Raw genomic sequence first — 72,089 nt, forward strand, 5'->3', positions numbered from 1 at the left:
GCTCTTGCTCAGGGAGGTAACATGAGGTCACAGGAATATTCCTGAGTGAATGATCCCTTTTTCCACCCACTGAGCACAAACAAGGAGTGTCTTCTGGGCACCCAGGACGGGCAGATGGGCCTCCCCCTCTCCCGGGGCTGCAAAGAGAGAGCCTGCACCGCCCTGTATCCTGACCTCCACTGCTCTTTCATTTGATGGTAGCTCTCCAAGCATTTGCTTTGAAAGGTGGGCTGAGCCCGAGAGGTAAAAACATTTTCATCGTCCGGAAACGAGTGAACCGTGAGAGGAGCGGATTGTTTCTGCGGAAGAGAGGATGGAGAGGACGCGCTCCTCTGGCATGGTGACATCCGAGGGACGCGGGGGCTTGCTCGGCTCCGGCTCGCTCCCAGCTACAGATGATCCTGCGCGGCCCCGCCGCTACCGCTGGGGAATGCGGGCATCCTTGGGGCAACGCGGCCACCCCAAAGTGCGGGGCAGCAAAGCGAACCCAGGGAAAGGCAGAACCCGGTGCCGGGCGAGCGGTGCCAGCAGCACAGCGGCACCGATACGCTCCCGCCCGGACCGCCCCGGGCGCGCCCCCTCCCGGCCTCCTCCAGCGCCGGGAGCGCGCGGGGATGCGGCGGGAGGGCTGCGGGCGCGGCCGTTCCCCGCCCATCACCTGACGCCGTGGGCAGGCGCAGCGCGGGGCCGCAGGGACTACAAAGCCCGCCGGGCAGCGCGAGGCTGGGAAGCTGGCGTCTCGGCGTGCGCAGGGACCGCGGTGTAACGCGGTTCCCAGCGGCAGCCGCAGCCGCAGCCGCAGCTGCAGCTGCAGCTCGGGCGCTATGGTCTGCAGCGCTGGGCTGATGCAATAGCTGGATCTGCGGTTACGGCGGCGGCACCGCAGCACTGCGGGATCGGCTGTCTGTACTGCGACCAAGTTTGTGGGATCTGAACATGGGGAGATCGAGCGTGTTGGCGTGACTGCCGGCTCCTCGCGTTCCTCTGACCGCTTTCCTCGCCTGCCCCGATTACAGACCGCACCGACCAGAGGCACCGGCATCCTCAGCCGCGCGTGGGAAGCTACCCGAAGGGCTATGCATCGGTTTGTGCTGGCCGCCAGGCAAGCGGCCGCAAGCGTAGGCTGCCGGAACGCGGGGAGCGGTGGGAAGAGCACGGCTCTGAGATGCGCCACTTCGCTGGCGGCCGACCGGCCCCCGCGGGGTCCCCGGCTCCCGCGGCCGGCGCGGGAGGGGACGGTGCGCTGGAGCAGCGCTGCCAAGGCCTCTGCTGCGAAGATCAGTGAGAAGGCGAGCAGGGAGAAGATACTGACGCTGGAGTCCATGAACCCGCTGGTGAAGGCGCTGGAGTACGCGGTGCGAGGGCCCATCGTGCTGAAAGCCGGCGAGATCGAGAACGAGCTGCGGAAGGTGAGGCGGCGCCGGGCGGGGTAGGGTGCGCTGCCCCCCTCCGCCCTTTCCCGCAGGGAGCGCGCCGCCGCCCGCGCGGGCCCCGCGCCCAGCGCTTGGTCGCCGCAGTGGGGGCTCGGCGGGGCCCGCAGAGGCCTCGGGGCACCGGTGCGATGCCTCGTGCCAAGGTAACAGCTCGCAGACCGCGCACAGCACCCGTCCTACCCCCTCTGCTGCCCGGAGCCGTGGCCGGGGCACGTCGGCCGCCTTCCGACCCTCCCTAGGCAGGCCCGAGTGTCTCGCAGGGCAGGGAACGGGGCCTGCGGAACACTCGGGGGTGGGGGTTTGGGGAGAAGAGAGGCCCAAAGCAAAGAAACCCGCCCTCCGGTTGCTGTTGATCGGTGTCACAAGCTGCATGAGGCAAACACCCCCACAGCGCAATGTTTACATTTCCTCAGCTACTCTGACCTTTCGGCCAGAGCAGGCCCGGTTCACCGGTTATACAAGAGCGTGACTCACAGGCTTCTGTCCCTGGAGGTGTTCCCAAACGAGACCCTCAGTGACAGGGTTTAATGGTGGCCTTGGCAGTGCCGGGAGAACCACTGGGCTTTCCCAACCTGGTTGATTCTGTGATTCTATGACAAAGCCTTTAAAACATTCACGAGCATTTCAGAGATGCTGCCTTCACTGGGGCTGTACCAGCGGGCTTGGGAGGTGAGAGGTGGGCCCAACTCTTCGCCGGCTCCTGTGGCACAAGCAACACCCCTCTGGGTTTTCCAGACCTGGGAGGCTAGTGCTTTCTGTGGAGACCACCAATACTGTGCTGGTGTTTTCTTCACTGCAGGAGTTGAGGTACTCTGTGGACTAGCCTGTGGAGTGCAAACACAGCCCAAAGTTGTAGGTGGTTAGTGCTGTATCAGGCAATAAAGCCTGATACAAGATACTCCTCAGGGTCTGGGCCAGAAAGTACTAAAGAAAGCGAATCAGTCAATATTTTGTTCTTCAGATTTTTTTCCTATTCTTTATGCTAGCATTGGAGAAGCCCAAACCTTAGTAATGTATGGTATGGCTTTGGGCTTGTGCTGTCAATACTGTTGCCTAACCTGTCAGCACAAGAACTCACTGGATTTTGGTTTGAATAAAGCTTCTGGCAAGCTGTTTTTCTATGGTTGCAAGTATTATTCCCTGCCATCACTGTTTCAGAAAGCCTTGCTACTGCAAGATCATTTTCATTACTGTATGTAAAGTGCTTTAAGCAAAAGCAGTGCCATAGCAATGCTATCAACAAGTTTATTTTAATTCTTTGGTGTTTGTGCTACTTGGTTCCTCTTGGTTTAGAAGGTGAAGCATGTTGTCACTTCACTGCATATTACACACATCAGTTACTTATGTCTAACTTCGTAATTATTAGAACGAGCTTTTTTAGAATTCTTAAAAACTTTGGAGTGGTGATGGAGATTTCATTTCAGAACGTTTGATTTTTGCCGTAAAACTTGTTATAAAGGTGTCACTGTCTTTATACAACTAGGTTCCCTAGTGGGTGCCTTTTCCAGAGTATGAAATCCTCCCATGTTCTTGCTGAGTATACTTGATTTCAAGTTAACCTCACCAGGCAAGAAATAGTACTTGACAAAACAAACATAATACAATCTCCACTAGTTCTTCCCGACTTCCCTATTTACTTCAGTTACCAGCTGAGTCACTGCAAAGACAAGAAATAAGCTTCTGTGCACTTTTTAACAATTGCAAGAGCAAGTCATTGCCAGTTGCTTTACTAAAAGACTGTTGTGGCAGTTTTGTGCCCACTTACCTGGCATTTTCCATTTAAAAGTTGTTATTTTGTGAACCATTCTCATGGGATAATGGTAGTCGTTACCAATGGCTACCAGCGCTCAGACATGTGATTATGCTTGGCAGTGACTAACCCGACCAAAACCTTCATGGCTGGCAGGGAAGGAGGAAAGTACTGCTGTGAAAGTTAAGAAGATGGCTCTGTAGAGAACACTAATCAACTTAATGAAGCAGCTTGAAGACTATTTTCTTCCACACTGCTCAAGTTAGTCATTCCCCTTTGCCTTTCTGATATATTGTTACTCCTACTGTTTAATCAAACTGTCTGGTAAAGTATACAGCCTTGAGGAGTACCTGGGTTCCTTGTAACTGAAATATTGTAGATCGTCTAAATGTCCATAGTTTGGTCTAAACCTGACATCTGTGTAATCACAGATAAGTGCCACTTACTTGATTACTTTTAACTGAAACTAGGCAACTACTTTATTTCATCCCTGTAAACCTTAAGCTCGTAGAGTTATGTCAGTCACTGCCAGCAGAACTAACACTGCCTGATGTGGTTGTCAGAGAAGTGGTTGTCAGAGAAGAGTAGTGCTGCACAGCATCTTTAGATCCATGATTACTCTTCACTGACAGCAAAACTGATGCCCCATAGAAACTCTACTACATATGATGGGGAAGGAGATCTCAGGCATGAGAGCATGGACTCCACTTCCATGACTGCTGGTAGCAAGAGCTGGCAGAGGTGAAACAATGATGGTAAATCTGCATTTGTCCTGTTCTGCCTAGGTGCCTTTCGATGATTTGTTCCCAGACTAAAGGCATCTGAAATGCAGACATTGTCTAATCGGATACAATGAAGGTTCTTCCTGTTTAAACTTGGTTCAATTTAGTTAGATGTGGTTCATGTGTAACTTGCAACAGCTTGTCATGCAGGCTATATAAGTTACTTGAAGCTGTTTCCACAGTGTAAACTTTCATCTTTGAGTTTGGTTCTGCTGTCTTGGATTCCAAATAGCAGTTCCTCTGTTCTATCTGGGACTTGCTTCTTTCCTATGTTACCTGCGTATGGTTACAAAAGGAGTTCTTAACTCCACAGTGCATAGAGAATAAGGACTAAAATGTTACTTGAGAAGTTGCTGAGTAGGCAATTGAAGGGGTAATTCCTTAAAAAAGTAAATAAAATTGAAGCATTCATTTTGAATAATGAGCTCAGGAGTAAGGCAACGTAGGTGACAAGTTAGAATACTCTACTAAAGCAGAGTGCGATTAGTTGCTCAGGAATACAGATGAGGCATGCTGTACTTGGACCTCATGAGTTTTGTTGGCCTGTAACGTGTATTCATGTAGGTGGAAAATGAAGGTTTTGATCTACATTAAGTCTTTCCAGCTGGCAACTTTCATGCAAAAGCACTTACTTGAATCACTTCTCTGAATATTTTTGTTACAATTTTGAAATTGCATTAATCTGTCAAATGTGAAAACTTGATTTCTCTTCCTCTTTGCTAATGGTAATAATCAGCTGATTCTGGTTTACTAGGGTGATAGAGAATATATGGAGATATTTTCCTTGCCATTTCTAGGAACTTTTTAAAGTAAGCTAGAGCACAGGCTTATCTTGATAAATAATTATATTCTCAATAGAACTTAAACTATGGTGGGTTTTTTTTTTTACCCCTTTGTTTTAGACTTGCTAACAGATGGCCACCATATCAAGTACTGACTTTAATTACATTTCAGATTTGAAATTTTAGCCTGAACATGAATTCAATGCAAGAAAGTCACCTTTGGACAAAGCATTTCTTTTTACTTAACCAGTGATAACAAGGTAGCTTTGTCTTTACATGGGCAGCACACCTGATTTGTTACTTTTGTATTCATGCTAATTTTAAGTGACTTGCTATGTGAAGTCCCTTCTTACCTGTTACTCTGACATCTCTCTCCACTTATACTTCCCTTTTGTCCCAATTTCCTGCTTAGCTTTTACATAATGTCAGGTTCTATGTCAGGTTAAGTTGGCTTACACATACTTGCAAGGCATGCACATATTAAATAGCACTTCTGGATCTACCAGTCAGCTCTTGTAAGGTTGGAAGCTTTGCCTGGCTTAGTGTAAGTCATATAACATTAGGTCCCTGTTCAAAACTAAAGTTACTGAAGCAAAGATACAGGACAGAAAGGGATAGAGGGGTGGAATGTATGCAGAGATACACTGGTAGCATATAGAAAGTTCCTTAAGATCAGCACAGGTTGTTAGAATATTCCACCATAGAGTCTGAATTTAGGTGCCTTTCATGCCCAGTTAAGGTGCCTCTACACACTGAAGCCCTTTTTTTTTTGTTTTTGCTGAACAGCCACTGTAGTTTGACTTTGCTGTAAACTCATCTGCGCTCATGTTTTTAATTTACGTTACTGTTGCAAAGAGATGCCTATTGCATGTTTACTCTTAAAGTCACTGGTTCACTCCCTACGTTTCTGTTTAGATAATAAAACTACCCAAGTCCCTTTTACTTATGTAGATCTAGCAGCTTTTGCAAAAGTGTTTTGGGTAAACGACTATAGACTGACTTTTTTTTTTAATTTTGTTTTAATTTTGGTTTTTACTTTTACTAAATCTTCAGGCTTTTAAATTGAATAGAAATTGAATGCTCCTGCCCATGGCAGGGGTTGGAACTTGATGATCTTAAGGTCCTTTCCAACCCTATTTTATGATTCTATAAAAAAACCTGATTTAGAATCCAGACTTCATTGTAAATATGAGTTGACCATGTCCCTGAGAGTTGTGGTAAGATAAAACACAGTTTAGAGCATAACATGCAGAAATATAATTTGACATGCCAAGAAGAAGATACAAGATTGACTGGTACACCCAGTAATGAAAGTTTAAATTGTTATACCATAATTTCCTGCCTTGAAAACATGCCTGCACGCACACTAAGAAAATACCTTCCAGGCAAGAGCTACGACCTCAGTAAGACAGAATTGTTGTTGCTCAGTGGCCTGTACATGTTCCATGTGGAAGAGAATCTGTAGTAAACCCCACATCTTTTAGCAGGGTGAAACTACTGCAGATGAAGATGAGGAAAATCAGTTATAAGAATATGGTTGCCAAAATCATATGTTCAAAAGCACACAGTCCACAAGATCCAGATACTTAATTTTTTCGTGTTGAATACAGTAACAGAATCTATTCCAAAACAGCCCTTTTCCCATAGGTTTTCAAGTTAAGGAGGTCCTAATATCTAATCTCCTTCTAATGACCATTATTTTAATCCTGACATTTGCAGTCACATTAGAATCTAGAGCTCTATTCATATAGGCAAAACTGTAAATGCACTTTTAACACTGTAGAAAGCAGAAGTAACTTGAGGACTTGAGTCTTGTTTCAAAATCTCTGAATCAGATCTGCCAATTAATGGTCAGCTCTACTGATTTTCTCATTTGATATTAGGGGGCCTTCAAGTCATCACTGCCATTTTAAGTAAAAATTCAGAATGTGCCTTCTCCTTCATTCCAGCAGCACCGTATGTCAGCTTGAATTACACATGTGTAACACAAATGCAAAGCCTTACTCTGCGGTGAGCAGGTCAGGTTTATTTTTTCTGCTGTGAGCTGTTTTAGTAAAAAGATTGGAATGCTAATTCAGGCCTTCAAGCTCCCATTAGTTCAGAGACTCTGGGTAGTGCTTTCTTGGCCCTTTGATAAAGGGGGCACAAAAAAAGCAAGCAACTTGGCTACTACAGTGTAGATCTCAAGTACAGTTTCACCAGTGCTCTCACTATACAGCTTGTTTGTGCAAGTCACAGCATAACAGACTCATCTTGTGCTAAGGAAATAGCACAGTGTTTCATAGCGTGATGTTATTGCCTGATAACCATTAAAATGAGGCACAAAACAATGGCAATGAAAATGAAACAAAGAGAAGCAGCCAAGAGTGAACAAATTCTGAACTTTAGAAATAGCTGAAATAGCATGTTGCTCTTCTGGGATTAACAGCACCTCACATTTTTATGGCCTTAAGTTTTCTTTTAGAATTTTTTCGAAATTTTCAGTTCTTTCCTATTGTCATTATCAAATCCAGATCACACAAGCCTCTCTACAGACTGAGGGTTTTCCTCTGAAATTCACTGAAGACTTCAGCAAAGACAGTTTGCACACTTTACACTTTCTGGACTCAGTGTTAATTTGGCAATTCGCTAGCATTCTTAGATGGCATCATTGTAAAGGGAACTTCCAGACATACTAAAACAGCAAAGAGACAAACCAGCTCCTGGCAGTGCACTGCCTTTGTGGTAGTTCTTTGGGACAGTCTGTGTTCTGGCCTCATACAGGTTTTTTTGATAAAATAATTCTCCCAATGATTCTTATTTGGTGACTTTCTCCTTGAGAGACAGCTCATCACTTCCTATGGTACTCTGGGCCTTCTGGGTTTGTTGAGGCTGTGGGGATGCCTAGGGGAAGCTTCCCTAAACCTGGTTATCTATGTAAACATTTGTGTTGACTTTGTACCAATGAATTCTGGTTCACATATGAAAATCCCTTCTCCCAGCTTTCTGCGATAGTTAGAGCATTAACACAGTTGTTAAATAATCCTGTCTGACCTGCTTCAAGTTTCACAGGCTTTTTATCATGTCTCTTTAAAAGACTGCATTTCCTCTGAGGAGAGTGACAGAACTAACTGCTGGAGGAACTGATCTCCAAAGAATTTATTCCAAATCTGGGAAGAGTCCTTATTCAGTTAATATCCTTTCATTATCAAGAAGACAGCAACTGTAAAAAAAACCAACCAAAATGCAGAAAACCAAAAGCATTTTTGTATTTTCTACTTTACAACTGAATTTAAATGTGCAAGATGGCTTTTTCAGCAGTTAAAATGGCTATTACAATTAGTCCCTTCACTTACAATTTAAAAAGAATGGCAGCAGATTGGCTTTGTTCCCAAGATGAGGATGAATAATGTTGTTAGGACAGTATGAGGTGTCACAAAAGGCAGAAAGTTGTAGCAGCCTGGTTTTTTTGAACGGCTGGGGATTGTTTTTCCTCCTTCATGTGGTTCATACCCTCTTCAGCAGACATGAATATCAATGTGGTACTTACTGCTCCCAAGTTTGTTATTAGGGCTTTTGTTCTGCAAGCTTCAGTTTTCCAAATCTCTGCCTGCTGACAGAGAGCAGTTACAATCCAGTCAGGCTGCCTCAACAACACACCTTGAAAGCCTGATCAAACTCTAGAGAGAGAAAGGATGTAAGAGACAGAATATGAGAGTGCATGTATGGGGGGAGAATATAGGGCAGCTCTCTATCACTAGAAGAAAGCAAAACAATTTAATGGACTAGTTTCTGTCCCCCTGTATGTTCCTTGGCTTTCCAGGGGTATAAATTGTCTTGGCACAGGCATGTTGCTGACATGGTCAAAGACTGCTTAGCCTTCTGCAGTGAAATAAATCTTGCCCTAACAAACTGTGTTGAAGTACATTTCCAACTGTTCTACAACTTGAGGTTATCAACATTACATTCATGCTTCCTCCTTTCATACATCTTCCAAAAAGTATTTGATGTTAATCTTCCCTTGAATACTTGTGCACACTAGTGTCATCACCATAGGAAAAAAACTGACACAAACAACCATTGACTAATGCTACTCTGTTTTAATGATTTGAGTGAATTCCACCTCGAACTCATCTGCAGAGTCATAGGCGCATCTAGACTTCCCTTGATGCCAGCTTCTGATTTGCTTTGAAATGTTGACTCATTAATTTTCAACACTTGTTCTTGCCTTTCATTGTTTCCTGTTCCTTCTTTCTGAAATACTAAGATGGAATTTTTTATTCTGGAGGAATCAAACATAAATCTGTACAACTTCTGATATTCTTTTCCAGAGAAACACTGGGAATCAAGTAAGAGAAGAAGATGAGAGAAAAACTAAGCAGTCAGAACCTTTTTTTTCTAGATTTCACTAAGAAGGGGATATAGTGAATCCCGTGAAGACGGTTCTAAACAATTACTGATATTAATGCATGTCAGGGACGGCAAAGGCCCCAGTTATTTAAAAACGTTATCTCTGTTTTGAAAGACAAAAAAAGTCATACCTCTTGTAGCTGAGACCAAGAAATACAAGTTAGTCAAGAGGACCACAGGCCTTTAAGCGGGTTTGTAGGAGCAGTGTGTATAGCACAGAAAACCTCATTGTTCCTTCTCAATCAAGATTTTACAGCAAGATAACTAGTATGTTTGTTCTGCTATTTTCTCCTGATAAGTCATTTTAGTAGCAAAGGTAGTGTGGGGTTTATGGAGTAGGTGCTGACTACATACCTGCAGTAGATGCCCAAAGGCAGTGATGGCATAAACCTGAGTTGTGAACTAGCAGAGATCTGCATGGTATCCATGTGGATCACCTGTGAAAGGTCTGCTTCGTTGTTGTAAAGGTTATACCACTATAAAAACTCAACAGGTGCATATGAAATGCAGGATACCTTTCAGCATTTCACTAACCAAAAATGCAGCTATTTTTTATTGCAGATCACAATAGTATTTATTTGTGTGCAAAACACATCTAATTTGTCTAGCATAATCTGTTTATGTTGTTAGAGGTTCTGGTTTTAATTGGGTAAAAGAAGGTATTTCTATTTCATCTATTGCTGAGAACTGCTGTGGTTTTTTTAGACTGCCTAATTTAAGGCAAGGAAAGTATCCCTCACTCTTTACCAAATTCGTTTTGCTATGCAGATCTAGTGAGACTGATTCTGTTTGCTATAAGAAGGACCAATGCAAACACAAGCTATGGGAATTTTTCTTAACTTTCAGCAAACTGAATTTGTTCTCCTTTTACATTTATCTTTCTTTTCCTGCTTAATTTTGAATTGAAATGAAACAAAGTTGAGGTATCAGTAGACCCCAGATAGTTTGAAAAGAAACTATTTCTAGCTGCTTGCTTTGCTCACAAATTACTAAACTTCAGCCTCAGATACCTGTAATCTTTATCTGGCATCCCTGCTCTAATTTCCTTATTTAAGATTGAAATACAACTCTTCTTTAAGCACTCAGGTCAGCAAACAAAAGCAAATGACATGATGGATTGTCTGTGTCATTTTCAGTTATTGTAAGTGAATGTTGATTCGGGTTTGGTTTTTTTTTTTTTTTTTCCAATTCCTGCTAAATTTAAGGCTATAGAATCATAGAACAGTTAGGGTTGGAAAGGACCTTAAGATCATCTAGTTCCAACCCCACTGCCATGGGCAGGGACACCTCACACTAAACCATATCACTCAAGGCTTCGTCCAACCTGGCCTTGAACACTGCCAGGGATGGAGCATTCACAACCTCCCTGGGCAACCTATTCCAGTGCCTCACCACCCTCACAATAAAGAACTTCTTCCTTATATCCAGTCTAAACTTCCCCTAAGTTTTAACTTGTTCTATCACTACAGTCCCTAATGAAGAGTCCCTCCCCAGCATCCCTATAGGACCCCTTCAGATACTGGAATGCTGCTCTGAGGTCTCCACACAGCCTTCTCTTCTCCTATCTGAACAGCCCCAAATTTCTCAATCTGTCTTCATATGGGAGGTGCTCCAGTCCCCTGATCATCATCGTGGCCCTCCTCTGGACTTGTTGCAACAGTTCCATGTCCTTTTTATGTTGAGGACACCAGAACTGCACACAATGCTCCAGGTGAGGTTTCACAAAACCAGAGTATAGGGGCAGGATCATATCCTTCAAACTGCTAGTCATGCTTCTTTTGATGCAGCCCAGGATACTGTTGGCTTTCTGGGCTGCCAGCACACGCTGCCGGCTCATGTTAAGTTTCCCATCAACCAACACCCCCAAGTCCTTCTCCACAGGGCTGCTCTGAATCTCTTCTTTGCCTGACCTGTAGCTGTGCCTGGGATGGCTCCGACCCAGGTGTAGGACCTTGCACTTGTCATGATTGATCTTCATGACGTTGGCATCAGCCCACCTCACAAGCGTGTCAAGGTCCCTCTGGATGACATTCCTTCCCTCCAGCGGATCAACCGAACCACAAAGCTTGGTGTCATCGGCAAACTTGCTGAGGTGAACTCAATCCCACTGTCCATGTCAGTGACAAAGGTGTTGAACAAGACCAGTCCCAGCAGTGATCCCTGAGGGACACCACTCGTTACTGGCCTCCAGCTGGACACTGAGCCATTGATCACAACTCTTTGTGTGCGGCCATCCAGCCAGTTCTTTATCCACCAAGTGGTCCAGCTATCAAATTGATGTCTCTCCAATTTAGAGACAAGGATGTTGTGTGGGACAGTGTCAAACGCTTTGCACAAGTCCAGGTAGATGACATCAACTGCTCTATCCCTGTCCATCAGTTCTATTGCTGCATTATAGAAGGCCACCAAATTGGTCAAGCAGGATTTCACCTTGGTGAAGCCATACTGGCTGTCACCAAGCACCTTGTTATTTTCATGTGCCTTAGCATGGTTTCCAGGAGAATCTGCTCCAAGATGTTGCCAGGCACAGAGGTGAGACTGACTGGTTTGTAATTGCCTGTGTCATCCATTTTCCCCTTCTTGAAAATGGGGGTTATATTTCCCTTTTTCCAGTCGTTGGGAACTTCACCTAAGTGCCATGATTTTTCAAATGTGATGGCCAGTGGCTTAGCAACTTCATTTGCCAGCTCCTTCAGGACCCGCGGATGGATTTCACCAGGTCCCATGGACTTGTGTATGTTCAGGTTCTTAAGATGGTCTTGAACCAGATCCTCTCCTACAGTGGGCCCAAGGTCTTCATTCTCACAGTCCCTGCATCTGCCTTCCAAGACTTGGGTGGTGCGGTCAGAGCCTTTGCCAGAGAAGACTGAGACAAAGAAGTCACTCAGAACCTCAGCCTTCTCTAAATCCTGTGTAGCCAGTTCTCCCAAGAGCTTCCTGAGGGGGCCTACATCTGCCTCTAATCTGCTTTTTATTTGCTACGTACCTGTGAATCCCTTCCTTTTACCTTTCACATCCCTAGCCAAGTTTAGTTCTAACTGGGCTTTGGTTTCCTAACCTGGTCCCTAGCTTCCCGGACAACATCCCTGTACTCTTCCCAGGCTGCCTGTCCTAGCTTCCGCCTTTTATAAAGCTCTTTTTTTCCCTCTAAGTTTCCTCAGCAGCTCCTTATCCATCCAAGGAGGTCTCCTGGCCCTCCTGCTGCACTTCCTTCTCGTTGGGATGCAACACTCCTGAGCTTGTAGCAGGTGATCCTTGAATATCAACCAACAGTCTTGGGCCTCCCTGCCCTCTATGGCTATATCCCATGGAACCTTACTAAGAAGGTTCCTGAAGAGGTTGAAGTCTGCTCTCTTGAAGTCCAGGGCAGTGAGCTTGCTGCATGCTCTTCTCACTGTCCTGAGGATCTCAAATTCGACCATCTCATGGTCGCTGCATCTGAGGCTGCCCTGGAGGATCACATTTCCAACGAGCCCTTCCCTGTTGGTGAGCACAAGGTCAAGCATGGCACCTCTCCTTGTCGGCTCCTCTATTACTTGCAGAAGGAAGTTGTCTTCCACACAATCGTGGAACCTCCTGGATTGCTTGTGCCGGGCCGTACCATCATTCCAACAGATGTCAGGGTGGTTGAAGTCCCCCATGAGAACAAGGGCCTGTGAGCGTGAGGCTTTTCCTATCTGTCTGTAGAGCCCTTCATCCGCAGATTCCCCTTGATCAGGCGGTCTGTAACAGATCTCCACAGTAATGTCTCCCATCGCTGTTTTTTCTTTAACCCTGACCCACAAACTCTCTGTTATCTGCTCCCCTGTCCCCAGACAGAGTTCCATACTCTCCAGCCTATCCCTAACATAAAGGGCAACTCCCCCTCCCAGGCTGGTGGGCCTGTCTTTTCTAAAGAGCCTGAACCCTTCCATTCCAACACTCCAGTCATAGGAGCCATCCCACCATGTTTCTGCGATGCCTATTGTATCATACCCCTTTAGATGTGCACACATCTCTAATTCCTCTTCTTTGTTCCCCATGCTACAGGCATTTGTATAGAGGCATCTGAGCCGAGTTCCAAATGAAGCTGGCTCATTGGCTGGAGCAGCTGGAATATCTCTGCATTGCTCTGAGCATTTATTATAGGTGCTGGCAACTGACTGGGAGTGTTGGGACGGAATGATGCCCCCCCTCCCCCAACACATCTAGTTTAAAACATCCTTGACCAGTCTGGTAAGGCTCTTACCAAAACTGCTCTTCCCCTTCTTAACCAGAGCAGCTCCACCAGCCCCCAGTAGACCTGGCCTACAAACTTGGGTCCCATGTTCAAGACACCCAAACCCCTGACTATGACACCACCCTTTTAACCATTTATTAACCTGGCCAACCCTCATGGCCTTTAAGGTCCTCCCCTGTATCCTGGAGAATTGACAAAATGACAGTCTGAGCTCCAGAGCCCCTAACCACCTCTCCCAGGGCTCTGTAGTCCTTCTTTATGTTCTCCAGGCTACTACTATCTATATCCCTAGCACCTACATGGATCACTAGAAGTGGGTAATAGCCCGTGGGACTTACTAGAGCAGGCAGCCTCTCTGCCACATCCCTGATCCATGCCCCTGGTAGGCAATACACCTCCCTTGAGACTGGGTCAGGCTGACAGACAAGTGCTTCTGTCCCTTTCAAAGTAAAAATAATCTTTTTGAGTCAGGATCATGTAGTCCAACTGTCTTGTCATAATGCCATTTCTAACTACCTATTTCATTTCAAAAGAAAAAACCTGAATGCTATCAGTTAAATGATGGACTGGGACTGTAGTGAGGATTTGAATCACATTATCACATAACCTCTCAGCCACATTACACAGCTGTACATGCCCAAATCTTGATATACCTGGGAATTTGCATCCTTGGTGACTGTTAATATTTTGGTGATTGTTACCTTTGCACATCTGGGTTCTGGTCTGTCATAGAAGTCTTAACACCTAAGCCATGGTAGAAAAGCAAAAATTAGTTAAGGCTTGCAAGCCACATGTTCTATATCCAAATCCAATAACTTGCTGTAAACATTATACAGGCCAGGAAAAGGCTTTCTGAGTTCAGTCCACAGCAGAGCAGGTAATTGCTTGTTATAGGTAATTGTGTTCAGAAAATGAATCAGTCTAAATTTGCAGTTCATTAGTCCACATGAAAAATCTGTTACTATTAGAAGGCCTTTCTACTATCGCTCATACTTAAATATATATTAGAAAAGCTATAAATTTGTTTTTGCCTGTCTCCTTTATTCATCTTGTAATATTGGCTTTTCCCTTCAGTTAAACTTTTTTCTTCAAATCAATGGTGTGTTTGGTTTTTTCTACCAGTCAGTTCCTTGTCTTTTTTCCCCTTAATTTTGCTTTTTAAAGAGCACTGATTGCTGATCAGCATTCATCAGCTGTTTTTCCTCTGTTTTCATGATGTATCCAGTCCTTCATAGTACAAATAGCTGTTCAGATTTCAGAGATTAAGAAGCTTATAAGTATTCATGGTGATTATTTAGCACTTCTGCTGGTTTTCATATAAGGCCTCACTATGATATATTTTGTAAAACAGATATGTATGGAAAAATGGGGTCATCTCATAATATCTAATCTAAACAGAAAACAAGCAGTAGCATTACTGGTTTTACTCTAGAAAGCACTAAAGGTCAGCATTTTTTTCTGTAAAGCATTTAAGATTTACTGGCAATATTGTATAAAAAGTGTGTTAAGCTTTACATTAAACACTCTATTTGTTCTGGGATTAGGCACTCTTTAGTTACAGTCATATGACAGATACCAAAAAAGAGGAAAACCTTATCCTCTACCTCATCCCTAACAATGCACTGGGAATGATCTCTTTTTAGGGAATCAAAAAACCTTTTACTGAGGTAATTAAAGCCAACATTGGAGATGCACATGCAATGGGACAGAGGCCAATCACCTTCCTCCGTCAGGTAAGGATATTATAAAATAATTATTTTTGATTTTTTATTAGATTACCAGGAATGCCTTAAAAACTGTCTGGTGTGTGTATTAGCATAAAGGATTCCCTACATGCACTTAGACTTAACATAGTTCTTTTGTAAAGAATTAGATAATTTTGATTTCTGAGCTGAAGTCCTATGCCTTGCTTGCTGAGTGTCCTCTTTCAACACAGTAGCTTCCCTTACATTTCATATTATTCCCCAACCATACATTCTTCTGCCACTTCTCCTATGTTATCAGTCTGTGCATTCATTATCAATAATGCACTTCAAAAAAGAAAGTGATAGTCTTCAAAGTAAAAAGCAAATGCTTTTTTTTCATCTGACAGTTTAAGATCTGCATGCAAGTAGGTGCAACTAGTTGTACTGTTGCTGATTTTGCACATTTTACCTCTGTTTGGTTAACATATAGAAAAGACTACAACAGAACTCACCTTTGTGTATTATTCCTAAAACACGAGTAGGGTTTAAAACTAGTCTTACGCGATTTACTGAGCATCCCTTAGACACACATGTAAAATCCAGTCTACCTATAATAATGTAAATTCAGAGTTCCAAGACAAACTGAAGCCCTATCAAACTGGGGGTCCAGGTGATGAGATTATAAAATTGAGCTATACAGCAAACTTGTCAGCAAATTAGGAAGACCAGAGCTTCTTACAAATTATTCAGATCCAATGTTATTAAATAAAATACTGTGTAAATGGGAAATTCTTCCTTTCCATGATTGTGTGAATTAATTCTTCAGTCACTGTCCCACAAGATGACAACAGCCTATCCAGCCTATCCTATCTTACACCATGTAAGCATAAAAATGAGAGAGAGCCTGGAAGAAATTAAGCTGATCTTAGATCTGTAGATACAGCTTCTTTGTGTCTTACATTCCTTCATAAACTTAATTCTGCTAGGTCATGTATCTACTTTTACTATGTTCTATATCGTCACCTATTTTTTAATTATTTCACAGAAATCCAATATAGTAGTAACTGTAAGTTACTTTTGGGAAGGATTATTAGAACATGCAACTGGGGCTTCAAAATTTGATCATATTTCTCAGTTCTATTCCATTTTAAACTCGTGGTTTCTGTCCTGGGTTCAGCTGTAGCAGTCATTTTTCTCTTTCTTAGTAGCTGGTGCAGAGATGGTTTTTGATTGTAGCCTGAGAACAGCACTGATAACACCAATGTTTTTAGTTGTTGCTAAGTAATGTTTACTCTGACCAAGGACTTTGTGAGTCTCATGCTCTGCCAGGGAGGAGGGAAGCCAGGAGGAAGCAGAGACAGGACACCTGATCCAAACTAGCCAAAGGGGTATTCCATACCACAGCACGTCATGCCCAGGATGTAGGACTGGGGTGAATTACCTGGAAGGCTCTGATCGCTGCTCAGGTCGGGCTGGGTATTATTCAGCAGGTGATGAGCAATTGTATTCTCTCCCCTCATTATTTCCCTTATCATGATTATTATTGGTGGTAGCAGTAGTGATTCTGTATTATACCTTAGTTACTGGACTGTTCTTATTGCTCAGCCCATAGGACTTCCATTATTTCACTTCTGCTCCCCATCCCTGCAGGAGCCAGGGGAAGAAAGGGGGAGTGAGTGAGCAGTTGCATGGTTCTGAGCTGCAGGCTGGGCTTATACCATGACAGTTTCATGTCAATAAAACAGGCTAGTAATTCACAAAGAGTGGAGGATGGTGCTGTTTAGAGGTAACATGAGTAATCAGCTGTGTCTTAATGTATTTGAGTTATGCATAGCTCACCTGGACTCCAGTCTTCACTGTTCGTAATACTAATAGTTAATAATTCTATAACTTCTTATGAACCGAACTTGAAACCCAGTAAGATTTCTTCACTTCTGTAAGCACTGTCCTTACCAAAACAACTGCAAACTCTTCAACAATAACCTCTGTTTTAAATTAGCTAGGATTTGTGATTTTCATTTCCAAGGAAAGTTAACATTAATATTACCAACTTAAAATAACCATTGAGAAGTGGCCAATTTACATTTTCTTGGCACTTTAGGTAGTAGCACTGTGTACATACCCAAACCTGTTGGACAGCCCAAGTTTTCCAGAAGATGCCAAAAAGCGAGCCAGACGGATCTTGCAGGGTTGTGGAGGAAACAGCTTAGGTAAGCGTCTTCAGTTCCAGTTGTTCCTGTTGGTATTAGAATCAACAAAGGTAATTTCAATATCTGCAGTGCTGAAATTTCTTAATCATATTTTATACGATTACAAGTGAAATGGGAGTAGTCTAGAGCAAAATGATAGGGGGAGAGTTCATAGTGTGGCTTACTGATAAGCAGTGACAAAGTGCAAATTTTTGAAAACTAAAACCACTATAGACCTTACTGATCTCTGTATTGCTTTATGTCTTCTCTCCACCCTCCCTGTTTCTAGTATCATGTATCAGCCCCTTCTCTTGGTCTCAGTTGCTCATCAGCCTCTGAACAGCACTCCGTAAACATGTAGTCTGAGGGAGTGGATGTGCAGTTGAATGGAGGTGACTTCTATCACTGTCTTGTTAGCCTGACATCTTACCGCTGTTCTCTTCATGGCTGAGAAGGAGATACTGGATTTCTTGGGAAAAAGCAAGGGACAAAACCTGATCCTTCCATGTAGCTTGATGTGTTGTGTTCTAATAAAGCCTTATTTTGAAAAGCTGTCCATCCAACAGAAAAGTGGCTTCACTAGATATGTGCAAGCTCTTTGAAGCATTGTTCCCACACCTGTATTGGCCTCTTTAAATGTCTTAGCTGCAGAGTTAATATGAATGTCTTGACCTCTGGATGTGAACTAAATAACCTCAATACCAGTGAACTTTCATTTGGCAAAACTCTACTTGTAGTACTGAGTTTTGCTACTCCCAGCCTACGTATGACGGCTCAGATATGTCCTCAGCAGCTATTGTGTTCAATCAATATTCTGGGATTCCTTTGACAACAGTTACTTTTCATGTAGGATAACTGTCACGTCTTTCCAGACAGTTGACAAATTTGCCCCCCTCCTACATATAAGAATATCTAGTACGTGCACATGCAGTTTTTTGGGTCGGGTTTATTTATTTGCATTCTACAGCGCAAACAGTTGGGTTCTGATCAAAGCTATCAGTTGAATACAATTAAGAGTAGAAGACCTGAAAATTGAGTTCAGGTCTTCCATATATCCTCACTGAATCATGGGACTCAATGCTTAATGGAGCACAAGACGGAATGACAGCTTAGGTTTGTTCTGCTTTAACAGCAGCTCCTAGCTGTGGTCAGAGACCCATGCATAGACCCAGTATAACTCTTAGTCCCATAAAAGTAAATGTTTAGGACATCAGGGAACTTTGTGCCCTTAATTACCATTTTGTCCCATGGTTCTTTGTCTTTATGAATTATGCTTTCACAGAAGTATTATCTGGCAGACTACTAGCATATAACTGAGCGGTAAGATTTAAGTCAGGCATAATTATTCCACTCCACCCAGTGAGTACAGAAGATTCTACAGCTTCATGACAGTGTTCTAAATTAGACATACACTTGTCACTTTGTTGTTTATCAGCTGTAAGCTTCATAGCTTGAATCCATTCTTCACCTTGGCTTAGCCTTATTTTTACTCTTTATTCCACATGCTCAGCAATGATGTACACAGGCATCTAACTTCTTGCTTTATTTAAGATTATTAGTTTTGCTCTGTAAACTGCACAAGGCCTATAGATTGGGGTGATCCTAAACATTTCTGATACAAGTAACTGAAAAGCACTTGTGGGAGAGGCTATGGGGGGAGAGAGAAGCAGTTTAAGATTTTTGGAGTTTCAGACTGTGGGAGAAAATGGTATATTATTTTCATAGTGCACATAGAAATCTTATTTTTGTCATCAATTTGTGCTAAGGTCAGTCCAAAGGACTTTCTCTTGCTCATGCTACCTCTTTGCCTTGTTCCCATTAGTTAAATAGGTGTTGGTTGGCATTCTGCAGTGGTTTTCAACATAAAGCAAACAGCAGGGGGTTAGTCAAAATGGTATTGCTGTCCCAGTTTGCAGAGTAGCCTTTAAACCCTAGTTTTTACCAGTCTAGTTTATTTTGTTTGTATTTTAGTAGTAATTATAATATTTGTCTAATTTCAAATGAACCTTTTTGTTCTGTGAACAAACCAACTCCGTTTCCTACTCCTTGAAAAAAAAAATAACAAAAAAACCCCCAAAACACAAAATGAGAACCCTCAAAAAACAAAACAATCCTTCAGGTCCAAAGCCCTGCTACATACAAAATAGTTCATACAGTATAAGCTCAGGAGTTTTGCTAGGAAACAGAATATCTGATTGTTCATTCTACACAATTCTCATCTCATTTTTCACAGGATCTTACACTGCCACTCCAGGCATAAATTGTATCCGTGAAGATGTTGCTTCATATATTGAAAGAAGAGATGGAGGGGTTCCTGCAGATCCAGATAACATATATCTTACCACTGGGGCAAGTGATGGTATTACTGTAAGTGTTAAAATTAAATCTGTCTCTTATTGGTGTAATTTATCAGCTACCTTTGGAAATACAGATCTCTGCTGAACATCTGGTCTCACAGCTCCAGTGAGTTTGGTCTAACAGGTACTGCAATCACATTATGTGGATATGTGATACATCACGTTATGGGGATTTAAGATGCCAGCTGAGAAACAGGCACATGGAAACAAAGTATTTTAATATAGATTAACTTGTACCTTTTGTAAAAGTAGCATAAACTGCATAGGGGCCTAAATAAATTTAAGAGATTCAGGCTATTCAGACTAAACAATGGTGTCCTCAGTGGTTAATATACATAAGTGCTGAAGATTAGAAGGTCTAAGACTGTAGCACAGAGAAGTGGGAATAAAGAGGGAAGTGAGCAAAGAGAATGAAGTGAGAAGTCAGCAGCTCTTCTTTCTAGTAAACTCTGCTAGTGGAGATAAATGTCAGTGAAAATCCCCAAAATCTCTTCAGTAGCCAGCTTGTTTGGAAAAAAAGCATCAGGTTTTGGCTTTAAGCAAGGTCCAGAGTTTGTCCTCAATTAAGACAGGAATAACTGTCTCTATTACATTTTTCATTTTCACAGACACATGCACATTACACAGAACAACCAGCAGTTCTTTGCTTATGTTAAGGCAACATCTTATAGCTTGTTTGTAAAAGTTCGGGTTTTGTTGTTTTATTCAAAATGACATCTAGTGGCAGGGTTCAGAATGACAGTGTTCTGATAAAAGCAGTTCTCCAGTTGTCTCTAGTGAATTGGCTTTCCAGTTTTTGATGCCAAGCTTTAACCTGATGGCTTGTCAGGAATAGCAGCATACCATGTCAAATCGGTACCATGCTTGTTTGATTTCACCAGCGATGAAAAGTCAGCAGTACAACGAGTCTCATTATTTGGCCCTTCCAAGGATAAAACATCTATTGTTTCATAACTTTGGGGACAGAGGGTGTTTTACAGAGTTTTTAAATTGCATTTTGTCTTGATTATACGTTTTGGATAACTGGTATTTTTAAACTAGTGGTGGGTGCATAATTATGTTGATTTTAAATCATTAGCTTAGCAGCTAAGCTAGTATGTGATAAGGGGCACAGAAAGGCAGATTTCATTCTAGAACCAGCTAGAAAGCTCAAGGATACTGCTGTTATATCTGAAGAGATATTTTTAGTTTTACACTATCAATTACCTATTGATAAGGATGCCTGTTTTGATTGCACGTGTACTTCAGAGTTCTCCCTTCATTATAAAGACAAGAAATCTCTCCATTCCTGTACCGTATGCACTCTTTTATTTAATTCACATGTAAAAAGCCTACACAGACACACAGTTGCTGGGCACAGACAAATCCTGTGGACTGACTTCAGCACAGGCATTTCTAGCTGTATCTTCTGAACATAAACTACATACAATGTATTGGTTTTCCGTCCCAAGATGTCTCTTCAGTTACTTGAAAATGAAATTATAATGTGAGTTTGTAGTTTTGTTCCCACCTGGACACAATTGCTGCTAATCTCTGTATGTCTCTGTTCCAATGGAGAACCTCCACAGGCCCTAGTTCAAACTTCTGGGTTTAGTAATTGGCCATGTAAGGTTGGTGAGGTGAGTGGAAGGCAACAAGGAAGAACTAGCTGAGTCTGTTGTTTGCTTACAACTGGGGACAGTAGAAGAATAATGATCTTGATATTCCTGGATCAAATTTTCCCTCTGGCTTATTCTCTTAGGCTTATTCCTAAATCTTGCAGTTGATCTGACATGATCTTTGGAAGCCATGACATTCAGAAGAATTCTTTTGAGCTGAATTAGACCATCCTCTCTCAGTCAGTAACTTAACTTGAAATAAGTAAATGCCTTTTGATACAAGAAGATGACTGGATGCTTCTGGATGCCTTAACTCCAGTTTTTTGAAGAAGGAGATCAGTAACTTATTCTAATGTATGCTATTAATTCTGGTGTGTGACTTTTTCTTTCTTCTTCTTTTTTCTAAATTACTACTTTTTCCCCAGACCATTTTAAAGATCCTGGTCTCAGGAGGTGGAAAATCCCGAACAGGGGTGATGATCCCTATACCACAGTATCCCTTATATTCAGCAGCCATATCTGATCTAGATGCTATCCAGGTGAACTACTATTTGGATGAAGAAAATTGCTGGGCGCTAGATGTGAATGAACTTCGCCGTTCCTTGAAGGAAGCTAAGGCCTACTGCAATCCGAAAGTCCTCTGCATCATCAACCCTGGAAATCCCACAGGTCTGTAGCAATTTTGGTTAATGGATGGGTTTTAACACTGTTCTGGGATTTTTCCTTCTTCCATCCATTTGACATCACAGGCAAATTCTGAAAACCTATGAAATATATAGCACTGAATTCTAGAGATCAGTGGTTTAAGTAGGACAGCATGTGTTACGTAGTTCAGTGTCATGGAACTCCAGGGATTTGGGAAGACAGGAGGGAGCAAGCTCACTTCACTGGATACCATTTGAAGCCACTGCTTCCAGTAGACTTCTGCTTGTGGAATCACTTGATCCTTTTGGTCTTTATCAAAGATCTTGTCTCTGACGTGGCCTGTAGCCTCTCGCCACTGAAAGACAATGACTAAACATGACTAAACACTCTGAACTCTGTGGCAACCACTGCTGCACTCCGAATAGTTTAGGTTTTTGAGTAGCTGAGGTTAATTAGTGAGAAACTAGCTCCCACTTAACCATCATGCATGTGAGTATTTCAACTGATCAGTTACATATGGAGTATATAGGGATGCTGGGGATGAACTACTCATTAGGGACTGTAGTGACAGGACAAGGGGTAACAGGTTAAAACTTAAACAGAAGAAGTTTAGATTGGATATTAGGAGGAAATTCTTTCCTGTTATGGTGGTGAGGCACTGGACTAGGTTGTCCAGGGAGGTTGTGAATGCTCCATCCCTGGCAGTGTTCAAGGCCAGGTTGGACGAGGCCTTGGGTGATATGGTTTGGAGCAAGGTGTGCCTGCCCATAGCAGGGAGGTTGGAACTTGATGATCTTAAGGTCCTTTTCAACCCTAACTATTCTATGATTCTATTCTATGATTCTGTACTCTTAGTAAGTTAAATTACTGTATCTCACACTTCCTTTGCTTGAGATAGACTTAAGTTAGCTTGAACCATAAATCTTCTAAAAATGTTCTTTAATTTCACACTTACTAAATTGGATGATAAAATTCTATTTTCTGAAAAAGAGGGATGTCTTACTGCAAAGCTAATAGTCTAGCTTGGTCTTGGTGGAAAGATTTGTGTACATATAAATGCTCCACTAACTTTCTTCTTTCTTTAAAAATCAAACCATAGGACAGGTGCAAAACAGAAAGAGCACTGAAGATGTGATACACTTTGCTTGGGAAGAGAAACTTTTTCTTCTGGCTGATGAGGTAATGGGATATTCTGTTCTCCCTAATGCACAGCTAAGAATAATTTTTTTCCATGTGTGGTATTGGTGTTTTTTAAGTACAAGGAACAGATTCTGTATTATTATTTTAAGCCATGAACAACATGCAATATTCTTAATATCAGAGGATTAATATGAGAGGTGTCTTGATCTGGAGTTGAACTAGAAAGAGCAGGGAACATGAGCAAGGACACACAAGGAGGAACTTTGCTGGAACTGACCTAAAAACGTGATACTCAGATTACTTCAAATGAAAGAAACAGAAGGAAAATCAATTAAAAAATACAAGAAAAAGTTAAGTTATACAAAGACACTCACTATTCTTCCAAAGACTAAACTATTAAGTATGGCCACGTGAGATAAAATGCATCATTACAGTAACTATCATTAAACAAATAATTAGCTATTATTAAACAAAAAAGACACAAGTACCTTGTGTCTTTTAATCGGTTTAAGTTTTGAGTGTTACTGCTGTTTCATCAGACCTGGCTCTCTAGAAGGTCATATTTTATCTTTAGTTGGGGCAACAGAGCACATTAATGTCTTCTGACTGTTCAGGTTTACCAGGACAATGTGTACTCTGAAGGATGCCAGTTTCATTCTTTCAAAAAGATTCTCTATGAGATGGGACCCGAGTACTATAACAATGTTGAGCTGGCCTCTTTTCACTCCACCTCTAAGGGATACATGGGCGAGTAAGTCTGCTTTAGTTTTTTTTTTATTTCATTTTCCTCATTAATATGGTTGAACAGCCGTTCATATTAGTGGCCTGAAGGTAATCACCGTCTATTATAATTTTAACTAAAAATGATTAAGAAAAGGAAGACAAGCATTTAAAGCACAAAGTAATGGATTAACTCAGTGGTTTTCAAAGTACTAAATAATAAATGTATTTGTTTCAGACACCTAATGCCTCAGTTCCACAAAGGTGAAATCCTACAGTCCTAAACTGGACATGTGATAAAGGAAAATATGGTCTCCAACAGTCAAAGGAACAGCTCAAGAATGACTGGGATGTTTAATTTTACAAATGCTCGGATTTGGTTGTTCTGAGGAGGAAGAAATGGAAGAAAAAGAATTTTCTGATTAAATGAATGCTGCTACAGCCATGTGCTCTTATTCTTAAGGGCGAATAGTCCATGTTAATTGTTAACCTGCCTAATGGGGAAGCTGCATGTACACCTTTTTCTCTGGATGGGATACCAAATCTTAATGATGTATCATTTAATTCCTTCTTAAAACATCAGTATAGCAGCTGTTTCAACAACCTATGTGTTACAGATTTTAAGATCCTCATTAACTGTCTTTCCACTTCAGCAGTCACTTTAATTGCTCTTCCAGTACTTTTACACTTGAGGTTAACTAAACTTTTGTGTTCACTTTAATCACAGGTGTGGCTACAGAGGAGGTTACATGGAGGTCCTTAACTTGCACCCAGAAATTAAAGGACAGCTTGTTAAGTTGCTTTCTGTTCGCCTTTGTCCTCCAGTCTCAGGACAAGCAGCAATGGACGTTGTAGTGAATCCTCCAATACCAGGAGAAGAATCTTATTCACAGTTCATAAAGGTCAGCAATAACATTCTTGTTCTTTTGTACATTTCCTAAACCTGAGTACTTGAACTCACAATTTGCACAGAGACCATTCTCCTTTTGTTTCTTCTCCAAAAATCCTGTAATAACACTAGTTTACAGAACTCTGCAGGGTATTTTAAATTAACTCGGTATGACTACCTTTCCAAGTATTTTTTATTCCTGTTACAGTTCCTTTGTTTAGAAGCCAAAAAAAACCTAAGAAGGCATTATCAGATCAGCTTTCTTGCTTAACTTCTCTCCTGTGTTTAGCAAGACATAGGAATTGCTAAGTAAGATTTGTTTTTACTAAAATCTAAACGGGAATGCAAGTTCAAATAAAGTTGTAAATCAGCCTTGTTGTTGGATATCCAGTGCCTCTAAAAACAGAACAACATGGCATTCTGTATTAAATTATAAATAGAGTTTCTCCTTGTAAAAATGAAACTGAATCTGCTGTAAGAAATTGCATTGTTGCATCAGATCAAAGGCCCAGCTAACGTGGTTTCTAAAAATAGCCAAGAGTGGATGCTCTGAAGGAAGAATGTAAGAAGAGGGCATGCAGAGAGAGACTTCTGCAGGCAATTGGCTGTCTACAATGCTTTGTAGTTGCATCCTGCTAATGCATTTTTGCATTGATGTCTCGAAGAGTATGACTGGAATTAGGAACATCATTTGCTCTAATAGCTCTGCAAAGCCCTAAAAGTGCTTAATTCGGGGAGGCTTCTTGAAGCATCATAGTTTTTTCTGATGTTTTTATTGCCATTTCAAATACATCAAACTGAACACCTTCCTTTTAAACAGGAGAAGGAGTCTGTTTTGAACAATCTTGCCAAAAAAGCCAAACTAACAGAAGACATGTTTAACAAGATACCAGGAATGCACTGCAATCCACTTCAAGGAGCTATGTATGCTTTCCCACGAATCTTTATTCCTTCCAAAGCCGTTGAGGAAGCTAAGGTCAGTCAGTCATTTTTACCCCAATCCTTTCTAACCTTCAAATATTTGTGCCTGCCACGTCTAATGATGATTTTTTATTCCAGAGATAAACTCATGTAGTTCCAAAGCAGTACTTTATTGACTATGTATGATCTTAAATATAGCATGACCTTTATCTTAAGAGAGGAAAACAAAATGGAGCATTTCATTACAGTGATAAGGCTTCCAGGTTAAAAATGTTGATGGAGGATGTTAGTGTTAATAGATTAAGTCATATGGTGGGTAAATAGCTGGACCTGTGCAGAGTCCAAGCTGCTGCCTGTACGTTGGTTAGGTAGGGCAGGATGTAGAATGGGGATTGTGAATAGCAGGGTACTACTGATGCTGCAAAAGAAGCCCAATCCAGGAAGCGTGTGAAGGAGGGAGGGAAGCTTCCTTGCTATTTTTACTTTTATGCATTTGGGCCAGTAAGCTACGTTACTGAAAGACAAGTCTTTTTGATCCTAACTAGAGCTATATTTTCTAACATCTAATATTCAGTTTTTAAAGGGAAATCTATCAGCATAGCTGAGGATAAACAGAGCTGGTTTTCAGCTGATTATTTGATTAGGCATTTAACCTGCATTTGTTTAAGAACTTCCATAGTTATTAATCAAGGGACTTTCTAGTCGGCGTATAATTCAGGGGAAAAAAAATAGTAACTGCCAATGAAAGTGGAACACACACCTCTAAAATTAATTTCATCTCATCAAATGTCAGTTGCTGAGGTTTTTGTAAGTAGGATTTTGAGACAGTTGACATAAAGCTACAAGCAAGGAGAAAACCAAGAATATCTAAACCCTTTCTTCTGAAGCTAGTGTTTCGTGTAAGTTCTTCAGTCTTGTTCCTCCATGAGATAGATACTGTTATTTAATTCACAATGTGAGCTGTCCTACTAGCAACTGCACTTCGTTCTCTTTAGTAAACAGAGAAAGTAATAATTTAAGATAAAGATTCGGGAGGAAAAACAGTAATGAAATTCTGTATATTGGGAATATTTCAAATAATTCAAAAGCATTCATCCCCTTAGGCTCATACAATGGCACCTGATATGTTCTATTGCATGAAACTTCTGGAAGAGACTGGAATATGTGTTGTACCTGGAAGTGGATTTGGCCAAAGAGAAGGAAGTTATCATTTCAGGTGCAGTTTCTGTTTCTTTTAAAGTAAAACAAACTGTAATAAGCTAAGTACCATGCCAGTATTTTCTCTACTGATTAAGGATTTTTGTTCCAGTTTACATTGTTTTAATTTCTACTACACATTTTCTGTGCACTGACAACTAGCTCAAAGACCTGTGCTGCTAGATGAGCTATTCAGTCTTTTATGGTGTTTTCGCAGATTGCTGACATAGTTTTATTCTATTTTTATACACTAACATTTGAAATTACTTCTCCATGAATACAAACAATAATAATAGCTAATCCTGTAATCTTAATGTTGGCTAAGGCATTACAAAAATTGCCCTGCTTTCTTTTGGGAGGGTGTGTTTAAACAGTGTTTCCGTGTGGAGGAAGTGCATGAAAAAGGCAGTATCATCTTCCTATAAATCTGCTCCTTAAACATGCTGAATAATTCTCTACTTTACCAAAACAAGATATTGGACTAAATCTTCTAATACCAAAACTGTAAACATAAACTCTGTTGCTTTTGTTTCCAACTAACAGCAGTTTACACCAGGTGAGCCACTGACAGCTACAATTTATCATGGATTTTAGTCCTGTTTGGTCTGAAGCAAAGTAACAGAGAGTAATTTTAGCCATGAAAGCTCTGCAACACAATATTTAGTCCAGATAGCTGGATTAGGTATATGGATGCATGCAGCTCTAGGAAAGGTCTTGTGTAAGTCTGTGCCTGTACCAAGTGTGGGGAAAAAGTTTTGTGCTGTAGGTCTTACATACATACTCAATATGCAGAAGAAGAAAGAAAAAAAAATTCAGTTCAGAAAGAAATGTGTATTTACTCATAACTGCCCACCCCGAGAGCTCAAACAATACATGTTATTGGCATAAATCCCGCAAAAATGGAAACTGAGTTGCAGTTATTTCTGATAACCTTCTTTATCACTCCACAGAAAATAACAGTTCTTGAATTCTTGCATATTCACCAATTGAAAAAATTGCTCTAGTTTAATAATATAGTTCAGTTACAGCATAAATGCAGGAAATTGGATAATTACATCAAAACAGATACTAAACACATTACTAGCTGTGTCCTGAGATTAATCAAGATCTGTGCAAAGATCACAGTTTAGTCTGTTTTGAAGGTAACGTGGGTTTTGTTTTTATCCTTTAAATATTATTTTTCAGAATGACCATTCTTCCTCCAGCAGAGAAGCTGAAGATTCTACTGGAGAAAATGAAAGACTTCCACATAAAGTTTCTTGAAAAATATGCATGAAACTACTGTGGCTTTTTCTCCTCATTCCCCCCTGCCGCCTTCAAGGTGAATATAGAAAATGAGCAAAGATGTGCTGAAAGTGTGCTGTTCATCTGATTTAACTGAATTCAAAATAGGTAGAACCAATCTCCAATACTGCTACAACCTATTGGACTATTGAATTTAATGTCTGGTATGGAAGGTGTTGTTACACCTTTTTTTTTTTTTTTAAGGGGAAGGGAAGGATGTGAAGAAAGCGGTGAGAAGAAATAGTTAGTAAAGGATTTTGTGCCTTGATTGGAAGCTATATTCATGAACTTTTGACTCAATAAGCTGGGGAAACAAGTTGCTCATTAAAAATGCTACTGTTGGGGGATAACAAAACAAATGTCAAGAGCAATTGTTTAGCAAGGAACGTGTTTCTCATCTTAAAATTCTACTAAACAAAAATTCAAAATCCTACATTATAGGTATTGTTTAATTTTTTTTTTTGGGGGGGGGTGTGTTGTTAAATATGAAGTGTTCTCCAGATCTGATTAAGCATGTAGGTACAGTGTGCTTATTAAAAAAAAATGTAATCTTTGGCAGATGTGTGCAGATACCTTTGAACTTCTGTTAAAAGAAATCCTGCCATTGCAGCGTAATCTGGTTGGAACATACAGTTCTGATCAGAGGAGTGAACATGGTGTCTCCTTGAACCCTATTTTTATGAAACTGAAACACAATGAGGAATAATAGCTTCTTGTTCATGCTGTGCAACACGCTATTCCAGCATAAGATAAGAACACTGAACACTTCCTTTCTTAACAACTCCATGGGTCTCCTGTTAGCTCATATTACATGGAACACAGTAAGATGCTGTTTCAAAGCAGATGCGAGTACTGTCAGTCCTTTCAAGTAGGGTGAAATATAACACTATTTCAGAATTGCTTTATCTATGGAGAACATTTGCTTGGAAGCACAAGAGATCTGTTAGCTGGCCAAAATCCTGCTCAAATGGCAAGGACTAACAAATGTTCTTTAGCAGGAGGAAGGCTGGGAGGAAGGCTGGGGGTGCTTTCTAATGACAGAAAAAGGTATTTAAAGGAAAGTGTCCTGCACCAAGCATAAAGATAGCAATAGTTCATCTCACACTTGAATCTTCCACAGTCATACTTCTGGCTGATGACCCTGAGTGCTCATTAAAACCCAGTATTAAAAAACAGGTCACCATCTAGGAGTACAGCTGTATTACTCTAGTAATCTGTGCTGGTTTGTCTGCACAAGAAAAGACAGCTTCTGTTTCTCTGGATTTGGAAGCTGAACACCTTCTTCTAGCACTGATAAAGGACTGAAGGATCATAGCTTCTGGTATTCAGCCGTTAAAGTATTAGTATTTGTCAGGCTTAGGCTCAGCATTTACGATGTTTACTCATTAAGAATGTCTCATTTAATCTAGTCATTATTTTTAAGTTATTATTTAGAAGTAAACTCATTTTTATGTCTACTAGCACTTTGTTAGGCTGCCTTTGTAGCTGGCTGAACTTCCTATGCTGATCCAGGTTACTAAAGCCAAGGGCTAGAGAATCACCATAGGGATAAAGCCTGTGCCAATCTCTTATGTGTGGAAGACAAGAGATGTTGCCAGTAATTGTCCTGGCAACACCAACTACTTCTCTACAACATAGCTGGTATACTTCTCACAGGTTTTTACTGAAGTCTGTGAGAACAATTTAGTACTTCTTAATAACCTACCAGTAGTCCCAGGTTCATAAATGAAAATGGCGCACTGCGACGCAAAGTTACTATGGAGGCATAGAGAAAAAATTATCCTTGTAGAAATGGACTTCTTGTAGGGCAGCAGAATGAGAACACTTACGTTGCTACTATCCATTGATAAATACAGCCTTTTATCTGTTAGTGCTCTCCACATCCTTAATAGGCACTAATAAATTAAGAAAGCAGAACCATTCTAAGAGGTCAGAATATTGATGTAAAATAAGGCAAACAGCACATTCCTGTTGTAGGAATGTGTCCAAATCAGATCTGGCTTTGGATATGTCATGCAGTGTAGATTGAAGCTAAGATCTAACAACAGGAGTTAGAATATTTTTTTTATATTTTTGTAATTGCAGCTTTTTCATGGGGGTAGTATTTGTAATCTTATAAGTCAACAGATTTTATATTTGCCTTGCATTTGCACCTGATACTTCTGGAAAAAATGTAAAGGTTTACAAGTTTCTAATAATTTACAAGTGTGGAAGGCTTTTTGTTTTAAGTTGGGACAGCAATTCTTACAGTTTTAAATCAAAATATAATGGCATAAACGAAGTTTTTTCTAAAGATTCTATGATTGTGCCTTTTATGTTTCTGACATTATAAGGGATAACTATTTGTTCTTGATGTATCTCATATGGAAGGGTGGTGATTTCTATTATCCATCTACAATATTTGTATGTACTGTGATAAGGTTTATGTACGTTTTTGTGGAACAATCCTGTAAAGCTAAGAAAAGATGCTTATTTTCAATGTCTCTGAAATATTTCGTTATTAACAGACAATGCTGACTTTCAAATGCATGCTTCTAAGTTTGATTCTCCTACAGGTGCTCCTCATAATGGTAGTTCAGATGGTTGAGACTTCCAAATAATAAAGCACATGTTAAAACAAAAACAGGTAATAGTTCTCCATTTCCTCTGTCACTGAAGCCGCACTTGCTGGATTATACTATGAGGCATTAAACTTCATGTTCACAATAGTATTTACTTTAATCCATTTACCTGATCATTCATTTCTGCATCACTTCAATTTAAGGACTTGAAATTTGTCAAATTTGTTACCAAAACACTGTTCTCTGTACACAGAGATGGTCTTGGGCATGTTTTATGATCATAATTAATCATATCTTTTTATGTAAGGAGTTGTAACCAGGAGTTAAGCAAGCCAGACTTCTCTCTTCATACTGGAGATCAACTGGTCAGTTAAGGCTGATCAACTGTGGCCCGAAAGTTATGGCAAGGGGTTTACTTGGTATTATAGAATCACAGAATAGTTAGGGTTGGAAAGGACCTTAAGATAATCAAGTTCCAATCCCCCTGCCATGGACAGGGACACCTCGCTCTAAACCATGTCACCCCAGGCTCTGTCCAACCTGGCCTTGAACACTGCCAGGGATGGAGCATTCACAACTTCCCTGGGCAACCTATTCCAGTGCCTCACCACCCTCATAGTAAAGAACTTCTTCCTTATATCCAATCTAAACTTCCCCTGTTTAAGTTTTAACCCGTTACCCCTTGTCCTGTCACTACAGTCCCTAATGAAGAGTCCCTCCCCAGCATCCCTATAGGCCCCCTTCAGATACTGGAAGGCTGCTGTGAGGTCTCCACGCAGCCTTCTCTTCTCCAGGCTGAACAGCCCCAACTTTCTCAGCCGATCTTCATACGGGACGTGCTCCAGTCCCCTGATCATCCTCATGGCCCTCCTCTGGACTTGTTCCAACAGATCCACGTCCTTTTTATGTTGAGGACACCAGAACTGCACACAGTGCTCCAAGTGAGGTCTCACGAGAGCAGAGTAGAGGGGCAGGATCACCTCCTTCGACCTGCTGGTCACACTCCCTTTGATGCAGCCCAGGATGCAGTTGGCTTTCTGGGCTGCAAGCGCACACTGAAGCCAGCTCATGTTCATTTTCTCATCGACCAACACCCCCAAGTCCTTCTCCACAGGGCTGCTCTGAATCTCTTCTCTGCCCAGCCTGTAGCTGTGCCTGGGATTTCTCCAACAATATTTACATGTAAGTTTACATATAAATATTCAGACACATAGTATCAGGTTTTCATGTGAGATACTGTCATGAATGCACATTTGAATTGCTTTAGTTCTTGTGAGGTCAAGGCTAAATTGGTTGGCATAAATTGGAGGGAGGAATAGGGCAAGGGAGGAACTGGGAGGGGAGAACTGCACACAGATAAAAAATGAATAAATAAATGCAGATAAAAAATAGAAAAATAAATGCACTTAAGCATGTGCAGCATGGTAATTGGGGGGGGGAGAGGGGGCAGAAGCAAAAATTCTTCCTTCTAGATGGCTTTGGTGTCTCTCCTGCAATATTAGAAAACTGCCATTCTCTCATATTCACAAAGGCTCACAAAACTACACCCAGGTTTCAATTCCTGTCCTACACCTGGTCCTACACCTGGGTCAGAGCAATCCCAGGCACAGCTACAGGCTGGGCAGAAAAGAGATTCAGAGCAGCCCTGTGGAGAAGGACTTGGGGGGTGTCGGTCGATGAGAAAATGAACATGAGCCGGCTTCAGTGTGCGCTCGCAGCCCAGAAAGCCGGCTGCATCAAAAGGAGAGTGACCTGCAGCTCAAAGGAGGTGATCCTGCCCCTTTATTCTACTCTTGTGAAACCTCACCTGGAGCATTGTGTGCAGTTCTGGTGTCCTCAACATAAACAGGACATGGATCTGTTGAAACAAGTCCAGAGGAGGGCCACGAGAATGGTCAGGGAACTGGAGCACCTCCTGTATGAAGACAGGCTGAGAAAGTTGGGACTGTTCAGCCTGGAGAAGAGAAGGCTGCGTGGAGACCTCATAGCAGCTTTCCAGTATCTGAAGGGGGTCTATAGGGATGCTGGGGAGGGACTCTTCATTAGGGACTGTAGTGATAGGACAAGTTAAAACTTAGGGGAAGTTTAGATTGGATATAAGGAAGAAGTTCTTTACTGTGAGGGTGGTGAGACACAGGAATGGGTTGCCCAAGGAGGTTGTGAATGCTCCATCCCTGGCAGTGTTCAAGGCCAGGTTGGACGAGGCCTTGGGTGACATGGTTTAGAGCGAGGTGTCCCTGCACATGGCAGGGGGGTTGGAACTTGATATCTTAAGGTCCTTTCCAACCCTAACTATTCTATGATTCTGTTAGTTTCAGAATCAAATTTAGATTAGTTTTTTTTCTTTTCTGCTTCCACCCTTGGTCCACATAAGGAAACAGAGATCACAAGTTTCAAAAAAGGGGGAAAAAGACAAAGCTTCCTGAGGCGTGGAAAGCAAAACTGGTAAAGAACATGAATTTAAAATCACTACTAAACATAGATTAAAAGTCTGCTCTCCCTTGATACCCAGAAAATACAGGAATAAGCCTCCCAATCAGGTAATACCTGAAATTTACAGTACATTGATGAGCAGTTACTCATAACTAACTCAGTAAGTTAATCTGAAATAACATCCATTTTCCATTAAATTGATAAGAGCATCACATTAGTGTGGCATCAGCTTTTGATTACTGCAAATGGACATTTCAAGATGAATGGATTTAATTTTTCAAGGTAATCAAAATGGCAGCACAGTACTGATACTTGGGCAGGTTCATATGATGTGCATTGTAATGAAGCACAAGGATTTTTCTAACAGCTGAAGTCATTCTTTTGAATTATCACCAAGCTAGGTAGGCCTCTAGAACCCCATCTAGTCCTTTGAAATTTGGTAAACATACAATTAAATGCCCTACATCTCCTTTACAGTGACTGCTTGAGCTTCGTATTTGCATCAGCCTAAGGGTATAGTCATAGAATCACAGAATAGTTAGGGTTGGAAAGGACCTTAAGATCATCAAGTTCCAACCCCCCTGCCATGGGCAGGGACACCTCACACTAAACCGTATCACCCAAGGCCTCGTCCAACCTGGCCTTGAACGCTGCCAGGGATGAAGCATTCACAACCTCCCTGGGCAACCCATTCCAGTGCCTCACCACCCTAAGAGGAAAGAATTTCCTCCTTACATCCAATCTAAACTTCCCCTGTTTAAGTTTTAACCCGTTACACCTTGTCCTGTCACTACAGTCCCTAATGAAGAGTCCATCCGCAGCATCCCTATAGGCCCCCTTCAGATACTGAAAGGCTGCTACGAGGTCTCCATGCAGCCTTCTCTTCTCCAGGCTGAACAGCCCCAACTTTCTCAGCCGATCTTCATATGGGAGGTGCTCCAGTCCCCTGATCATCCTCGTGGCCCTTCTCTGGACTTGTTCCAACAGATCCATGTCCTTTTGATGTTGAGGACACCAGAACTGTACACAATACTCCAAGTGAGGTCTCACGAGAGCAGAACAGTGGAAGGTTGTAGATTAATAATCAAAATACAGTTTTCCTATTACATCGTATTTTGATGGGTGAGCAATTGCTGCACAGGAAGAGGTCTGTGGCATGGTGTTTTATTTTTCTTTAAGCAATAGTAATCTTTCACTGATTACTTCTAACTTCTCTGCAAACTTCATTTTCAGAAGAATATTGTCTGCTCTTTTACGTGAACAAGAACCACACAACTATATTTTATGTGTAACTGCAGTGTGAACACCTTAGTAAATTAAATGCACTTAAGAGGACCCATCATACTTTCTGTAAATCACATTTACATCCATTTACATCACTGTATATGCTAAAAGAGGTGTCACAAAATAAGTTGGACAAGACTTCAAGTCTGTTTTGGGTTATTTTGGGGTGTGGGTTGGTGTCATCCCCCCTTTTAGCTTCTTGAGATCAATATTAAAAACTAAGTGTCAACTAAAAAAAGGGTTCTAATACAGCTCTTGTGATCACATTTTCTTCTTCTCCCCACATACAGAATGCTCTTCTGTTTATAGTGCCACCTTTACCCTAAGTACTTCAGTTGCAGCTCTTTATAACTGAGAACACTCAACTAGTGTTTATCTGATTATTCATAGGAGTCATGATAGCCCAGTTGAAGTATTGATAGCTATGTTAAGCATTAAATGCCATCAGTAAATTACTGAAGCATTAATAAGTGTAGTGCTGTATTACTTGCAACAAATACTGAAATCAAGACACATCAAGTTTTTCACAGGATAACTCTGTAAAGGGATACCTTCTTGATAGAGCAAAAGATCTCTACAGTAAGACCAACTCTGAAGAACAGTCACCAGTCACTGAAAGATGCTGCTGTGAGGAGCCTAAACTGATGTAATCTCAGAACTGAAACAACTAGACTGAGGTTGTACACCTCTTCACTTCAGCATGCTAGCCAAAAGGCTACCACTAATCACTAATAGTTAGGGTTAGAAGGGACCTTAAGACCATCTAGTTCCAACCCCCCTGCCAAGGGCAGGGATGCCTCACACTAAATCATGCCACTCAAGGCTCTGCCAAACCTGGCCTTGAACACTGCCAGCAATGGAGCATTTACCACTTTCCTGGGCAACCTGTGCCAGCACTTCACCACACTCATCACCGTAAAGAACTTCTTCCTGAACTTTCCCTGTTTCAGTTTAAACCCATCACCCCCTGTCCTGCTACAGTCCCTAATGAAAAGTCCCTCTCTAGCATCCTTACAGGCCCCCTGCAGGTACTGGAGGCTGCCCTGAGGTCTCCACGCAGCCTTCTCCAGGCTGAACAACCCCAGCTTTCTCAGCCTGTCTTCATATGGGAGGTGCTCCAGCCCCTGATCATCCTTGTGGTCCTCATCTGGACTTGCTCCAACAGTTCCACATCCTTCTTATGCTGGGGACACCAGAACTGCACGCAGTACTCCAAGTAGGGTCTCACAAGAGCAGAGCAGAGGGGCAGGATCACCTCCTTTGACCTGCTGGTCACACTCCTTTTGATGTAGCCCAGTATATATATTACATACATTCCTGAAAAGAGGAATTTTTAAAGTAAGGTGGTAAGTTCAGAGCACATACTCTCTTTTCCAAGGACGTAAAACCTACTACTTAATCAAAACGCCTGTTCTCTGCTTTAATCTTTACAGATTAAGATGCCTTCTTTGGTAAGTAAATCATGATAAAGAAGCAGTATGTGACAATAATCTTGTGAAAAGCAACCTGAAGTTTTCATAAATTCAAAGAGAGATTCACTAGATGAGAATGCCACAGCATAAGAAGTCAATACTGAAATACAGGTCAAAACAGAATTTATTCTTGCTTTAGTCTATAACAAGGATGTTCAGCAGCACTCAAATTACCAGTGCCTACCCAAGCACATGGAAACACTTAGCGAGTTTGTCCCTCCAACCTAACTGGTAAAAGTCAACAACTATCAGCAATACTAAACAAGTCACACTTCATATTTGTAAAGAAAAGTAGAGGCATCTTCCAAATTCCTCACTTCAACAGAGAGAGAAAACTCATTAGAGAAGCAGCTTACCAACCAACATTTGTGCAGAGTTCCTTAACACTGTAAGTAAATGTTTAGACAACTAACTCTACATGGTAATTATTTAAGGTCATATTTTTGCTTTGTTATGTTATTTTTACCAATTAAAAGCACGTAAAAAGGAACTGAACTGGAGAACTTAGTCTCTTGAGTTCAAACAAAAGTGCAAACTATTCGAAAAGTAACAAATCCCACTACATTCAGTATGTTTCCAGGTCAACAAAGTTTTTTGTCAAGTAAAGTACTGATCACAGAAACACAGAATCCCAAGGATTGGAAGGGACCTCAAAAGATCATCTAGTCCAACTAATGTTTACCTCTTCAAGAACTGCACTGTTGTAACCACAAGTTGTCAAGTGTCATGCTCATTTTCGCAAAGATTTTTTAAAACTAGAAACATTCCTCTAGGAAGTCAGGCTTAATCAGGCTTTGAATGGGATGCAAAGCCTAAGAGAAAGTCACCATTATGTTGGGATTTAATCATCTTCATTTACAAGATGATTAATTACAAGTTTTGTTATCCTCTGACTGAATTCAGATGTCTTTATGTTTTCTCCATATAAAAGTGACATGGCTGCAGCCTTCCTGTGCCCATTTAGTTATATCTTAGTTCCAGACTTTTACATGTGGCACAGTTATCTAACTGCAACATCATCTTACAGCAATTTCAGCCTCTCTGTTTCTAAAATGTCTACCATCTATGCAGTCTATAAACGTTACAGCCACTGGAAAAGTAAGAGCTACAAGGCAAAAGAAATACATTATACACCAACTGCTTTTATTTAATTTCAGAAACCGTTCACAAGATGGTAGAAAAAAAACAAAAACAAAACCAAACCAAAACCCAAACTTACAACCACTTCTAATTTACTCTTCCATTGTTCCCAGTCAGCTCTAAACCCATTATGTGCAAAGCCCATTGACCATGCATCTAAGATAATAGATACAGGCTATAAAATTCTTTATTCTATTTGTAGCAGCTTATGCAGGTGCAGCCAAATACCAAGCCTCAGGACAAATTGTACACAAACTTTACAATGTAGAGTTTGAATTTAAAAATGAAACTTAAAATTCTACACAAAACTGGTAAAAATCAAGCACAGATATGAAGCCAAACTTAAGATCCATGTGAAAAGAAGTCTTATCTTCCTTTCAAGTGCTTTATTCTGCTACACACTCAAAATGAAAATGTAAGCTTGTGGTTAGTTTAAATTACACTCTGTAGATACTATAGACCAATTTAAAAGTTACACATACAGCAACAGATGTCCATTGGTTCATCTGGATTACTTATACAATCCAGCTGGATTGCAAAAAACAAGTCAGGCAAAATTTGAAATAGAATCCTTGTGCAACTTTTTAGACAAATGTTTACTGATGGGCACACTGTACCCCAGGTCCATGATGGCTGCTTTCTTCATCAGAACTATCATTATAAGCTTCACGTCTCTGGCCACCACCTGAACCACGAGTGGTATCAAATTCCTGAAGATCTACCTCTTCTGCATCACCAATTACATTGGGAAATTCTGGTCTAGCTGGCAGAAGATCTTCAAGTTCCTGCCCCAAAAGAAGAAGTGTATTCAGTACTGCATGTACAACTGCTAAAATAAAGCGGCCAGTTTCCCACAGCTTCAAGACTTCCCCTCACTGGAGGTTTGGTTCAGAAATGACAAGCCGATATAAAACCTGACAGGTATTACTTATTTAAAATTACCAAAAGTATTTGTATCTACTGGAAGACACCACTTAAGGAAAACCCACAGCTCCACGTATCAACACAAGGTGCTATCAGTAAATACAGCTGCATTCTGAAAACTTATCACGCAGCAGCAAGAAGATTCTTCCTCCTGCCTTCGTCTGCCTAGCATCTGTACAGCTCTTAAAACACAGCTTCCATAAATCAACATTTCAGTGGGTATGTTCAAGTTATGTGTTGCCCATAAACTATGGTGAAAGAATTACACTTGCATCTAAATTTAAGCACTGAAAGCAAGCATGTGAGGTATCCCACACATGCTTTGCACATACTGTCAAATAAGACTACGGTACCTGTGCCGGTAAAACTACTTACTGAAAGCTTTTCTGGGCTAATCCAGTTATTTTCGGGAAACTGAACGTCAAATTTAATGTAAAGATCACCCTTCTCAAAAGGATTACGATACTGTGGCATTCCTTCACCTCTGACTACACGAACACAACCTGCAATTCAAAGAGAAGTAAGCAAGTGAGGGCTCTTCAGAACAATTCTTTATACAATCTTCATTTCTCTAGTCTAGGTTCAGTTAACAGGACAAAAAGAATGGGATTAAATTTTAAAGAATCACAAAAGCATAGTTAGAGAAGTCTCATCAGGTCAAGCTTACCTGGTTCAATTACTTTTCCAGGAGGATATTTAACCACAATTTGACGTCCATCAAGGTGCTTAAACGTGAACTGAAATCCACACAGTGCTTCAACTAGTCCAATCTTGTGTGTCATATGCAAGTCATTCCCATCCCGCTGGAACACCTACAACACAAAAATCTGGGGATGCATTTTCTAGTACCATAAGCATATCCCCATGAGATTCATCATTTAGGATTATTATTTATTCTTAAAATTCAGAGCCAGAGCAACAGCCTTTGTACAAAGTTAACTTGATTCTGTTAATTCAAATAGCACAGTATTCTTGGAAAGTTTCTGCCTGATCCTTATCATCCAAGACAAGGCAAGCCATACTACATAGTATGAGGTAAGGTTCAAACAAGGAGGCCAGTACAGCAGCAGTGCTCTCTTAACCCCAAGATCTTCCATACAAGCAATCTATGAACAAAAATTAAAACAGTTTGACATCACTTGCCCTTCACTGGAGTACAAAATCCACATATTTGTTTCTCAACATCTCACTAGTTATCATTCACACCTGCTTCAGCTAGCTTCATCTACAGCAGGGCTTTGATCAATTAGTCCACAGCTGTCATGAGCAGTCTTTAAGCCATTATCACTCAGGAGTCTTAACCAGAGTAAATCTAAGCTTTATCCACTGGCAGAACCATGACTCCCAGCATCAAGGGAAATTAAGAACACTGAAAGCTTCACTAGAAGTCAGACTAACTTAATATGACAAGTTACGGTATTTTTCAGAACTGTTAATATTGTAAAACTAGATGTAGTTCAGTAGAAGACTAGAACAGAAGTGGCATCTACCATCTGGAATCTGATGCCATCATGAACCTTTGACTGCTCTGTATGCTTACAGATGGTCTTTCCCTTATCCTAGTCAAAATCAACTGCGATGACATATTTCAACCCGTATTACAGAAGAGAGAAGAGAGGAACGTGTAAAGAGCTATGCAAAACTAACAGACAAATCAGCAGTCTTTGGCACGGGTCTGAAAAGCTTACAAAATACGTACTTTTCAGATAACCAACATTATATCCTTCATACATGACTGGAATTTAAATTTGCACTCAATGCTATTTTTTGTCACAACAGAATTTCCCGACACCACTTTCTGTTCAACATTTTTCCCAGAGTATAACAATTTCTTATTTTGCCATAGTTATACCTGGCCTTTCTAAACAAAAGCATCAGAAAAAAAGGAAAAAAAAATAAAAACTGCAAAGCAGCAGCAGTCACCTCAACTCTGCCCTAAGGGAGTCTTAACACAGGAAAAGGTAACTTGCAGTACTTATTTCAAAAGTGCTGTGTATATATTACAGAATATAGTAAGCATAAGCCTTAACAAACTACTATAAAATAATCACGTTTCCTTGTTCAGTTAGGCGAATCAGTAACATCACCACTCTGATGTATTTCCAGAACCACAACAGCAGAGACAGAAAGGACCATCTGAGGATTTTAAAAGGAGTTCCCTGCCATGTCACAAGACACTGAAAACAAAGCAACACTTGGCATCTGTTAGTGTCAAAAGCAAAGCACATTGAAGGTAACATCCTGAATGGCTCTTCACAATGTCCACTGTACCAAAGTCAGCCTGAGCTGATCTGAGAAAGCTACCCTTTATTAGCATGAGGAAACACCAGAATCTGCATGCACTCTGGCTACAGACTTGTGAAGTTTTTCTGGCTCACCATGAAAACCACATTACTAGCTATAAATCTATTAAAAGCTATTCAACATCTCTCCCATAGCTGCAACTATATTAATTATTTTAAACGAACATCCATCTACATTAATACTGAAGACTAGGATAAAAGGCATTTAAAATACAAACTCAAAAGCATTACCTCATTCTCCTTTTCTTGGAGTAAGAGGACAATATCACCTGGTTCCACACCTGGAGCCTGATCTGCTTCTCCACTGAATGTAATTCTTTGCCCATGCTTCATGCCTTTGTCTACATGGACTTCAAGTATTTTTACCTCTTTGATCACCTTCTTCCCTTCACACTTTTTACAGCGGTCTTTTTCATTAATTACTTCACCTAAAGAACGACAAATTCTGCATTTGGAGATTTCCACATAATTGAATCTGATTCTGAAAAGAAACTCATTTATAGTAGACTAAGGAATTCATGCAATATGCAACACAACTAGTGATTCAGATGTTTTATGAATTCCTCACAAGAGGAAAGCCAAGCTCGATTTACGCTGTCTGGGAGAAGGGGAATTAAAAAAAAACAAATGGGGTGAGGGGAAGAAATACAAAGATATACTCAGTTTGAAAAGTGAGAGTGCTTTAGAGAAAGGCAAAACAAGACCTTGCCTACTGCTTCTAGTATTCCTTAAGTCTGAATTTAACTCCAGTATCCTTACCATTCAATTTACAGCTCTTAAAAAACAAACACCTACTTTTCCATTCATTGTTATGCTAGAGGATGACAGCTATAAAAGAAAGGATGAAGCCAAAACCAAACTGAAGCACCTCCCCTCCCCCTTAAAAGTCACAATAAATTCCAAGTTCTTTCAATGAATTTAAGAAGCTTAGTTCCAGTTTTGTTAACAGTCAAAAAAGGATTATCAGGTTCTGTTCACTGATAGTCCCATTTTCCAGTAAACCACCACCACGTACTATGGAGATGCAGTTAACAGAAGCAGAGGCTTGCATACAAAATGGGGGCAAGATCCGTGGTCAAATCAGTTTCATGCAAAAGCATAATATGAAAATTTTCCCATGGAAGGGATCTAACATTTTCTGACACATAATGAAGTTGACTTTTATACTCTTAAAGCTGAACAGTTTTTCACACTGTCTGTCACCTCTGGCAAGGCAATTACTTTTTCCAAACTGAAGAATGACTACCAGAATAGCTTAAATTCTCTGTTCTACCTCATCTTTATTTTTCAAGTAAGCAATTGGCTTTCTACAGAGTAACCAAATATGAGGCCACATGCACCATGCAGTTTCAGTACACATCCAACACTGCTTTTAAGTGCTAGAAGCAGATGCACTCCGCATAAAATATTAAACCTGCCAGCTTAAGCCACCTTTCTGTGAAACAAAGCAATGCATTATGATGCAGCTGAAACTACTAAATATGTAGGTTAGCTATGTAAACCGTAAAAAAGACAGCCAAAGACAACATCTCTTATGAAATGTTTTGAGTAGTCAGAAAACACAACTCTAACTTCTGAGTAGTGTGAAGAGTAAAATCACCCACAATGCAGCAAATTGCAGAAGACGTAAAAAAGGAATTGCACAGTGCAGATCACGTGCTGAATTAGCTCCTCCAAACACAACCAATTCAGAAAAAAGTATCTTCTTAATTTGAAGAAACTAAAATCCAACTTTAGGTTTCCATTTTCAAGCTTAAACTTCTCCTTGGATGTTAGGAGACCACAAAAAGATAAAGTTTCTAAAATAAGATCTTGGGTTTTACTGTAACAGTAATAGCAGTAAGTAATATTAATATCTAAGTGGTTTTAACCCCTACTGTTCAAGCTTCCAGACTGCTTTTCAGTATGTTAAAAACTGTAATTCTTGCTGTTCTTCCAAGTAAAATGGTTTCTCCATGTTGACATCAGACTGAGACCTAACTGATTAGATGGGAGCAACATGGCCCTGGATATATTCCTCCTGAGATTTAATCAGGAGGTTGAATCCAAGTAAATGTATTTAGTAACACAGAATAACTTGTCCTACCTTCTCCATTGCAGTCAGAACATACAGACTGCATCTGCTGAACCATTCCAGGAGCCAGCTGTCTGATCATGATACGTACACCTCTACCCCGGCAAGCATTACATTTCTGAACGGCTCCAGCCTTCCCTCCCTGCCTAGAATAGAAAGCACCAGTTGCATGAAAAGTAACTTCCCCTTGCCCCAAAATACAGGACCAAAAAACCCCTACATCAGTAGGTTAAACATGCCTAATAGTACTGCCAAGTATAATTTAGGTTCTTTCCTCCCTGCTTCCCCCCCCCAGAAAAAGCCCTTGCATAGTTCCAGTTCCATCAACAATGCCACTCAAGCTTAACAATTTTCTGGTTTGAAAGCAGGCTCCAGTCAGTCAAATACCAACAGAGATCTGAAATAGGAGATGCTTCATTACACTATATGAAAACACAGTACCTAGAGAACTCAAAACTATAAACAAACTTACCCGTTACATGCACTACAAAGGACATTCTTGCTAAGTTGTAGTTTAGTTGTCTTGCCATTATACAGATCTTCTAAAGAGACTCTACAAAATAAAGCATTTCTCCTACATTATCATTTTAACAACTTACTTTCCCCATGTAATAAGAATAGTTGCCTAGGACAAATCTAAAGAAAAACAGATTTTCTTCATAAAAAAGACCATATCTGCTATTAAAACAGAATTTTAAAGCACCATTTCAGCTTTCACAAGGAGTCATTAAAAATTATTGCATACATACGATTATACACATGTAATTAGGAACACAGAAGAAACCAGACAGGATTGCTTGTGCTTCTCAATAGGATACCAGCTTATCTAGCAATTTTGGGCTTATTAGTCACAGTTGATTTTTTGTTTGTTTGTTCTACCATGCAGCTTAGAAAACCACCCCTCTAAGACAGTCGTGACAATATTTACAGCATGCATACATAAGAATACATACAGAATACTTACTATTGCATTGGGCTTTCCGCAAGAATGTTTAGAAGGGAGGGCTTAGCACGTCCCTAACAGCCACTCAACTCTTTAGATGTGTTCATGTTTCTTTTTTTTTTTTTTTACAAGTTCTTGAATACACTATAAAACTCCAATAACATTCATATATTGATAGGATATTTATGAGCCCATTTAGTATTTCTCTTAAATCGATTTGTTAGTGGATAGAAATTTCAACTCCATGTATTGAGAAAAGGTTGTTTGTGAACATCAATGCCAGGTGACAGCAAACCCAAAGCTAATTAATGAGATAGCATGCAGTACCAGCTACTGAACTAAGCAAGTATGTGAAAGTTAATACACTTTACCAAGCATGGCTTGACAACCACAAAAAAGATAAAGCTTTACTCAGAAAGAACTTAGAAAGGACCTGATCAGCAGGCAAAAAAGCCAATCATGACTGTAAGCAGAGATCTACAAAACCCAATTAGACGTGATATTCAAGCATGGCTCTAAAAAAAAAAAACAACCCAACAACAAAAAACCCAAATCAAACCAGCCACACATGCTTTTCCATTAATTATCCATTTCTACTTCAGTTCCAGCTGGTATTATGCTATAAATGCAAGTCAACTTAAGCACTTCCAGAGCCTTAGTACCTCTGCTTTCCTAAGAATCCAGCTAATGAGCAATACTTGACTACTGTATACTTTTTCAGATTAAAATTTCTGAACATAGTTAAGGAGCAACACCAAGAAAATACTGCTAACAATGTATATACAGACTAATAACCAGGTAAAGTATTACGTATTCTGTAAGGGTAAGTAAGTTACTCAAGTTGACTGCCTTCTGGGCTACACACGACATGCAGGTCCGAAAAGTAGGTGCAGACCACAGATTATCTGAACTATGAAGCATATAAAAAAATATAATTAGCAGAGTCAAGTACTGATCAGGAAAGCCTGAAATTACAAACTGCAGCATCAAGATACTCACTTGAGCGGATGCATCATATCTTCTCCTCTTCTTCTACCATTACGACTTCTGCTCTGACCACCCATGAAATTGAACAATCCACCACCAAAGATATGGGAGAAAATATCGTCCATTCCACTGCTTCCACCACTACCTTCTCGAAGGCCCTGTTCTCCATATCTATCATATAACTCACGTTTCTCTGGATTTGACAATACTTCATAGGCAAAACTTATTTCTTTGAACTAGAAGAGGAACAGAGTCAAAACAGTGAACGATAATTTAGAACTTCAAGAAAGCATTTTACTACCGTTTCTTGCCCAGCATGAATATCCATTTAGTAAGTTATACAACAGAGCAGTTTTCTACCTTCATTCTAATATGCAAGACTTAAAAGTCAAACTTGGGCTTACTGTGTTACCTCTTTATCATAAAATATATCATTTTATGGCAAAACTTTTTTGACTTTGTTTTTTACTGTGCCTAGCACAAGACAGTTTTCTTACAAACAACAACAAAAAAATCCAACTAGAAAACTCCCAAGTACACAAGAGTGCCTAAGATTTGTGCAACCTACTAAAATGCATATTCATCTGCTTGTCCTCAGACCAAATGAGTACCTTTTTAGTCATCTCTGCTCACCTCTAAGCAACCATTAGACGTCAGTTCTGTTAGAGAATCAGCTGAGTCAACTTAATGGGTATTTTTTAATTACTATTAGCATAACAAATCTAATTCAATCTCCCCACACATCTACTTGTTTTATGCTGCAGCAGTTTCTCGTACCTCAACACATACATTCTTCCATGTTGGAAAAACTTGGAAAACTGACTATCTTTCCCAAATACCCATGTGGATGCCAATGACAACCAACATCACCTCAGCAGATGAAAACAGACTATTTTCCCTCAGCAACCAATTTGACTCAGTCACCTGCTGCATTTTTTCACAAGGTACGCTGGTAGATTTTGAGGTTGGGAAGAAGTAGACAAGACTACATTCCCTCTCACAGTTATTTTCAACAACTTGTAACACCACCTGTATTTGGTTCCTTGGATGCTATTGTAATAGCAAGCATAAGGAGTTAAAAAAAAAAAAAAAAAAAAAAAGAAGTCTTACTTTGTCTCCTGCATTTGGATTCTTATCGGGATGGTATTCCTTGGCCAGCTTCCTGTATGCCTAGTTGAAAGAGGTACAAAAGTAGTTTAAATACTGATTAATCAGTACTTTTCTGACAACTCAGCAGTGTCTTTAGGAAGAAAGAAAATCCTAATAAAGCAAAGTCAGAAAATTTGCATTTTGAAATCATTCATACATTGAAATGCTGACATACATAAAAAATTCTGACATTGTTATATGCATAAATTAGTTGCACTTGCATTTAAACACAACTACATCACACAATAGCTAGAAGTAGTTTTCCTGCTTATCTTCATTAACTTATAGGAAGAATCACATTGGACTTTCATGAAAATTATTTACTCTACAGAAGCTATTTAAAATCTACAATGCAATTTAAGTTTCAACCCATTTGGCTCTCACCTCAATCACAGCAACACATTAAGAACAAAATGGCTGCCTCAGCTCCTCACTGAACCCTATCAGTCAATCCTCAACACACATTTTATTCTTCCTTACCTATCAATAACTGAAGATTTATTCTCACTTTGAACTAAGTATATGAGTTACACATGCAGAAGTGTACAGATCACTGCTTTTATTTAACTTCACTGTTGTAAAGCAGCAGGAGATATTGCAGCTCAATCTCCAGAAGAGATTTTTCAGAATGCTCTTTTTTGACCAGTTCTTTAACTCTCAGGACCATCGCTTTCTCCACAGAAATACTTCATTCATTTTGCTTATGCTTTAGGGGATCAAAGCAAATAACAGGACAGGCAAAGGTTTTTCCTACAGTTTGAGTTTATGGCAGCAAAGACCTCAGCTCTTCCCTCGCTCCACCTCAACACCCCCCCAGTAACAATCAGTGGACAGATATTAATAAATTACATGGTATACAGTCTGGTTTTTAGATTACACATATAAAAAAGCTACACTGATAAAATTGTGAACAACTGAAACACTGATTCTTACAACGGATTTTTCAAAAGCTCTATTTCTATAGAACTGAGCACCTAAACTATCTCTTTAGGACTGCAACATTAAGAGAGCTTTAGACAAAAAGCTTTACAAAGCTCATAACTTTCCATTTTGTACTGGAACAAGTAAGATTCCTTTTTTGCATCTTCATAATTACTTCTCTTTATTAATCATCTTGAAATACTCTGTACGTCTGCATGCATTCAAGAAATAGTTTTATAAGGAACTAATAAAACCCCAGAACATTGCAATTACAAGCCAAGTATTCTAAATCATGGTAAGCACAAAACCCCAAAATTATAGGTCAAATTGCCCATCAGTAACAGAACATAATCTCCCACAAATGTACATATTCTGTAATAAGTGTGTTTCCCCACATATTTTAAGGATTCTGTGCAATCAAAAACAATCAGCACCAAGCCCTAAAAATTAAAGTGAAAACCTATGTAACATTATCTAATCAGTTAAAAAGGAGTTTGCATGATGATCTTTAAGAAAAGCAAGCACTCGTGTCTTTGCTGATAACAGCATTCAAATTCAGAGAAATTCTTAAGACTAATCATGCCCAAAAGGACGCTACCATTAATCAGAAACAGCCTACACTGGCACAACTTCAATAAAAGTAAAACTCATCAACTTCTCATCCTCTTTTGACTGACCTATTACCTATTTGTTTTCACTTTTCTATACTATCATATAGATTAAAATATATAAGAATAGATGAACTTCTTGCCGTTGCAGGCAGTTGGAAACCTTACATTCCTTGGTATGGCTAATCTATAGCAAATTAATATTGAGCAGTACAAGTTATCCGAATGGAAAACTGCTGTCAGTTTTTCATTCTTACAGGATATGGATACCTTCAAGAGAATTCAGCAAGAAGGAAAAAAAAAAAAGTTCTACTTGACCGTGTTTATTATACAGCACCATCCTCTCACTGCATGCCTTCCCCCTATTTCAACACTGCTATTGCCCGCGCCTGCACGAATTAGGCTGCCACATGCATGCTGGGTAACGCAGAGCTGTTAGTATCAGCACCACCCATCAGCGGAAGCAGGTCACTGCTAGTAAACTGTCTAGTTAATTCTCCTTCCTCACGTGTAAATGGCCATTAAGTCCTCCCAGAAAAAAAGTTGTTCCTACATTACAGAAAGCAATGGACGCAGTGAATTGTTGTTCTGATGCCCCGGCTCCCAGTTTTCACCTGGCTCCTTTGTTTACCTTACGGAGTCGCTTTCGCAAGGGAGGGATCAAATACATGAGCAAAAAGAAAACCAACCGAGGCCCACACATGTAGCAGACAATGGCTCCACTACTAATGAAGACTTATACGCCCAGCCTTCACTGCTTGGGAAAGGACGCTGCACTGCTGGGACGGGGCGCGCGGCGCCCGAAGCCAAGCGGGCGCCGGCGGTGCCGGGCCAGTGGCAAGGGCAGGCCCCGCTGCGTCCTCTCCCGCCGGTCCTCTCTCCTGAGGCGTTGCCCGCGGCCTACCCCGCTCCGCTGGCGCCTGCCGTCCGCCAGGACCCAGCAGCCCCGCGGCGCGGCCTACCTCGGCTGGCTGCAGCGGCCCCAGGCGTCTTCCCCCTGCGGCGCACTCTCTCCCCCCACAAGGCCTCAGCCGGGCAGGACGCAGCTTTCACACCCCTCGGCCCCGCTCACCAGGTCGGCCCTGGGCCGCCCACCTCAGCTGCCCCGGGGGACCCTGACCGGCGAACCCACCCTCGCCGCAGCACTGCCGCCCGCTCTGCCCGGGCGCCGCCCCCGCCCCTTCCCCGCACCTTCTTGAGCTCGTTGTCGGAGGCCCCGGGCGGCACCCCTAGGATGTCGTAAAGCTTCGTGTCGGCCACGTTCGCCATGACAACAGTGGGCGACGGGCGCGGGCCGGAGCAAGCCTAGAAGCGACGATGGCGAGACCGACAGCAGGACGAAGCCGCCGAACGTCACACGCAGACGCCTTACGTCACCACGCCGCGACGCGGGAGGAGCCAGCCCGCCCTTTCTCTTCACCTTTCGGGGGTGCGACCCCACCTCCTCCGCCCACTTTGGGCACCTGACCCAGTTCCTGCGCGGGGCGGCAGGGGGCGCTTAGGGAGGACAGAGGTTTGTGCTGCTACCGGTGACGGCCGCTGCTGGAGGCGGCAGCGGCTGAGGGGAGAATGAATGATTGGGATAAATCTCCCAAGAACTCGCGAACAAAGTTTAAATCGCCAAGCAGGAATTCTTCACTGCGGCGCCGGAGACATGGGAGATCTCTCCTCCTAGCGTGTCTCATCCGAACCTCAAACAGACTGTGGCTATATTGTTGCTTAACGTGCATATTATTAACCATCATACATATTCACTAACCATCCGAGAACCGCTTTATGTAATTCCACGCCCATTTTCACATGCACACAACAACGTGATAGTGGTCTTTTGGAGGTCGTTTACTTCTTCCAACAATCTTCATCACTTCTGGCAGTCTTTGAAGCATGCGCAGTAGATAATGCTCACACCAGCTTGATTGATTCGGTAACACCAAAAAAAAACCTGGGGGTGCTGGTCGATGAGAAAATGAACATGAGCCGGCTTCAGTGTGCGCTCATAGCCCAGAAAGCCAACTGCATCCTGAGCTGCATCAGAAGGAGTGTGATCAGCAGGTTGAGGGAGGTGATCCTGCCCCTTTATTCTGCTCTCGTGAGACCTCACCTGGAGCATTGTGTGCAGTTCTGGTGTCCTCAACATAAAAAGGACATGGGTCTATTGGAACAAGTCCAGAGGAGGGCCACGAGAATGACCAGGGGACTGGAGCACCTCCTGTATGAAGACAGGATGAGAAAGTTGGGGCTGTTCAGCCTGGAGAAGAGAAGGCTGCGTGGAGACCTCATAGCAGCCTTCCAATATCTGAAGGGGGACTATAGGGATGCTGGGGAGGGACTCTTCATTAGGAACTGTAGTGGTAGGACAAGGGGTAATGGGTTAAAACTTAAACAGGGGAAGTTTAGATTGGATATAAGGAAGAAGTTCTTTACTGTTAGGATGGTGAGGCACTGGAATGGGCTGCCCAGGGAGGTTGTGAATGCTCCATCCCTGGTGGTGTTCAAGACCAGGTTGGATGAGGCCTTGGATGATATGGTTTAGTGTGAGGTGTCCCTGCCCATGGCAGGGGGGTTGGAACTTGATGATCTTAAGGTCCTTTCCAACCCTAACTATTCTGTGATTCTATGATTCTAACATTGCAGACATAATCATCCTGTCCTTCTATTTATCGTGTAGCTTATGTGCAGCCCATCCTGGACATCTGCTAGTCTCAGGTACTCTTTATCTACACATCCTGTTTTTCTATCCTGTTTTTCTCACACTTGTTTTTGTACTAAGGTCATAAGGACCTAAAACTACGTCAGCTACAACAGTTTATCTTATACAAGGATTCTCATTATGTTCTCTAACTGCACGCTATTTCTTTTTTTTTTCTGTGAAATGTACACCTCAGTTATTTTCCATTGCTAGTGTTACATAGCCATCAAACTTAATGTTACTTAGAACTGATGCTACTTATTTACAAAGGTTTTTTTTTCATTTTGTGCCTCCTTGTCTCAAGAAGCCAAGGGGAGGGGTGGGAGGAAGGTACCGGGAAGGGGCAGATGGACGGGGCAGGCTGAGGGATCAGGCTTGAGGGACTGTGTGCTTGCATGTCCTGGGCCATGGCTCTCGCCCTTACTGCTGACCCAGCATGGCAACAGAAGGGCACTGTGCATGAGAACAGGATGCTTGGCTTTCTTCCCCATCATCTTGAAGCCTGAAATCCCACTGCTTGCGTGTGCCCCCAGAGCCTTCCACCCAGTGTGCCTTCTCCTGGCTCCCAAAGTATGTCACTGAGGTTTGTAGGGCCTTGCCAGCCTGCCACCTCACCCTAAGCACCATGCATTTTTCTTCAGGATGTATTGCTAAGGCTTTGGTAGTTACAAATAGCATTGGTATGCATCTGCTCCATGTTTGCCTTTTGCTCCACTTCTGGGATCTTAAAGCACTAGTTCCCATGCCAGGCCTGAAGTGATTCACAGACACAAAGTCCCAGGGCCGTAGCTAGACTCCACTTTCGTCAGGCAAATAAAAAGCTGGGTTGTGTTTAATTAGAGGTTTGTCTCTTGAAGCCGGGCCAGGAGAGCAGCTGCAGAGCTTTCCTCAAGCATGGTCTCTTGGTCATGAACTGCCCGTTGGGCAGGGGCTGCCAGAAGGCTCTGGAGCTGCAGCAGGTGCCTGGCTGAGGAAGATGGGGTGAGATCTCCGAAGGGATACACAACGAAAACCAGCTTCCTGCCCCCTCTGTGGGCAAGTCCAGGGCATACTTCCTGAAGGGTGCTCCCTGAGGAGGAAGAGGAGGAATAGAGGAGGAGGAGGAGGAGGAGATGAGCAAGGCTGAGCCATGCAGAAAGTCTCCTAGGAATAGATTGGTGACCTGGTGTGTGAGAGAGCAGAAAAGGCTCTTTGAAGTGATTAATGGATTTGTGGGGTAGAAATTTGTATCTGCCCTTTGCAAAGAGATCTGGGTGCTCAAAAGCTTCTTCCTGTTAAATAAGGACTTTTCATTTCTAACTCTTTCACACAGCTTGTGGTTGCAATTGCTCTGTCGGAAAATGCATTCTGAAGCTGATGACTTCTCAGCTCCTTCTTAGGCTGGTGTTTATGAGGCCCTAAATTTCATTGTTGTGTTTATTCAGTCTGGTGTAATCAAATTCAGTAGACATCTATAATATCTGCCTATGGTGTTGCAGGTGTGGCAGCGGTCAAGAACTTCAAAGATAATGAAGGTTAGTTTTGCCCTGCTAGTGGCAGGGCGGAGAACAGCTACTGGAAAGATAGTCCCATGGACTGCAATTACTAGTCTGGTTCAGACATGCACAGAAAAAAAATCAGAAGAAGTATGTTTCTTTGGTTTTTTTTTCAGAGACTGTATATACAGCATTTGGTAACTGCATGATTTAACCTATGTGGCTAAAGCCAGTAAAACTTCACAATTTGGTTTGCCTGTGTTCTGTATTACTTGGCTTCATCTTTTATGTTGGCAAATCTGAATTCATCTACTCTAAGAACTGTCAGGCATGAACACCTGGCTTGACTGTCTCGGACTGTGGGATTGTGCTTGCTTACAGATTGATATGTTTCTAGAGAACTTTTTTTTTTTTTTTCTGTTGTTGTTGTTGTACAGGGTTTTTGTTTTAGTGGGAAATCAGGTAGGAAGTGTGTGGAGGAGCACTTCTTTGCCCTACAATTCAGACGCATAGTTTCAGGACCTGAGCAAAATCAGCAAGATAGATATAAGCAGTATTTAAAGTATCATAGGATAGCATTTATAGGTGTCTTTATATTAAAAAAAAAATAATCTAAAGATCTGAGAAGGTTGAGCTAACTCAAATCAGTGTGGTGTCATTCATATCTCTGCCTGTAGATGAAGTTCACCAAAAGTATGATTCAGCTCAGACACCTGTCCTGTGAGCTGAGGGGCTCCTTTGCAAGCCAGAATGTGAAGCACCAGATAGCTGGGTAGTGGGAATGTAGGTAAATTTGGTGTATCAGCTTGAGCCCAAGTGGAGGAGGCAGTTCAAAAGCAGTGTTTGTATACTTTCTTCTCCGTTGCCAAAATATTGTTGTCACATCAGGCCTGTTTTAGATTTTACACAACCAAACCATGCAGTATGTAATAAGAAAAATCCTCTGGGATGAAATTCCACATTTTATTTTGAAGTGGAGCTAAAGAATCACAAGCTTGGATGATTACCTTTTTGTTGAATTAAAATGCAGATGAATAGCAAGTTAGAGTTTTTTTCTTTCTGCATAATGCATTTACCATTGAGTTGTGGGTTGTACTGACAGAACATGTTAGGCATGCAGCTGAAGTGGTGTGTCCTCCCCCGCTTTTTTTCTTAAAAATTGCAGATTGTCCTTGGCTTTCTGTATGTCTTTTTGTTTTTTAATTATTTTCCCCTTCCTCCTCCAGATAAGAGGTTTTCATTCAGTTTGTAATACTACTGTTACACACTGATGAAAATCAGTTACCATATAAAGTTTAGCTTGTTTTTAAATGGACTGCACAATTCTCAGCTCTATGTGGTACTGTTTTGGCCTCACACAGGCACTAAAAGGGATCATTCAAATTCAGTTCTTGTTTCAGACCTTTTTTTGAATTCTTTATGTGAAACAAATTTAATTTCATTTTTAAGATGAAGCATTTTACAATGGTTCTTTAGAAACCAAGTAAGTACTGATTATGTTTATCACTGGAGAATTGGAAAGGATCTGTTTCATGTTACTGCAAAAGAAAAATAACCCCCTTCCTTTAAGTTTATTTATGAAGTTATTTCACATGTTTAAGATGGTCTCATGAAAACATAAGCAGGTGGCACCGACTCCTGCTTAAACCTAATACTATATAATCAAGTTTAGATTAAAAAAAAAAGTGCTCTTTTTAAGTACTCGTGAAAAAGAATGCAGTTGCTCTGACCAAATTACAGAGCCTACATGGCCATTGCTTTGAACCTTTTTGATATCAACTTTCGTCAAGTAAGGCAGCTGGTGTATTATGCACAGTGTCTGCTTTTTAGAGTTTTATAACTGTGGAAAGAAAGCAAATCACTAAAGAACAAAAAACCAGAAACTTTTAGGCTAGTTAACTGAAGATCATGTTAGGAAGCGGGCAGCTGTCTGCTGGCACGTGTAGAAGGCACAACAACCAGGACATGTATGCTAGCCAGCTGTCCCCTTGCTGGTCAGGAAAAGCAGCCTGCCTGCCTGCCCCTGCCCCTGCCCCTGTTCTTCTGACCAGGGAAGCACGCTGGAGGCTTATGTTACAGTCAGAACAACAGGTTCATTTTATAGTCCTGCCCCAGCTGTAGTGATGAAACTCAGGGCTGCCTGACAGGTACCTCTGCAAAGCACCAGTAACACGAGTTGCATACCTTATTCCTTTTGCCCTTTCCTGGTTCTCATTTTTGCTGTCCTTACACCTCTGTTTTTCCACCCCACTCTCCTCCCAGACAGTCAACCCACCCCCAGTTACTTATTCCCCACTGATCCCAGTTTTGTACATGTGTAGGCAGATTGGGATTACTTAGAAAACCTCAGCCTTATATGGTATTACTGATATGGTTACCGAGGTGCTGTTGACCTTGCATGACTTATGTCACTAAGAGGTCCATAGTAGTCCCTTTCAACCATCTCTCATATCCGTTAATTTCTCCTGTAAGTGCCCCTTAAGCACTGGTGTGATCCAGCCACCCTTAGAGCACTGTATGTGACTTTTGTCACCATCTCGTAATGTTATTTTTAATTCCTAGTGATATTTTCTCATTTCATGTCTGGTAGCTTTCCACATCTTGCTCAATTAACTGCATCTCATGCTGAAACCTAGTCAGGGGCCTGTCATTCACTTGCAACCCTAACTGAGCATAGCTGATAGAAACATAGAATATTATAAATAATATATTTAAAATATAATCTGAATTGACTAAAATTTCCTTTTAACAGAACGCTATGAATTTTTTCATTAAAATGAAAGTAGGTATCAGTGAAGAGGGGAACACTGGCAGGTAGCAAGCTGAGAAGACTGTACTGTAGCAATCAGTTAAGGAGAAGGGAGATAGCTTAAGGGACTTTCCTTCTAGTTAGCAAGAACTTACGGGTTCCACAGTTTTAAATGCCAAGTTACACAGGCAGTTAGGCTTTACTAAATTTTTCCATCTGAAGGATATGTGCAAATCTTCTTTTCTTGCAAGTGGAGTGTTTTGAGTTTGGATCTAGGTTTTGGGATTTTGTGTCAGAGATCATAGAGCAATAAGGGCGAAGGGAAAGATGTTTAATTTCCCTCTCACTAAAGAGACTGTGTGATCAACAGTGTTTAGTGTTATGTGTAGAACTTTTTGAAAATTGCAAGGGGATCATAGAATCATAGAATAGTTAGGGCTGGAAAGGACCTTAAGATCATCCAGTTCCAACCCCCCTGCCATGGGCACGGACACCTCACACTAAACCATGTCACCCAAGGCTCTACCCAACCTGGCCTTGAACACTCCCAACAATGGAGCATTTGTCACTTTTGTGGGCAACCTGTGCCAGTGCCTCACAATCGTCACAATAAAGAACTTCCTCTGTTTAAGTTTGAACCCATTACCCCCTGTCCTGTCACTACAGTCCCTTTTTCGTGGTTTAAGCCCAGCTGGCAACCCAGAGTTATGCAACCACTCGCTCACTCCCTCCCTTCCTGCCCCAGCTCCTGGAGGGATGGGGAGGAGAATTGAAAGAATCTAACTCCCACTGGTTAAGATAAGGACAGTCCAGTAACTAAGGTATAACACAAAACCACTGCTGCTACCACCAATAACAATAATGGTAGGGGAAATAAAAAGGGAGGTGGCTAACCACCTGCCACCCGATACCCAGCCTGACCCAAGCAGCGATCTAGCCCTTCTGGGTAACTGTCTCCAGTTTCTATACTGATCATGAGGTGCTGTGGTATGGAATACCTCTTTGGCTAGTTTGGGTCAGGTGTCCTGTCTCTGCTTCCTCCTGGCTTCCCTCTCCTCCCTGGCAGAGCATGAGACACACAAAGTCCTTGGTCACATAGCAACAACTAAAACCATCGGTGTCACCAGCGTTGTTCCCAGGGTGAAAGTCAAAAACACAGCAATCCGTCAGCTACTAAGTAGGAGAAAAATGACTGCTGTTGCTGAACCCAGGACACCCTGATGAAAATCATCAACTTTATTTTTTCTCTTCCCAATAAACTCTTGATCAGGTACCTTCCTCTATGAGTTAGAGCAAGATAAATCAAAAGGTTCAACACTGGCTTGGTGCACAGTTTCTGAGGTAAAGTTATGCAGTACTAAGTTATGTTGTAAAGCTGAATTTGGTCTTTAGCAAGATGGAAAGTTTTTTTTTATAAGTTCAGGAGAAACCTCTAAAGAGTTGTTAATTTATCCAATAGCAAAAGCTGGATGAGTAATGTAAAAAAAAAGCCAAAAGCGTGTGTAGATACAAAGCAAAAAAGTGTTCACATATATGTACTAAAAAATTGACTTTGGAAGAAGTTTCCTTCTCCATTTGATTTGCAGCTTTTTGGAACCCATATCATTGATTTCTTTGTGATTTTTTATGGTACTAAGCAATGTCTTGTCTTTGTCTTGTACTTTGCATTGTACTAAGCAATGACAGACTGTATATTTGCAGCCAGGCGTGTCTTAACACTGGGCTTCCAGCTCGTTACTCTAAAGAGGGATTTTTTTTTGTCTGTTGTTCCTCATGTGCTAAAATTGTGCTTCTGGGGACATTTTTCTGGAATACAAAGCTAATTGCAATAGAAGCTTGATACAGGTAAGTTATATGAATGTTAGTAATGAACAAAGGTGTTGTGAAAATAGTTTGGCAAAGACAGCAAAGAATGAATAGTACAAAAATTTATTCACAACTCAGATATACACTTAATTTTTGGCAAAATAATTCCCTAATTTCAAAGCCATCATTTTATTTAAAAAACAAACCAAATTTTTGGATGAAAAGGAAAAATCATTACAATCACTGCTGAATAAAATCAGCTAGATCTGTTGTGGTCTCTCTATCATTTAAGCTCCTGAATGAGGTCCAGATTCCCTCTTTTTCTCATGTAAAGATCAGTGCTACTGGGAATCTTATTAGAGAAGATGTTTTTAATAAGAGTTGTCTTTGGAAAAAGTGTTTCAGTTTATAAGGAGGTGTAGAGTGCAAGTAACAGCTGACATGTAAGACCCTCGATATGGTGTCAAGTAGCCTTGTCTTGAACTTGTCCTTGGACTGAATGAAGTCAGTGAACTTTATAGGGATGGTCCATGGACTAAGGAATGATATCTGCCTCTGTGTATGTGTAAATATATATATATTATTAATTAATCATTTTTTTAATTTATTTATTTATTTTACAAAAGAGCGATGGTCTATTGACAAAAACTGCAGCACGTTTCACATACATTAATAACCTGGGGTGATAGTGTTCACTGTTAAGTCAATCTCTCAATCACTAGCCCATCTATATGTTGCAGCTCTGCCTTCATGGCCTGAGGTGTCATGGGTCCAGCAGGCTGAAAATAGATCAGTCAAATGTTGCCAATCTAAATCCACCTCAGTCACTTCAATCTTAGAACCCTGATCCACTTCTTGATGGTTCTGATATTCCTCAGTGGCTTGACTCTTGGATACATGAGCATCTATGTGACATACCTTCATCAACAGGTTCTTCAACCAGGCAGCAATATCTTAGAATAACAGAATAGCTAGGGTTGGAAAGGACATTAAGATCATCAAGTTCCAACCCCCCTGCCATGGGCAGGGACACCTCGCACTAAAACATCTCACCCAAGGCTCTGCCCAACCTGGCTTTGAACACCACCAGGGATTGAGCATTCACAACTTCCCTTGGCAACCCATTCCAGTGTCTCAACACCCTAACAGGAAAGAATTTCCTCCTTATAGCCAACCTAAACTCCCCCTGTTTAAGTTTTAACCCATTACCCCTTGTCCTGTCACTACAGTCCCTAGCAAAGGGCTCAACCCCAGCATTCTTGCAGGCCCCTTCAGACACTCAAAGGCTGCTGTGAGGTCTCCACACACCCTTCTCTTCTCCTGCCTGAACAGCCCCAACTTTCTCAGCCTATCTTCATACAGGAGGTAATCCAGTCCCAGAACATCCTTGTGGCCCTTCTCTGGACTTGTTCCAACAGTTCCATGTCCTTTTTATGTTGAGGAAGCCAGAACTGCACATAATACTTCAGGTGAGGTCTCACGAGAGCAGAGTAGAGGGGCAGGATCATATCCTTCAACCTGCTAGTCATGCTTCTTTTGGTGCAGCCCAGCACACAGTTGGTTTCTGAGCTGCAAGTGCAAACTGAAGGCAGCTCATGTTCAGTTTCTCATGGACCAACACCCCAAGTCCTTCTCCACAGGGCTGCTCTGAATCTCTTCTCTGCCCAGCCTGTAGCTGTGCCTGGGATTGCTCCAAGCCAGGTGTAGGATCTTGCACTTGGCTTGATTAAACTTTACATCAGCCCACCTTACAAGCATGTCAAGGTCCCTCTGGATGGCATTCCTTCCCTCCAGTGTATCAACTGAACCACACAGCTTGGTGTAATTCGTAAACTTGCTGAGGGCGCACTCAATTCCACTGTCCATGTGACTGACAAAGATGTTGAACAAGACCAGTCCCAACACCAGTGCATGAGGGACACCACTTGTTACTGGTCTCCAGCTGGACACTGAGCCATTGACCACAGCTCTTTGTGTGCGGCCATCCACCCAGTTCTTTATCCACCGGGTCGTCCATCCATAAAATTGATGTCTCTCCAATTTAGGGACACGGATGTCGTGTGGGACAGTGTCGAACGCTTTACACAAGTCCAAGTAGATGACGTCAACTGCTCTAGCCCTGCCCGTCATTTCTGTAGCCCCATCATAGAAGGCCACCAAACCGGTCAGGCAGGATTTCCCCTTAGTGAAGCCATGCTGGCTGTCACCAACCACCTTGTTGTTTTTCCTCTGCCTTAGCATGGTTTCCAGGAGAATCTGCTCCAAGATGTTGCCAGGCACAGAGGTGAGACTGACTGGTCTGTAATTCTCCGGCTCATCTATTTTCTCCTTCTTGAAAATTTGGGTTATATTTCCCTTTTTCCAGTCGTCGGGAACTTCACCTGACTGCCATGATTTTTCAAATATGATGGCCAGTGGCTTAGCAACTTCATTTGCCAGCTCCTTCAGGACCCGTGGATGGATTTCATCAGGACCCATGGACTTGTGCACATTCAGATTTTTAAGATGGTCTCGAACCAATTCCTCTCCTACAGTGGGCCCAAGGTCTTCATTCTCACAGTCCCTGCGTCTGCCTTCCAAGACTTGGGTGGTGTGGTAGAGATTTGCCAGTGAAGACCGAGGCAAAGAAGTCATTCAGAACCTCAGCCTTCTCCAAATCCTGTGTAGCTAGTTCACCTGAGAGCTTCCTGAGGGGGCCTACGTTCTCCCTAATCTGTTTTTTATTTGCTATGTACCTGTAGAATCCCTTCCTGTTATCCTTAATATCCCTAGCCAAGTTTAATTCTAACTGGGCCTTAGCTTTCCTAACCTGGTCCCTAGCTTCCCGGACAACATCCCTGTACTCTTCCCAGGCTGCCTCTCCTTGCTTCCACCTTTTATAAGCCTCTTTTTTTTTCATTTGAATTTTCCACAGCAGCTCCTTATCCATCCAAGGAGGTCTCCTGGCCCTCCTGCTGCACTTCCTTCTAGTTGGGATGCAACACTCCTGAGCTTGTAGCAGGTGATCCTTGAATAGCAACCAACAGTCTTGGGCCCCCCTGCCCTGTAGGGCTATATCCCATGGAACCCTACTAAGCAGGTTCCTGAAGAGGCCAAAGTCTGCTCTCTTGAAGTCCAGGGCAGTGAGCTTGCTGCATGCTCTTCTCACTGTCCTGAGGATCTCAAATTCGACCACCTCGTAATCGCTGCAACCAAGGCTGCCCTGGAGCATCACATTTCCAACAACCCCTTCCCTGTTGGTGAGCACGAGGTCAAGCATGGCACCTCTCCTTGTCGGCTCCTCTATTATTTGCAGAAGGAAGTTGTCTTCCACACAATCGAGGAACCTCCTGGGTTGCTTGTGCCAGGCCGTACCATCCTGTCCCTCCAACAGATATCAGGGTGGTTGAAGTCCCCCATGAGAACAAGGGCCTGCGAGAGTGAGGCTTTTCCTATCTGTCTGTAGAGTGCTTCATCTGCAGATTCATCTTGGTTAGGCAGTCTGTAACAGATCCCCACAATAATGTCCCCCATGACTGTTCTCCCTTTAACCCTGACCCACAAACTCTCTATTGACTGCTCACCTGTCTCCAGACAGAATTCCATACTCTCCAGTCTATCCCTAACATCAGTAGCAGCTCCCTATCTCCATCTGCCAGGCCTGTGTTTTCTAAAGAGCCTGTTACCTTCCATTCCAACACTCCAGTCATATCTTCTTATCTTCTGGTTACTATGTTGTTCCTCTTAATCTTGACTCCTTTGGTTAAAGGAACTATTTTTCCTCTATCATTATTCTTGTAACTGTCCGGAGAGAGAATGGCAATATGCAAACGACGGAGAAGGTTTGTGGTGTAAGCAGGTCTCAATTTTCATTGTGGTGTCTCCGTCCGCCGTTCTTGTCGCTAGAGGGAGCATTTGCTTGTTAAATTATTTTGCCCCCACTTGTGCGTGCCTCGAGCATGCCCCTACTTTTTTGTTTTCTTTAAAAATCAAATCAAAACAAAACCTTCACTTTGCCAAACGAAACAGTTTTCACTAAAATTACTAAATAACTAAATAACTAAAATAACTGTCTGTCAGTTATGGCAGAAATATCAGGAGGTTGAGCTGTTTCCATAGTAACTTGGAAATAGATGCTTAGGAACAGAGTCTCCTAAACTGAGAGAAAATTAAATTTGGAAAAACTTTGGTAATTATAGTGACTCTAGTGGGACTTCTGTGAATTCAATAAGGTGTCAGTTTGAGGAAAATTTGTTCCGTGCTGTCTGATCAGCCAGCTCAGGTAGCTGACTGTATTATACTATGTGGGAAACCTTTCTGAACACAGGCCAGTGCTTCCACTTGGGAGCTGGTAACAGAAACAACAAGAGGAAGGTCATGCTTTCAAAAACATGAAAATAATACATTTTGAAATCTATAGGTAACAGCTGAAAAGGAGGGGAAAACAAAAATTATTTATAGATGCCAAACATTAAAATCAGAGGCTGACTTATATTTGCTATACATCCTGTGGTAGAAGGACAGTTTAGGTAAGTGCTGTGTTGTGGGGAGTGGCAGCCAAAGCTGCTTTTCTGTTTTATTTAATGCCAAGTGTAATCATCTCTCATGATTATCTCATGAAAAAAGCTAGGACTTGTGACACTACATTGTCTTTTAGTATTGAACACAGCTTTGTGTGTGAAAGGACTTTTCACTTCTTGATCCATCACTGAGGTAACAGAAGGAAAAACTCACTCCTTTAAGAAGTGCAGAGATTATCTCTTAGGCAATGAGAAGTAACTTTATGAAGATACCTGTAACTCCTAGTCCTCTTCTATGTTACTTAGGTGGTTTTTATATGGAGTAGTGAATCAGAAGATAATTTTGAACACCCAAAATAAAATTTTTTTGTTTTCTTACTGGTCTCTTTAAAAAGCTTTAATGAAGAGAACCTATTCCATCTTGCAGTTCTATAAGCTGTAAGTAAATATTTTGTGGTGAATTCAATTTAAGTTGGAAAATGAAACTAAGGAACTAAATGGAAGACATGGGAAGATTCTGGCTAGTATCGAAGAAACACATTTGTCAACAACCCTGGAACTTCTAATTACTAGCTGAAAGGAGAAACTTCATAATTTGAAGTACAGCAGAAACTGAGAGGAGCTTTTTCTGTAGTATTCTTGGTTGTAGGAATGTAGTCTCTCAGCTAACAGAGATAAAGCACTCTGCTGTCAAACTATTTGGGGGGGGGGGGGAAACCAGAAATTATAGAGTAAAAGGTGTGAGGGAAAAAGAGGATGATGCACATTTTTTTAATTGTTACTGTGTATTTTTAAAAAATGGACAAAGGAACAATTTCAGTAATACTTCATAGAAACCATATTGCTTATTTCTGGCCATTAATATCAGCAGATCTTTAAGGCAGTATGCTGAGTGAGTTATGCTTGCTAAGAAATGTGGCCTTTTGATTTTAGTGTTACAACATACAATTCGCTGCAAAAATTTTTGTTTGTAGTTGAGTAGGTTAGCATAACCTCAGATATAATTTGAAGGGAGTTCAGATATTGTTGACAGACTTCTAAAAATACATCCTTTAAAAGAGTCAGCTTTAATCTTTCATCTTTCACAACCTATATAAAAAAGCAGCTAAGATTTGTGGACAGATCTGAGTTTTCTTCAATATTGCAGCATGAAACTAGTGTAGTAGTGATTACAGACTGGCTTTCTAGCTACATTCACTTGATAATGAAGAAGAGCTTTTTTTCACCTGCATGTGGGAACACAGTATGTATGTTGCTAAATGTTTCTTAACTTATTAAGCTTAAAAAAAAAAATGGCTTTCTATGCAAGAAAAAAAAAAAAAACAACCAACAAATCCTCAGCATCTGAAAGCAGCTTGAGGCCTTTAATGTTCCAGTTTTATTAGCTAAAACCAGAAACAATCACAATCAAACAAGCTTATATTACTAAGTCAATAAAATTACAGTATATTGATTTGGTATATGGATTTGGCATACTGACAATTAAGCAAGCAGCTGACTTACACTGCGTATCTTGACAGTCTCAGAAATAAGATGCCCTGGTGGAGGTAAGATCTCATAACAATAGATATTTTGTTTCCAGATATAGTGACTAATGAGTGCAGATGCCCTTCAGCATTGCTCCAGCTCACATTCTACCTTCAGCATTGCCTTTTCCTGTCAAGTGTAGGAACCTCTGGGCAATAACAGTTCCGTGCTCCTGATAGGAAGCACCTCAGCTATTGATGTGTAACAAAGGAGTGTATACTAGCACTGCCATAACATGTAGGAGAATGAGACTTCATTACCAGTTCCGAGCTGCCGGGGAGACTGAAGGGCCTAGCTACAGCACAGCGCCAAGATGAGCTAAATCAAATAATAGTTTCCTACTACTACTGGCAAAAGCTGTATCAAAAGAAGGGTGATATGACTAGGGGAGATCAATAGAGGAGGGAGTTCATCCCTTACAAAATGATTTAGTAACTGCTTGGAAAGAAAATGTACTGTGTTAGTCCTGAGAGACAAGGTACAACATATAAAATAGAAATGTGAAACATTTCTAGAAAATAGAAACAGAAATGTGAAAAGGGTGTTTTTTTCTTTTTTTTTTTTTTTTTTCCCTTGTAACTGTTTGCATGAAGTCTTGCAAAGCTAAAGAGCATGACTGGAGCATGTCTGTATATGTGGGTTCTTATTCACCCCTGCTAGTTAGGCAGTGACACTGAACAGATATGGATCTACTCAGCTGAACTGAATGTTGAGCAACTAGGCAGGCTCTCATGAGGTAAAATGTATGAGAACCTCTGTTTCTGGAACTAATGTATTAGACAGGTGTTCAAAGCAGATGGTAATGCGGATTGTAGAGTACTTTACAAGCAAAATAAGATTTAGAGCTTCATAAATACTTAGTAAATGCTTATCTCCTACCATTGTGGTGACCTAAAGGATGAGAAATCGTAACAGACTGGGTTGTTGTTGTTTTTCTCCCCAGATTAGGATTTTAAACCTAGTGTATGCTGCTATCCTGAACAGTTACAGTGAGTTCCTTAGGCCTGTGCATGAAGATTCCCATCACTTCTACCCAAGTAGTAAACAACTTATTTTTCAGAACAGTAGTGATTTAAAACAGTTACAGAGGTAGCTTACGATCTCTTGCACAGCCAGCTATGCTTCATTTTCCACTTTGGCCCAATATCATCACTGATAGCAGTAGCAAGATTTACAATTTGTTTACTAAGAAGGAATGATGTTATACAGATAAGATACTGCATCAATTATAGTGCAGGAAACTTGCTTGGTAAATACAAGTTACACGCAAAACTGCACAAATAATAGAATCTAGCTTTCTTGTTCACATAAATCCAAACCATGTATTTTTTATGCACTTTTATATATGTAACCGAAAACCTACCTAGTGTCAACTCAATAATGAGTTTCATGTAACTTGAAGTAGTTCATCAGCTGATTGACTCTTTGGTTTCATTTCATGTTGTTAGTCTCAACAGTGGGAAATTGTCAGAAGTCTTATGGTCATTTCTGGCATCCAAAGATCCTAGTGGCTTTGTGTCTTTGGGAAATAGGTTGGGAATAAGATTGGTTTAGAATAGTTTTTTCTTCTTTTTTCTGCTTACAAAAAATAAAGAAGTATATGATCTGGAATGGTACTTGGAACTTATGTAGAAAATTTGGATTTTATATAAAAATATATGTAATTGTGTACCTGTGTTACAATCTGCATGTGTCATACTCCTCTTGACTGAACTAACAGCTATTTTTCACTTTTAGTGAGGAGGTAAAGGCTATAGAGATTATGATGAGATTTACTTTTTTCCTGAATGACCTATTTTCTTTTAAATACTGTTCAATAACCTTTCTTTTACCACGGTTTGCTTTGTACTTTAAGGCAAAATTGATCCCTGAACAGAAAGTTGACGTGAGAGTTACATGCCTTTTAAATTCTATGTAAACTCCACCTGGTGAATGGGATTTATAATGATATTTTGCAAGGAACTCAAATTCACTTTTAAGATGTGGTTAAAGCGTTCTTATCTTGATAAAGTAGGCCATTTGTGAGGAGAAACACTGCTTAATATGAGTTGAAAAAAGCTTCACTTTTTTCATCCTGAATTTCTTGAAATTTTGAACAGGAGCTGTAAACAGTAATCCCTATTTTCCCATTGTCATAAGACTTCATTCTCAACATTTGTTACCTCATATCTACCTACTGACAGGGACCAAGAAAGTATCATCTCTATGTTCAATGTTATTGTCATACTAGATCAGACTATCATTTTGCTGTCCCTAGGTCCTGTTTGTTGTGACGCCTATAAACAAACTCCTGAAGAATGTGTATCCTTAAAGTCTGACTTCAAATATATAAAATTTGGGAATTTAATTGGAATTTTAAATGGAAGTTTTTACATCTTTGCAATCCACTTACATTATGACTGTTTCAACTTGGACTCTTTATGCTGTCATCCAGACATTCTTGATGTGCTTAACTGTTGGTCTTAACAAATAAATTCCACAGCTGAACAATCATCTCTTCTTATGAATATAGGCCGATTCTTTAAACGGGACATGTTTTTCTGCTTTTTTACTTTATTTATTGGGGTGGAGATCTTCGGTCTCATTTTTGTGTTAGTTCTTGTACCCAAGGCCAGAATTTAGTCCAAATATGTCTTAGTGTTAATTCCAGATGAAGACAGTGTGGAACAAAGTGATGTTTTAGTTCACTTAAAGACTCCAAGTTACACAATAATATCTACTATTTTAATGTACTGTCATTATTCAGGAAATAAAGTTTGTGTTAGCTTTTAAAAACTAGCACAGTAAATTGTATTATAGTGAAAGATTTGTAGATAACATGGTCTTGGATTCCAAAAACATACAAGAATTTATTTCCAATTTCTTTTTTTCTGCAATCACAAACCAGTATAAACACTGGAAAAGTACACAGAGTAGCTTTGCAGGCAAGAAATTTAATTCGAACTGTGTTTCAGAAGTTTAGACCTGTGCCTGTATACAATTACTTACATGTCTCTTGTCATTATTAGCAAAACTGCTTTTAATAGATTTTATAAAAGATAAATGAGCAGTGATTCAACTGACAAATGAGCAGTGATTTAACCAAAGAGCACTTTGGTTAATTTGGACAAATTCATGAGTATTTATTCGTATTTGCAAAAATAATTATTTTAAAGCATAACTGAGTCATGGTTCTGATGATGTTTTTAAAAGAGCATTCATGTAAGGCTTTACTATCTGATCTAATGTCTAAACTAGGAACAGTCTTGCAGTCTTCCAAGAGACTTGCTCAACTTGTTTCGGGGCAACCTCATTGCTACTTTTCTACCTTTGTCTATAGCTTGTTCTGAGATAATGTCTTGAAGGCTTGCTGGCTAATACAGCTTTTTGATTTAACAGGATATCCTTGGTGTTTCAGGCTTTTTCGTGGTTATTGGTGGTGGTGGTGGTTTATTTTTTTTTTTTAATGTGGGCTATCCCAGCAGCAAGACTGCAACACAGCCCATTTTTAGCTGTGTACAGAGATATCCTAACTATTCTTCTTGCTTCTGCCTATTTACTGTGGAGAAAAAATACTTGTCTGATTCATATAGCTTACTTCTTAGGCTCGGTTTGTGAAATTGACAGCCTTGGTCTCTTAGAGTTCCAGGTCTAGAATCAACTAGATAATGCAGATCAGAACTTAAATGTGTGGACAGAATTTGAAGATGAAACTTGTATAGCACCCAGCAGCAATTTGCCTGCTTTGAAAATGTACTACATTCATTAGTGCTGATCTGCTAGTTGAATAACGGCAGTTGAAAGTTGTGATAAAGGAATAATCATCCTCTCTAACTTGCTGTAAAAACCTAGCACAGAAAATGCATCAGTGTTTGCATCTCTGTGCCTTTTGGACTGTATGACAGCATAGAACACAGAGTTACAGGAATAACTTCAGAGTATAAATCAAATATATTCAGAAAATTATTAATGCTATATAAATCTCTATTGACTTAACAACTTTATATGCTAAAAGGGAATTCTTTTTTGTATAAATATTAGGGGTTTAGAATTCAAACTTCTTGAAGTGACTGCTTCGGGAGAACATCAAGATCTAGTTGTGTAGTGGAGGCATTCTATTTTAGCAGGAGTTAAAAAAACTGTATTGAAAAATACTCACAGGATTGCATCACCCAAGTCTGAGAAAGCTATAGATTAATGTTACAGTTACCTTCTAGTATATTTATTTTCTGTCTGTTCCAAATCTGAATTTATATCCTACAGGAGGAAAACAGCTTGATACTTTATATTTGAAGGTGCTGTCAGTCACTGTACTAGGCTCCTAGATTATCTGGGAAAGGTGGGATAGAAGGTCTGTTGTGAGCTTGCTTTGCAGTCATGTGCCTGCTGAACTGCGTACTTATAACTTTCTCCAGCTGAGTAGCACAGATAGTGACTGTTCATATATTTCCGCCCCTATGTGGACTTTGATAACTATCACATTCTTTTCTGAGTCTGCTTGAAAACTCTAAAGTATGTTTTCCCAGCATCCTATACATTCTAGATCTCCTTTAACTTGAATGAGGCAGGGAGGGAGGGCACACACCTATTGCTGATAAGCTGTTTACTGTCATATGTTTTGTAAATTCAGCTTCCTTTTTCTTGTCTCAATATTGTTTGTAGCTTATCTGTAAATAATGGTGAAACAGGAAAAGAAAATAGAGACAAATAGCAAAAGGTTTTATCCCTTTTTGTTTTAAAACATCATATGTATTTGGGGGTTGTTTATGCTTAGGATACGTTGCTTCACAGTGTACTACTTGGACAGATGTGATATATGGTGATTTGCCAAAACAAAGTCTGTAATATTCAACTATCTTCATTAAAGGTTATGTTAGAAGGTTGGATAAAGTAGCATTGAGACAGTTTTGTTTTGTCAGGGTTGTCTGGAAGTAAAATTTTTGAAGTAATGTGGATGGGGAATGTTGTACTTTAAGTGCATGAAAGCAGCATTAGTAAAATTTGCTTGAAATGGCTTATGGTAGTCCATATTTTGTTTTCACTTAACACTGTATAATTTAGAGGCATTCTTTTTACAGGAAAAAAAGTAAAAAAAAAAAAAAAAAAAAGGCAGAACCACATCTAGCACCCAGTTTTCTGGGAAGAAAGAATCTAGGGAGGTGAAAGAAATGCCTGTTTTCAAGGAAGTAGTACTGAATAAAAAGAGCAAGAGAGCCCACAACATTACAAATGGATTTATGCTTTTTGTTCAATCAGTATACCTATTTTGTTACACTAATCATGCATGCGATGTTATAACAGAATTATAAACTCCATGAAGAAGTAGCAAGCTGCTATGACAAAACCAGTCATGTAAGCAAAGCATTACTCTGCTGCTATTCAGAAAGATGGTAATTATGTGGCTTCTTGCTTGAAGGTGTGAGTAAGAGTAGGGTAGGATAATGTGGGTCCAAAATGCCTGCTGACAGGAGAAGAAAGCCTTATCCTGTGCCATCATGGCTCCTGTCTTCTCCAGACGCCCTTCCTGCTAGGTTTTACAGAAGCTGACAGATACAGGTGAAAAATTTGTTCGGTTTTTGTAAAGGAACCATATTATTCCCTGATCCTACATAAAGAAAGCAATCAGGTTGTTACAGGGGTCAGTTTTTCCTTATGGAGATGGAGGCATTCCATAGGATTACTGCATAGAATCTTTCATTTTTTAAGGATGAGACACGGGGAGAAGAAGGAGCTCTAAAGCTATAAAACTCCACAAACTCACCTGTCAGGATCTCTGTGTAGAGTTTGCCACTCATAGATATAGCAGATGGCAGCACTGTTGTGAGTTTGCTGCCTCCAAGAGCCTCTGAGTTAGGCCACCTTCTTTGTACATGCCTAGAGCTCTCTCTGCTCTTTGGTTAGAACATACAGTTGATTTGTGAGCACCTGAAAATAAGTATTTCATTTATTACAAAAACTATACTTGTTTTACACAGTAGTTACTTGTGTGAGTAGATTCATCAAAGACAGTAGACTTGCTTAACTGTGCAGCTGAGTAAGTCGCAATATATCTTATCTTTGTCAAGCAGTTGGTATCTTGAATTGAGAACTGCTATAGACATTTAATTACCGTAAGTTACTGAGACAGTAATTATTATACTGTCTTGTATTTGAATTTGTCTTGTATTTCTGTCACCAGAATCACAGAATCCCAAGGGTTGGAAAGGATCTCAAAAGATCATCTAGTCCAACCCCCCTGCAAGAGCAGGGTAACCTAGAGTACATCACACAGGAACTTGTCCAGGCGGGCCTTGAATATCTCCAACGTAGGAGACTCCACAACCCCCCTGGGCAGCCTGTTCCAGTGCTCTGTCACTCTCACAGTAAAGAAGTTTTTCCTGATGTTCACGTGGAACCTCCTATGCTCCAGTTTATACCCATTGCCCCTTGTCCTATCACTGAAAAAAACCTAGCTCCATCATCCTGACACTCACCCTTTACATATTCATAAACATTGATGAGAAATAAATGTAGGACTCCAGAATTGTTAGAGGATTATTTGTACTAGATTTTATATGCTTCTTAGATTGCTGTTAAAAATTATAATCCACAAATATTTACAATACTAAACCAGTTTAAAACCTATTATATATTTAGTTTGTTTATCTTTTCTTTTGATATTTGCTTACAAAAAACACCCCCAAACTCCAAGCTTTTCTTGAGCCATGTTTTGAAAGGATAGGTATCATCTTTGAAGTTCAGGATTTCTATTCTAGCCCTCTCTTTCCCTGTGAGAGCAAAAATATGTGTCTGGCCTTTTGAGCTCATTGTGGCCCAGGACATGCAACAGTGGAACTTGCAGCCTTTCATCTCCCCTTTTTTTTAATCTGTTTTCATAGCCACAGGTATAAACAAAGTCTTTGTTTCCATTTTGTCTAATTTTCTGCTTAGTTCCCCTCAAAGCAAGCTCTTTTTAGAGCCTTTAAATAGTCCATTACTGTGATGCTTTTTTCTTGAAGTGTTACAGGCTTTGTTTCTCCAGGGAATGGACTATATATTTTGTTTAGTACTGTAACCTATAAATTACTTTCTTTCTGAAACTTCTTCTTTTACTTTCAACTGAGGAGATGACTGGGCATTAGATATAGGCAGTCATTTCCTGCCTTATAATGTAACAGTCCCAAACCAGTGGTACCTGGAGGCAAACTTGTGTTTCACAGGTTTCTTAGCTGCTGTACACCCATAGAACAGCCCTGTGCCAAGTGCTGCTTCACTGTGACTCTCCTGAGTGAAAGCACTGGCACGCGGCTCTCTGGTGACAGATAGTATCAATCAGTTGTAATGAAATACTTCACTCCAAAGAAAATGTTTTTGTAGACATTATCCTCATCTATAGTCAGTATTAAGTGTGGGAGAAGAGAAGGGAGCAAGATATGCATGGGAAAGATCCCAGTTAAAATTTTGTAATGAGTTTCCAGTGTAGCATGTTACATATATTTACTAACCACCCAAATTTGTGCAGTGTTCCCATGTGATAGTTACTTTGACCATAGATGAGCTGGATCTGAGCATAAGAAAAAAAACCAACCCAGCAGCTGAATGGATTTAAGCTAGCAAAATGAGACTGTTCAATTTAATATCAACTACAGTAACTAACCCTTGCTGGCATTCTCTGTGACCATTCCAACCTTTATGGAATTATTTTATTTAAATTGAATAAAAATTCAAGGTTACTACAAAGCCTGGAGTTTTCGATGATGCTGTAGGCGTTTGCTCTTTCCCCCCACCTTTTTGCTGGCTTTGGTGGGTTTTGGGGTTTTTTTGCTTCTGAAAGACAGAGGAAACACAATTCACCTGGCTTTATTAGCTGTCTCTGCTTCAGAACAGGTTTGTCTCATTACTGTTATTCTCCTTTCTGGGTCAAAATAGTTTCATATCCTTTGTGACTATTTTTTCTTTGGTACTTCTAATATCATCCCCATTAGAAGTGGGAGGAATGTGACATAAACAGATTACATGAGTGTACTCTTGGCCAGGAAATGGCAGTGTAAACAGTAATTTGCTTACAAATATTTACTCTAGAAAAACATGACCTGAATAATGAACATCACCTGTTCATATGCTGACAAAAAGCTACTGTCAGCATAATCCCTATAACCATAACAATGCTACCTATTCTGATTTCAAACAACTTAAAAGATCTAACACTAATCATAGAATCATAGGTTAGGGATGAAAGGGACCTTAAGATCACCAAGTTCCAGTGCCCTGCCATGGGCAGGGACACCTCACACTAAACCATATCACCCAAGGCCTAGTCCAAACTGGCCTTGAACACTGCCAGGGATGCAGCATTCACAACTTCCCTGGTTAACCCATTCTAGTGCCTCCCCATGCTCACAGTAAAGAGCTTCTTCCTTATATCTAACCTAAACTTCCCCTTTTTAAGTTGGAACACTTTACTCCTTCTTCTGCCACTACAGTCCCTAATGAAGAGTCCCTCCCCAGCACCCCTACAGGCCCCCTTCAGATACTGGAAGGCTGCTCTGAGGTCTCCACGCAGTCTTCTCTTCTCCAGGCTGAACAGCTCCAACTTTCTCAGCCTATCTTCATAAAGGAGGTGCTTCAGTCCCTGATCATCCTTGGGGCATCCTCTGGACTTGTTCCAACAGATCCATGTCCTTTTTATGCTGAGGACACCAGAACTGTACACAATGCTACAAGTGAGGTCTCACGAGAGCAGAGTAGAGGGGCAGGATCACCTTCTTCAACCTGCTGTCATGCTCCTTTTGATGCAGCCCAGGATGCAGTTGGCTTTCTGGGCTGCAAGCGCACACTGAAGCTGGCTCATGGTCATTTTCTCATAGACCAACACCCCCAAGTCCTTCTCCACAGGGCTGCTCTGAATCTCTTCTCTGCCCAGCCTGTAGCTGTGTCTGGGATTGCTCCCACCCAGGTGTAGGACCTTGCACTTGGCATGGTTAAACTTCATGAGGTTGGCATCAGCCCACCTCACAAGCGTGTCAAGGTCCCTCTGGATGGCATTCCTTCCCTCCAGTGTATCAACCAAACCACACAGCTTGGTGTCATCGGCAAACTTGCTGAGGGTGCACTCAGTCCCACTGTCCACGTCAGTGACAAAGATGTTAAACAAGACCGGTCCCAAGGCCGCTCCCTGAGGGACACCACTTGTTACTGGTCTCCAGCTGGACACTGAGCCATTAACCACATTTCTTCGCCTGCGGCCATCCAGCCAGTTCTTTATCCACCAAGTGGTCCACCTATCAAACTGATGTCTCTCCAATTTAGAGACAAGAATGTCGTGTGGGACAGTGTCGAACGCTTTACACAAATCCAGGTAGATGACATCAACTGCTCTACCCCTGTCTATCAGTTCTGTAGCCCCATCATAGAAGGCCACCAAACCGGTCAGGCAGGATTTCCCCTTAGTGAAGCCATACTGGCTGTCACCAACCACCTTGTTGATTTTCATGTGCCTTAGCATGCCTTCCAGGAGAATCTGCTCCAAGATTTTGCCAGGCACACAGGTGAGCCTGACTGGGCTGTAAGTCCCTGTGTCATCCATTTTCCCCTTCTTGAAAATGGGGTTATATTTCCCCTTTTTCAGTCATCGGGAACTTCACCTGAGTGCCATGATTTTTCAGTTATGATGGCCAGTGGTTTAGCAACTTCATTTGCCAGCTCCTTCAGGACCCATGGATGAATTTCATCAAGACCCATGGACTTGTGCATGTTCAGATTTTAAAGACGGTCTTGAACCAGATCCTCTCCTACACTGGGCCCAAGGTCTTCGTTCTCACAGTCCCTGCATCTGCCTTCCAAGACTTGGGTGGTGCGGTCAGAGCCTTTGCCAGTGAAGACCGAGGCAAAAAAGTCACTCAGAACCTCAGCCTTCTCTAAATTCTGTGTAGCCAGTTCTCCCAAGAGCTTCCTGAGGAGGCCTACGTTCTCCCTAGTCTGTCTTTTATTTGCAATGTACGTATAGAATCCCTTCCTGTTATCTTTCACATCCCTAGTGAATTTTAGTTCTAACTGGGCCTTAGCTTTCCTAACCTGGTCCTTTGCTTCCAGGACAACATCCCTGTACTCTTCCCAGGCTGCCTCTCCTTGCTTCCACCTTTTATAAGCCTCTTTTTTCCCTCTAAGTTTCCTCAGCAGCTCCTTATCCATCCAAGGAGGTCTCCTGGCCCTCCTGCTGCACTTCCTTCTCATTGGGATGCAACACTCCTGAGCTTGTAGCAGGTGATTCTTGAATAGCAACCAACAGTCTTGGGCCCCCCTGCCCTGTAGGGCTATATCCCATGGAACCTTACTAAGCAGGTTCCTGAAGAGGCCAAAGTCTGCTCTCTTGAAGTCCAGGGCAGTGAGCTTGCTGCACGCTCTTCTCACTGTCCTGAGGATCTCGGATTTGACCACCTCGTAATCGCTGCAACCAAGGCTGCCCTGGAGCGTCACATTTCCAACGAGCCCTTCCCTGTTGGTGAGCACAAGGTCAAGCACGGCACCTCTCCTTGTTGGTTCCTCTATTACTTGCAGAAGGAAGTTGTCTTCCACACAATCGAGGAACCTCCTGGATTGCTTGTGCC

The 72,089-nt window shown here is 41.1% G+C and overlaps 2 protein-coding genes across 2 annotated transcripts; one reads left to right on the forward strand and one right to left on the reverse strand.

Moving 5' to 3' along the window:
• The first annotated feature begins 799 nt into the window (after positions 1-799).
• GPT2 (glutamic--pyruvic transaminase 2) lies at positions 800-30,603 on the forward strand. Its single transcript, XM_061355647.1, has 11 exons — positions 800-1,409; positions 14,999-15,088; positions 17,142-17,250; positions 19,463-19,596; positions 21,610-21,853; positions 22,929-23,008; positions 23,584-23,720; positions 24,417-24,591; positions 25,399-25,554; positions 26,603-26,715; positions 27,882-30,603. The coding sequence occupies exons 1-11, from the start codon at positions 1,077-1,079 to the stop codon at positions 27,970-27,972; spliced, it is 1,662 nt and encodes a 553-aa protein (XP_061211631.1). The 5' UTR covers positions 800-1,076; the 3' UTR covers positions 27,973-30,603.
• A 6,249-nt stretch (positions 30,604-36,852) lies between these two features.
• DNAJA2 (DnaJ heat shock protein family (Hsp40) member A2) lies at positions 36,853-48,164 on the reverse strand. The gene is made up of 9 exons (XM_061355648.1): positions 47,971-48,164; positions 45,212-45,271; positions 44,114-44,337; positions 42,644-42,724; positions 42,184-42,317; positions 40,329-40,525; positions 38,462-38,606; positions 38,170-38,297; positions 36,853-37,655 (listed from the first exon to the last, which is right to left on the reverse strand). Exons 1-9 carry the CDS (start codon positions 48,046-48,048, stop codon positions 37,467-37,469), a joined length of 1,236 nt encoding a protein of 411 aa, XP_061211632.1. The 5' UTR covers positions 48,049-48,164; the 3' UTR covers positions 36,853-37,466.
• Positions 48,165-72,089: the final 23,925 nt, after the last annotated feature.

This window comes from Neopsephotus bourkii, unplaced genomic scaffold (genome assembly GCF_033783945.1).
Source record: "Neopsephotus bourkii isolate Nb327-2 ecotype Australia unplaced genomic scaffold, CSIRO-AGI_Nbou_v1 NB_818, whole genome shotgun sequence".
NCBI lineage: Eukaryota > Metazoa > Chordata > Aves > Psittaciformes > Psittacidae > Neopsephotus > Neopsephotus bourkii.

Bases quoted from the DNA above. Each gene is read 5' to 3' on its own strand.
- DNAJA2 (XM_061355648.1), bottom strand. From the start codon at position 48,048: ATGGCGAACGTGGCCGACACGAAGCTTTACGACATCCTAGGGGTGCCG. The intron at 42,725-44,113 runs GTGAGTATCTTG...TTTATTTTGTAG, and splicing joins GATATGATGCATCCGCTCAA to AGTCTCTTTAGAAGATCTGT. The intron at 42,318-42,643 runs GTAAGTTTGTTT...TTTCTATTCTAG, and splicing joins CTTTGTAGTGCATGTAACGG to GCAGGGAGGGAAGGCTGGAG.
- GPT2 (XM_061355647.1), top strand. From the start codon at position 1,077: ATGCATCGGTTTGTGCTGGCCGCCAGGCAAGCGGCCGCAAGCGTAGGC. The intron at 19,597-21,609 runs GTAAGTGTTAAA...CTTTTTCCCCAG, and splicing joins GGGCAAGTGATGGTATTACT to ACCATTTTAAAGATCCTGGT. The intron at 21,854-22,928 runs GTCTGTAGCAAT...ATCAAACCATAG, and splicing joins CAACCCTGGAAATCCCACAG to GACAGGTGCAAAACAGAAAG.